Source organism: Taurulus bubalis (assembly GCF_910589615.1).
Source record: "Taurulus bubalis genome assembly, chromosome: 13".
Classification (NCBI taxonomy): domain Eukaryota; kingdom Metazoa; phylum Chordata; class Actinopteri; order Perciformes; family Cottidae; genus Taurulus; species Taurulus bubalis.
This window is the reverse complement of record NC_136601.1, coordinates 18,556,653-18,628,741: the sequence shown is the minus strand read 5'-3', so window position 1 is coordinate 18,628,741 and position 72,089 is coordinate 18,556,653. Positions and strand designations below refer to the sequence as shown.

Genomic DNA, 72,089 nt, shown 5'->3' with positions numbered 1-72,089 from the left:
TACCAAATAAAAGTTTTACATTCAAATCACTTCCTTGATTGCACTTATGGGGAATTGTTATTGTTGGTTGTGTATGAGGCCTTTGATGTCATAGCACATTTCCTCTGCTTATTAAAGGATCGATTATAAATCGATAGTGTATACTAGTATGTGTAATGACACCCCCCTAAGCACTGCTGGAAATGCCGAAAGGTGCCTGCCCTTTAGATCTCCACATCCTTCACTGAGATGAAAGCTCTCTGATTTATTCTAATCAAAAGGCTGCTAAATACCAAGGCCAGACCCCCTGAACCAACCTTCCTCCAACACAAAAACAGCCACACACACACACAGAGACACACACATACAGGTTGCGGTCGAAAAGTCAAAATAATTACTTCATAATGTCTAATTCTAGCCACTTTTCCTTGACCTCGATGAAAAACATCATGGGGTCAAGAAAAGATGTGAAGGAGAATTCATGGGGAGCCATGGTGCTTAGAGAGTCCGGCCCAATCCCAATCTCTGACTCACGGACTCGCAGACTTTGAGGGCTCCCACCAAGTCTGTGAGGGTTTAGGGCTGTCCCACTGTCAAATCGTCAAGGGTTTGAGGGCTCTCTCTCCCAGACATGTTGAGCCCTTTATGAACCCTTTCCGTAAGTCTACAGACATGCGGTCTGTAGACTTTGCCCAAGGGAATTACCCACCATTCATAGTAATGTGACATCAAACAAGGGGTTACCAGTGGAAGCATGGAGGCGTAAATAAAAGGTGAACAAAGAGGAGTTCACGTGTGTGTTCAGTCTGGCAAATTAAGTTTAATCATGAACATTAAGGATTAGAGATGGAACATAAACACATGAAATCAGAGGAATAATAGACGATATATTACATTGAGTCATTGAAGCCATTTGAGAAAAACGAGTTGATTTGAAATGAACTCATCTCATGCGGAAAGAGCCTGGAAGACGTACAAATCAGGGAGTAAAAAGTTTAAATAAATACCCACAACTGTACAAGATTTTATTTGACGTCGTGGTAACGTGATATTCTGCGGCAAAGTGCTGTCCCGTTCGTATTTACACCAATTCAAGCCTCACACACTCAACCATTTACCAGGTGACGTCAGTAGGTTCAGGGTTTAAGGCCTTAGGGGGGACATTGGGATTGTGCCTCCAACTATCACTAAACTATGCAACAGTAGGTCTGCCGTGGCGAAACTACAACTAAAACCTCGCAACATGAAGTGTATTATTCTGTTGCATGCCGGCTATATGAAGAGCTTCTTTTGCGAGAGGCGGCTTCCCTCGTGGTGTAAAGGAGAGGAACCGGAGGCCCTTCTTTCCTGTTGCGGTCTCACTTCACAATCAACACTGCCTCCAGTAAAAACTGACAATTCACTCAATATTTACTTTGTCCAATGAGATTCAACGGTTCAGTTATATTGAGCTTTTTAAGAGTTTAATAATCTATCATAGGCCTAGCTTGTTTTTGTGTTTTACTGATGCTTCTTGTTATCGAGAATTAGCTAATTTGTCATATTTACTGTTAATTTTATTTTGCATTCTTGTTTAATTTGTTTTAGTTATTTGTTACTTTGTTCAAAGTAAATAAAACCATAAAATGAAACCAAATGGTCACCACTGTCTATTCTTAAACGTATCTGTTTCCGGCGCTCTAAAACTCTGAACTAGTGTTGACGCTCAGTGTAAACGTAGTAGAAGATACGCTTTTCCAAATGGAAACTTAGTAGTGTGGACATGGCAGGTAAAGGTTTTAGCATGTGGCTTGCAGCCAGCCTCTCCAGCAGAGCATAATTAGTGTTAGCTGGCATGTCACTTCCTGTGGAGTTTCATTTATTAGAGATGATGATTGGCTGAGAGATAAAACACAGGGGTGACACCCTCGCAGCAGGAGGGTGTCACAGCCAGGAGGGCAGTGAGGAGAGGAGCTCACCTGCTGAAAGCTCCCCTGCATTGTATAACGAGCTAATTAAGCCCGACTTGTTTTTCCACTCATGATGATTACCACACTTGTTTCTTCACCAATTTTCTCAATCAGTCCCTCTCTTCTGCTAAGATTTATTTTGTATCCTTAGCTTCATCATAAGTGTCTTCATTATAACTTTTTACAAGTAGACTTTTTATTGGAGTTGCTCAATATTCTGCAGAGAAATATATTTACCAATACTAACAGTGTCCAGCAAGGCAAACGCCAGCTGATACAGCAATGTATATGCATCCTAGCAGTATGCTTAACTACAACTTTCTCCAGGGGTTTGAGAGTAATTATCTACAGAATGATGCAATGTAAAATATTGTGGTCCAACTAAAGTTATTTGTTGTAAATATTTAGTGAGTTTTTAATTATGTTTTTAGCTCTGCAGTCAGCGTTCGTCGCACTTTGACCTAACGAGGTCCAGCTAGGAAAGTCCCTAGTGACCCTGCACACCTGCATTCTGCTGATTACACTCAAGTTGTATTGAAGCAGAGCTGTGCTGAAATCAGTCCCTATTCCCAGTACTATGTTAACTTTCCGTAAATGCAATGATTGTTTTTTGAGGTCAAGATGGGTAAAATGGTGAAGGAAATAGTGATTTCAGACACTGCCAGTGTGCTACATTTGTTAATTCTCCTGTCCAAACCGGTGCAACTGAACTTGAATTCATGGTTTAGGACAATATTTAAAAAATTAACGGAACATGGAACTTGGTCAAAGTTAATAATAATAATTCCTTTGACGTTTGTAGGCCTAGTTTGTTTTTAAGGAGGAAAAATACAAATTAAATTGTAAATGGCGTATGAGGTGAAAAGAGGGTTTTTATTTTGATGCAATATTATCACAGTTACTGTGTTTGTGGTATTCCGGTACAATAACCTTTAATAATTTCACTAGGGAACAGTTTTATCTGGAAAGGTTAAAACTGCAGTCTATGAATGAGTGCATCTTTTTTTTTGCCTTCAGTGTTCATGGCCGGGTCACAACCCGAGGGATTTATATAGTTAAGTGTTGCTCTGATTGAGGTTCTTGCCTCTGGCAATAAAAGGTCAACATAAATGATTAATGAAAGGAAAATGTCATAAGGGAGGGGAGGGAGGAAAAAGAGATGTAAGGTAACTTGGGGACTCCTATCTTCAGATTTCTTTTTTTTTTTTACTTTTACATTTTATTACGCCAGCAGTATACTGTTTTTATTATATTTTACACCATGTCAACATTTGGAGTATTGGTCTTTGATTATATTTAAAAAGTATTTTTTATTTACAACTGGCTTCATTGTTCATCAAAGACGGGTTGCTGTTGCATCAGACAGACAAATCGATCCCAGATCAGCTCAGGCATGTTGATTATTCCTTTAATTGTGAGGTTTTGACCTATAATGCATATTCAGATCAATGCATGGGGAACTCCTTATGAGAGTCCTACAGAGGTAAGCTCACTGACACGACTGTCTGAGTTCAGGCAAAAGTGGTTTACCTCTAATTAGAACCCTTAGCAATTGCAATGGATGCCCTTATGAAGATATATTTAATGACCTGATGTCAGCAGGAGACCATCCGCTAATGTCTGATCCATCTCATTAAGACTCGACTGTACTGGTGTGTCTGTGCATGTGTCATTGATTGAAACAATTAAGAGCATTCCTGACTGAACTGAACACAGATACACTTAACAATAAAGCTGTTTGTTTTCTATATTTCACTTCCAATATATCATTTTTGACACCACAGAAGAATTGTATCACACGCAGGCAACATTTATAGAATTGTCTTTATTCTAAACACTGGTCATTGATGCACAATGAATACAAAAGAATCGCTCTCACAAAAAGAGGACAGGAAATACAGACTCTACCTCATCATCACCAACTCTTAAAGGCTATACGTAAACAATGATTGCACACAAATGCAAATTTATGCAACATTTATGTGTGAACATCTACCTCCAATTAAGATGCACATTTAAGATTTTTCCCAGTGGATTTCTCGCATCACACACCAACAACAACAACTAAAATTAAAGTTGTGTCCGAGTAATTCATTAAATCTGTAATTTCCCATGTTAATTCACACACTACTAAATATATATATAGATTACTGTGGATTGAATTCACATGGCCATCCTTCCCAGAGCCTTTAATTTACAGCCATCCATCTAGTTATTCCAAGTTTAACAGTAAAAACACAATTGAAAGACAATATTATATAATGTTTATCATATATACAGATGACACTGCTCTATTTAAAGCCCACTCTGGCTGTCCACTCTGATTGCACGTCTTACCTTTGAACAATATAAACACAGTTGACAGAATACAAATGATTTACAGCGCAGCACTCAGCAGAAGCCTCAATTCTTAAAGTGAGGTCTGATGATGAAGCTGCTGTTGTCTGAGGATTGTATTAAAGATCAGCGGGAAAAGGTGCTTTATTTGCCCCCCTCTTTGTTCTGGTGCTCCCACGGCACAGGATCATTTTCCTCTGTGTGCAGTTCAGACTCCCTCTCGTGCCAGAACTGCTCCACATCAGGCAAAACAATCCCATCTTTGAGGCTCACCCTGTCTACGTCTATCACTCCTCCTTGCTCCGGCTGGGGCTGATCCTCTCTGCTGGGACCCTCGATGGAGCTGGACCGAGGGCTCTTCTCCCCACCCTGCTGGCCAGAAGTCTCTGGTCTGGGGCAAGGTGACTGGAGAGATGTAGGGGTGTGAGGTCCGGGTTTTGGCTTTGGTGGTGGTTGTTTGCGCAGGGTGAGGCGTCTCCACAGACCCCTGTAGCCCTCTCTGAACTCCTCGGAGAGGGAGAGGACGATGAGAGGGTTCACCAGGGAAAGAGAGAAGGTGAGCAGCTGAGCAGAGAGGGTGAGCAGAGGGGGAAGAGAGAAGATGAGGGGCTGAGCTCCTTCCATTTCCTTCTCTGCCATATGACGCTCCCAAACCCACACCACCCATTGCGGAAGCCAGAGAATAGCCGTGGCCACAGTCAGGCTAAACAACATCAAGGTGATCTTCTTGGATCTAATCTGTGTGCGCAGGTTCTGGGTCTTACTGGTGCGGCGCTGGCACTGGCTGTAAGCTCTCAAGAAATACACCAGGGCAAAGATGAGTGGTGCACAATAGACCCCCAGTGGGTAGGCTTTGATGTACACAGCCATGAAGTCCCGGGCTTCAGGAGGAACCATCAGCATACAAACCAGCCCGCGGATGTCTCTCTGCAGCGTGGCAAACAGCCAGTGAGGGATGGTGACTGAGCATGCGGACAGCCAGAGGAAGAAGAACACCACCAGGATGGAACCCAGTTGGACGCTCACCTGCTTATTGGGGTTGGACACATATCGGTGGCACGCTTTGGCCATGACAGCCAAAGTGAAGCTCTTCGCTACCATGCAGGACTGGAGGAACCAGTCGGCCGTCTTGCAGACCACCCAGCCCAGATTCCAGCTGGCTTTGGAGAAGGAGGCAGCCCTGAAAGGAACTGTGAACAACAGCACCAGTCCATCAGCAAACATCAGGTTGAAGATGAGGGAGTTGATGAGGGACAGTTTGCCCCTATGAGCGCTGGAGAACAAGATGCCCATCGCAGTGAGATTACAAACCACACCCAAGACACAGAGGACTCCTAGAATAGCCGGCACCAGGACCCTCAGCTCACTAGGATCCAGGTGCTGCTGTGAGCCTCGTTCATTGAACGGCCACTTGTCTATGGAGCTGTTCACCACTGTCACATTGTTCCCACTCAACTTATCCATCTTTTTCAAAAAAAAGATAGCTCGCTAATATAAGAAGAAATAAGAGGAATAGTCGAAGGCAGCCAGTAGAAGAAGAAAAACGGTTTTCGGTAGAGGATTTCCCAAAGTGCTAAAAAGAGATATTTTATATATCGAGCAATACTGCCAATCTGAATCTAAACCTGTTACAATAATCGCATCAAAGAAGGTATTGATTGACAATCAGTAATCACAGCAGAGCTCCTGTCTGTCCCCTGGTTTATCCGGAGACACAATGATGCAGCTTCTGCGGCTGGTTATAAAGACGCCGTTTGATTGACAGCTGCTGTCCCCAGCTGACAAACTGTGCGTCGACTACAGCCTCTCGGGGCCAATTAGAAAAACTCTGCATAGTGTGCACCGTACAGCAGATGAATGTGTTGGATTTATAATTTGTGTGAATGTTTGTGAATTAGTCATCATTACAGTGCATTTCCTTATTAGTTAAGAGATACTAATGCTTAACTGCTGATTACTGTAAATATACTTTTGGTTATTATAGCAAAGGCAATTCAATTTATTTTTCAGGCAGTATGTACCATAATCTGATGGATCCACCAGCAATCCAGATGGATGGAGTTATATGAGCTCTTAATTAAGGTTGGTTAGGAACCTGCATTTGGAAGCTGAGTTTCTGTTCTCATAATGGTAAAGTAGAATACTATGAATATACATAAATAAGATAAAGCAGTTAAGAAAATTGTGACAGTGGCTAGTAATTTGAAATCAACCACCAATAGTGTCCAGTTGATGAAAAGTGTTTCTCTCTTGTTTTGGAACAGCCAGACTGCCTTTACATGTGTTACTATTCATCCATAGGAGGGCGCCGTTGCACCACAAGCAGCAATTAATCATTTAATACCGGTTTCCTCCAAGACAGCGGTTCCCAAACTTTTTAGGCCACGCACCCCCTTCTACATCCCGACCGGGTTCACGCACCCCCAATCCCCCACACCTTAAAAAAAAACGCAACAGAGCCTATTTATAGCCGCATAAAATCGGACCAATGCGAGAACTGTTTGCTCGCGCGTGGCGTTTGTTACAAGATTTAGTCCGCTGTATACATTTCAGTTACACAAGGCGTCACTTTTAAAGAGCAATAAGGGGCCGTTCACACCAGACGCGACTCTCAAAAACGCGTCGCTAGCAAAACCATTGTTTTTCTATGATACGGCCTTTCATGCGCGCTTTTTAAATGCCGCGTGACGCGTTTTTCTAGCGTTTTTTCGGCGCGCTTAAAAGTTGAAATATTCTCAACTTTAAGCGCCTTCTGCGGAGTCGCACAGCTCAGTCGCACAGCTCCCTGGATGGCGAGGGCACAGGCTCAGAGGCAGATTGCATTTCACATGTATTTACTTAAACACAGTAAGCCACGTAAAGAACAAAGAGTGGCACATGCATAGGCTCAGAAACAGATATAAATAAAAAAAGGAGTCCATATGAGGATGTTCACATGCAGCGCAGCCTGCAGCAAGAGAGATAGAGAGGGAAAGGGAGAAAGTGAGAGACGTAGTCTCTCACTTTGAGAGACTCACGTGAATGAGACTGCAATTGTTTTTGGCTGTTTTGTAACTCTTCCAATTTGGATCTAAAAAATGTAAGGGGCTTCTGACTTGCACTGGCATGCTTGGTGTTCAGGTGGCGGCGCAAATAAGAAGCTTCAGACAGCTGTTAGCCAGAACCTCACTGCACAACACGCACTGTGGCTTCGGGCAATCTGCATTGCCAATCCAAGTGAAGATAATTGTCATCATGGTTCCTCTTTTTTTTCCCAGTCTGATGCTCACTCTCGTCTCCTCTTTCTCCGACTCCCGGTCGATTTCTTCTCCCGGTCTCTCCCCAACGCACCTCTCCGTTTCTCTCCCTCCGGTTCCTCCCTCTCTCTCTGTCCCTCTCCTCTTTTATTACTGATAGCTTCAGATGTCGCACCTGACAGCTTCCCCGATTTCAGCCAGTTTAACATATTTTCATGGATGTTGCTGAATGAATGAAATTACGTTAGGTGCACAAGCTAGCTAGTGTGTATGTAAAAGACAGTCTGGCGGCCGGACCGGAAGTGCATCTATTTATTAAATTGTACGTTTTTCATTTTAAATCTAAATCTTACAAAGGGACATTTTATAATTAAAAAATCCTACTTAATTTTTTTATTTTTATTATGTTTAATAATTATTATTACACCATTAGACCACCATTACATTTTTCCTCTCGCTCACTCCCCAGAGGCAGCTCTAGGACCACACTTTGGGAATCCCTGCTCTAAGACAATATTTTCACGGACCGGCCTTCACGGTGTGGGCGATAAATATGACGTAAAGAATATGAAGTAATACAATGATACGACCGGCATAAAGACAATTATAAAGTGTAGAGTCTACTGACTCTACTCCGTAACTTAAACCTTTATGTGCACTCTGTAACTTAATTAAAACCCGCTTCACAAAGATAGGATGTTGGAAATGGAAGCATGGTTTTCAGATAAAATCCGAAATAGAAGCTCCTCTTGAAACATTGTTAGTTAGGACCTGGATCTTTAGATTTAGATTTATTATACATAAAACATAAATTGACCAACCTACAAGCTAAACCAGGGGTGTCCAAACGTTTTTCACCGAGGTCCACAAACAGAAAAATATACGAAAGTCTGAGCCACTCTGGTGAAGTAAATCGCAAAATTAATCACATGAGGTCAATTATGCTTATGTATATATTATAGACATATTATTTCTTTCAATATTATATATATATATATATATATATATAATTTTAAAAAGCGTTGACGTTGGTTGTCTCAGAGAGACGAAGCTTCACACAGCATGCTTTTGTAAGCTATTATATTGTGTACGGGCTTTTATTCTGAAGGGGAAAACGGAAAAAGAGAGAGAAGGTTTTGTGGGAGTGAGAAGCGAGTCAAGAATAAAGTGGTTGCCGTCTTATGACAACTAACGGACCATCGTGTTGTTATTATTATTGATCAGTGAAGGCGCAAGACAGACCCTCGGCTACATTGGTGGCAGCAGTGGGATTCGAACCCACGCCTCCGAGGAGACTGGAGCCTCAATCCAGCCTCAACCTTTCAATCGTCCGCGAAGTTTGGTACCTGCTCTTTGCCTTGCAGGCTCTTGTTCAGTGTGAGATGTTGATAAGATCAACTACAGACCAGGTCTGCCGACCATTGAGGGTCACTCAGCTCATAACTCAGATTGTAAAGCCCTTCGAGGCAAATTTGTATTTGTGATTTTGGGCTATACAAAATAAACTGAATTGAATTGAATGAAGAGGTCGGTCTTTCTCTTAAAAAAAACTGGTCAATTTCTGACTCGGGGAATAAAACCGCTGCGCACCTCAGAGCGAGAGAGGAGGTCCGTGTTAGCTGACAAGTCTTCTGCTCTGTGCTACGAGGTTTCAGTGTGAGCTGAGCGACCTCGTCGCTGTTAGTGGGGCATTTTCTTGTGTTTTGTTCGGACGGCAAACATATGATTGTTAAGCTAGCAGGCTAGCTGCTGTTTGCTTGACTTTCTCCCCATTCTATTTGTAGAATACAAAGTTCGCACAAACACTCTCCGTCCATCTGATACTGGCCCGGCCCGTCTGTGACATTTTAAAACTCATCGTGGACCCTGAGCCAAAAGGTTTGCCCACCCCTGCTGTAGCATCATGAACTATCTTCAGGCAGCGAGTAAATGAAAGCATGGCCAAGCTTCTTTTTTCTTCTTATTTTTGCCATTTTACATTTCAATAGCATGTGCAATATAACTTTGTATTACTTTTAATATCGTTGCCAATATTACCCCCAATATCAAGCACAATATTACTTTTCTATTTGTGTTAATATTAGACACTGTTGTTATTACTACTGCTTATACACTTTATATTTTTACATTTGTTTTTATTCAAATTGTTTTAATTCAAATGTCAAATTTTATTTAAGTTAAAATTCTGTTTTACTATATTGACCTCACTCTTGCTATTGCTATTCTCAAATGTCAAATTTTATTTAAGTTAAAACTATGTTTTACTATATTGTCTATTGGAGAAATATACCCCCACCCGAGCAACCGGTTTAAAAAATAATAATTAAAAACAAAAAGCCCGTAGGTCCATGCAAGTCGTGCTTGCAAGCTTGGCACATTGCAAGGATACTTGTAGGCCCTACTGACGCTACTCCGTAACCCTCTTGACATGTGTCAAGCGGTTACGCACAGACGGATGCATCCGGTCATTTTTCAAACCCTGATTATTTTTTCTATTTTTTTCATGAATTCTTTCTCTGCGGCCTGGTACCAAGGGACCACCGAATTTTAATGCACTTTGAGTCAGCGGCATTAACACAGGAAGTCAAACAATGCAGGCTTTCAACTTGCACATCTTTATTCTTTTTTTTTATTCAAAGAAAGTCCAGTAAGCATAAAGACTGCATGGTAATTAATTGCATTTCAATACATTCTGAGCTATAAAAGTTTTTTTTTTTTTCAATTAGAAGTGTCACAAAGGAGGTTCTTTAGAAGACATTATCGTTTAAAGGAATCACACTTAATAATTCCCTGATTTCACAGAGTTCAATTAAACCGTTGACTGTTTTTCTTTGTGGGAGTTGGCTCTTAAAACAAATCTGAGACAAATGAGGATTTCCAAACGGACAAGAGCCAAGTGCTGAAATACAAACCTGCTACCGTTTCACGTTACCCATCGTCAACATGAAGAGCAACGTGGACAGACACAGCAGCATTCTTAAATCAAACATTTTTAAACTGGTTCCTTGTGGACAAAGCCAAGTATTTTACTAGCATATTGCCTCACATGATCTGTATGTTAAATATCTATATGCAGGCTGTAAGTTTCATCAGAATCAGATCGAACAAATACAAAAAGAGCTATCCCTATTAGCATTTGGTTGCTCCAAGAAATCTCAATATTTTCACATGAATAATTTACGGTAGTACCATCGTTTTCGGGTACAATCCAAATAAGGTAAAAATGTGATGTGAGTATTTTTCCAATAGGGAATTTGCAAAACAAAATGTACTGTGGCTTTGTTGTGTCTCTTGCAAACTGACTGACTGCAATGTGATAAGAGCAACAATGACTTTGTACATATCACAGCGTCCTCCCCTGACCTCATTAGCATGTAGCCGGTGCCATAATGTAATCATGGTTACATCCCTTCAAGCACTTCTTTCCACTTAGGACCTCAGTGGAGCTTTTTTTTTTTCTTTATAGAGAAAGAGAAAATAAAACAAAAGAAAAAAATCCTCAGTTAACATTTCATTTGAAACATTCACTCTCCTGCTTTTGTTTCTCGTCCCCCGCCCCCCTCCCTCCCATCCCGCTCCCACTACATCAAACCCCCACATACCAAAAGAAGGCACCACAGCTTCTAGACAGACTCATTGACCGAGCGAAGGACTCAATAAAACAACAGCATTAAATAAAACCATTGACACAGCCTGGAAGGGCTTCATTTACATTACAGACTACAGCAGTCTCACTCGGGAGACACAGAATTGGTACTTGAAAGACTGACCGTGTTGTGTCACAGGCAGAGACAACTCAGTTTCTGGTGTCAGACATTAACAGTCTATTCTCTTTTGCAGCAGGTTGCACTGTCCAAAAACGTGGCCTCGGTTGAGGCTGCAGGGTTGATCACATGCACTGTAGCATGAGCAGGTTGAAAGAGAGGGGGCACTGTTGCTACATGACAACGAGCCACCATCATGTAAGCTTGGTTTCTGTCAGTGTGCTCTACTTAATGTTCAGTGTACCCACATCCAACCCCTTTCTCCAGGGTCCGGAGGGCTGCTACATCATGTCATTCATGCAGCAATCCTCTTGTTGCATTAACGCACAGGATTCACTTCTCCAGCTGTCCACATGGCTAAATAAATTAAATAAGAAGTCAAATTGAAGAATGAAAGTTCATTCTCGATTTCGAGGAAACATTTTTCCTCACGCTAGATCCAGGTTTTATCAATTTCCCCCACGACCCAAAATTCACACCGTCACTGGATAATTATCTCTGCTGTTCTTCAGCAGAGCAGCAAAATTCAAGACCGGCAGCAACGAGGCATAGAGAGAGGAGAAGGGTGTTTATAAGGGCTCCATCCCTCTTTCTCCGACCCAGCAGGGGGTCAGCAGGGGGCAGATTGCTCTTTAGTTGACCTTGTCTTGGAAGATGTAGAGGTTGTTGGTGGCCGCTACTGCGATGATGTTCTCCTGCGGGTGCCATGTTGTGTGGAGGATCTTCTTGCTGAAGTCTAGGCTGTCTACACTGATCTCATCCTTACGACGCTTCCCACCCACACACACCTGGAGGACAACAGTAGAGATAGAGAGGAATTAGGATATGAGTTTGCACAATTTTTAACGCATAATCACAACGATTTCAGTGATTTTAAAGCAGTATTTATTTATTTTCGCCCACTTGGGGGCACCAGAACGCGCTGTGAAACACAACATTGACATAAACCTTATAACTGATATAATCTAAACTCATGAAGCAAATAAGTTGCCTACTAGACACAGAGCAACATTTAGCAGCATTCATTTGGAGCTCTGTTTTGGTCTCAAACCCCTGCGGGACATATTTGGCTCTTTAGCTGCTAAATGCTCCGCTATGTTCACCAGCTAGTTGAAAAAGAAACAATGTAAAAAGAAAAACAAGAGAGGCTCAAAATATATTGTTGATGAATCCAACTCTTTCTGAATAGAGTAATTAAACCTAAAACAAACTTTTGTTATTTGTCACTATCCTGCTAGTTATCACAGCTATTACAGTTCATGGATTTCACACAGTTCTGGCTTGTTGCAATCACACTTTGTGACTGATAATGCAGTATTTGATAGGATAGGATTGGATATATTCATAATTATACTGTAGCTTATCTATGAAGATTCACAGACATCAGAATATATAAACAACATTATTATGAAGCCAAGTGGAGGCCCTGGCAAATCCACGTCGTAGAAATCAGGTAACGTGTATTGAGGAGCATTGCTGTACCTTGCGGGGCTTCAGGATGGCTCTGGGTTTGCTGTTCTCCCTGGACGCCTCCAGTGTGACGTCCCGTTTGGTGTTCCGGTCAAACATTCGGAAGAAATTGTTATAGGAGCCGGTCATGATGACGCTGAGGCGGAGCAGAGGAGAGCGGAGGGTTATTGAGATAGTTGGATGCCTGAATGGATCAATGGATGGATGGATAAGAAATACATCTCACCTGTCTGAGCCGTTCCAGACACACTCAAACTTGTCGAAGATGCAGTCATTCTCATACAGAGAACAGAGTTTGCCACGTAAATAGTCATGCACCTGAAAAACAAATCAGAACATGAAGTTGTTGGTGGATCACGATCACACTTTCCCAACACCCAAAGTTCGTCATATTCCCTTTAAGTGAACAACCATAACCTTAAGCTGCACTACCATATGCTCTAGTTTCAATAATCCTTCCAGGCCTGGTGACCCACGCTAAGATGCTAGGTAGCAGGTGGAATTGGACAGAGAATCCCTTGAGCCCAGCTGATAGCCTTATCAATCATGACCTGCCCTAAGATGGCTTCCCCTGATCAGGCGGAGTGGATCTGACCCCAGTGACCACACAGTGGGAGGTTTCGCCCTTCAGGTTGCATCAGCACCGCCACTATCTGTCTTTTTTTACGGACAGTCGGCTCAATAAGCCCTCCCGGGGTAATTGCAGAAAATGACACGGTTACAGATTGGCAGGGTGACAGTGAAACAGGATTATGTTGAGTGATTACTCTGAAATCAATAAGTTTTGATTTGATCTGAGCCTAGCCTTTATTTAGGATTATCTTTGGAGCCTTCAAACTGTCCAACGGGCACATTAAAGCGAGACGAAGGCTTACCTGGTATGTCTCTAGTGGTTTGTTCTCCATTTGAAGGTCCCACACCTTGACAGTGAGGTAGTCTCTTGTCATCAGGTAGCGCCCGTTGTGGCTGAACTTCACGTCAGAGATGGATGAGATGATTTCAGAGAAAAAGGAGCGAGTGGAGGGATCCTCTGGCTCCTCAAAGTCTACGAGAGAAAAACAAACAAATGGCAGTTATCTTCTGACAGAGAAAACACCTTTTACACCGCGGGAGGTCGCTGCGTAAAATAAATGTGCTTTTTTTCCCTCCCACATGTCTTTTTAATCATTTGCGGGGAAAAAAACAAAGCTGATAGTGTTTGGGTGGTGGGGGGCCGTCATTAGCGAACAATAACAGCCACAACAATGCCTGGATGTGGGGTTTGCTGCAGCAGCTGCATCTCTTCCCAGTATTATTTCTCTGTGTGTTTAGGGAGAGAGTTGTGGGTCAGCATGCTGGGTAAATATTGGTTATGATTCATATTGATTCTGGCAGCTGCTGATCTGTGTGCAGGCCAACACGCTGGGGATAAGAGCCAGGCATTCCATCGTTAGCTGTCAAGTTATTGTTCCTCCTCCTCCACCTCCTTCCTCCTTCTCTCCCCGCTCTCCTCTCCATCGCTCCAAAAATGCCCCCTCCATTCTCTCCCACCCCTCCCCTCGTCCTCAGCTGAGGCCTGGAGAATGGCTCTGTGATGTGTCAATGGGGAGTCTAACAAGGGATGCGGCGGGAGAGATGAAAAAAATGGGGGGGGGAGGAAGGGATAAGAAAAACAAATCAATGTCAAAGTGCTGGGCCCGTTTGGGCCCCGCTGGATTTGTGTGTGTGTGTGTGTGTGTGTGTGTGTGTGTGTGTGTGTGTGTGTGTGTGTGTGTATGTCAGTGAATGAGTGTTTGTGTATAAGTGTGTGTGTGCAATATGTGCATGTATATATGCATGTGTGTGTGTGTCCCTGCCCTCCCTCTTGTCCCACTCCAGGGGTATCTAATAGGGTCTCTGGGGAGTCGGCATGGTCCCTCTCTTTTTGTACTGGAGCTCAGCGCTTTGGCAACCCTCCCCTATCCCTCCATCCATCCTCCATCTAATGCTGACTGATACCAGCAGCCTCCCAGGCTTACAGGTATGGGAGGGGATGTGGTATTCTTGTGTATTTTATGTGGAAGGTTCAGGAAGCCGTGTGTGTGTGTGTGTGTGTCAAGGGAAGCTGTGTTTTTGAGTGTATGCGTGGGAGAGACGGCATAATACATCGCTCTGAGCCAAACAGCGTTCATGCAGTGAGACAGTAGGTCGGAATCAGCAGACCGTGTCCTGAGGCTAATGAGAGCACCTGCCTGCTCTATATGTGTGTGTGTGTGTGTGTGTGTGTACATGTGTGTGTACATGTGTGTGCACTGCGAGCACCTAATGGCACGTACATGTCGATACGAAAACAACTGTAAATACCACAACTTAGAATAAACACCAAATTCCAAACATTTTATGTTACTTATATACTACTTTGGCCGCAAGTGAAATTCAACAGGCCGTGTTCGCGCATGGTCCAGTGAACGCATCAATATGTCTGAGGACGTGACTGACTGACGTTATCGAACAACAAGGTGTGTCCATGAGGGACTAATGCGATTGCTCTTAAGCCATTGATTTTCCAGAGAAAATGTCAATGTATTCATTATTCATTTGAGCAAAGCGTATGCACATGATGCTCAGCTTAAGCAAAGGCCATTCATTGTTTGAAACGCACAGCGAGAATTATTGATGGGTTATCAATCCTGGCATATTGAGCCTCACAAAGGTGGAGCTGAAGCAGAAAAGAAATAGTGTGAATTTGCAACCCGGGAACCACCATGTTAAATGTAAATCTGAAGTCTCGATGAACCTGCAGCGATGTCGTCTGTTCACACCCTCCCATTATGTTTAGAGCTCATCATACTTATAATACTACTACTCAGCGTCACTGAGGTCATGTTCTTTGTCTCGTTTGAGAGAATTTGATGGCCAGGAAAAGAAGACACAATACAATAAAAACTCAAATTACACACAGTGGGTTTCAGAAGGCGGGCTTAAATGTCTTTTAGACTAAATGTGACCGTTATTAAAATAAATTAAAGGGAGTCTGTATTTCAATTCTATACAGTTCGACTATTTATCCCAGTTAGAGATATTTTATGCAGAAGCTTCCTGTAGAGGAGGCTTTGAAGCAACATGTAGGTGATACAGAACATATAACAGTTAAATGAATAAAGCAACTGTATCCAATAATCAGGCCAACGCTGGAGTTTTGCAGCATTTTTTGGTGGCTAGGTAAAAAAAAAAAACTGAATATTTTCACATGAAAGAAAATCAATAACTATTTGATCTTTCTTGTTAATCCTTTATCAATTTTCCCATGATGCTCTCTACTTGTACTCACATTTGCTGTGTTTGTCGCAGAGCGCGGCCTCTCTCATGTCACAGAGGCGTATTGAGCCCTTGCTGCTGCTGTAGGCAAAGGTGTGACACTGCTGGGGATGAAACTCTGCTGAGGTGATCACCTCCGTCAGCTCCTCCATGTTGGCTGGCTTGATGTCCACAATGTCTGAGAGACCGGCACTAAGGAACAACTACGACTTTAAGACAGCTACTATGGGCATTTTGAAAGCCAAAAGCTTCAGTATTTGGCTCTGAAAAAAGAGACAGACATATTTGAATAACATGGTTACTTTTCATCCCTTTTCCCCACATTTTTAGTTCCTAAGCACAAATTACATGAGTAAGAGGATACTGAAGCTGCGATCGGTGATCTCCAGGTTCCACAGGTTCACCCTGAGGTCGTCGGTGGAGATGTATGTCTGAAGGTCGGAGTTGACAGAGATAGAGTTGATGTGGTAAGTGTGAGCATTGCTGAATACCCGCCTGGCTGTAGCCTCCACCATCAAGTCCATAGGCTGCAGCACCGGCACCTAGTGGAGAAGACAGGTCAGTTAGGTAGGGAGGAAACAGAAGAATATGCAATAAATTCATCTTGAAAGCTTTGATTGTTTTTTGTAACACTGATTCAGTATCTTTCCTCGAGGCCTTTTTATATATTTATCTGCATGTGCAAATGTGTCTGCGTGTGTGTGTGTGTGTGTGTGTGTGTGTGTGAACCACAAACAGATGACTCCAGGGATTCACATGACATTTACTCCACAAATCTTAATGAAACAGTGACTGAGAGGCTCAGAGGCTGTTTGATGAGCTGGTTCAATCAGACTGTGAATATCTGTTTGCCACACGGCTACTCGGAGATCACACCTGCCTCCCTCTCTTTCTCCCTCCCTCCCTCCCACTTGCTCTGTCTCATGAAAGTGCTGAAGAAGTCTCTTGTTTGTATGTAAGAGAAAGCAAGAAAACAGAGAAAGCAAAGGAAGTGGAAAAAGAGATGGCCCGAGGGCATCGCTAGGCCCTGCTGAGGAATGATAACTGAACTCTGCAGAATTAAGACAAGCTCACACTCACACACGAATACACACACATACACAGTGCTGCTTGGGCTTCAAAGCCACCCAGCCCCTGTCTGCATGCAGCCCCCCGTTGGCCAGATAAAACACAGACAAAGAGAGAAGGGAGGGGAGCGAGAGAGGAGAACAAATCGACTGCTTCTTCCCTTTTTCTCTCGTCCGTTGCTGGCACTGACAGAAAGACATGGCAGCGCAGCAGGCTGCTGTATCTCCATGGGTGTCACTTCATTTCCATGTCTTTCACTGGCCGTCCAGAGAGACACAGACCGTATTAACCCATAACCCCCAACACTGACAGTTACACTGTTCAGCTGGCTCCTGCATTACCTCATAAATTCTCCTTCTCACAAAATGTAAAGCCGAATATTATAATTTGAGATATTTCTGCTTTACAAAGAAACAAATACTCCCTAGAAATCTATTCACGGCATCATTTTAAGCCACTTTCCTCTTTTAAAGCAGCAATTGGATAAAAAAAAGGAGGTACTGAATCGTAGATTTCACATGATGCAAACAAAGAGTTTTTTTATTGTTTGTTCTTCTGACTACATTTTGAAATGATTTTTTTCGAAGCTCTCCTCTTTCCTCCGCCCCTTCTCCCCCCATGCGCAGATTTCACAGCCTCTAAACAGGATTGCCACAGTCCCGGCCTGTCCTCCAGGTTGCTATGATCCCCTGGCCAGCGAGACAAAGAGGGACAGACACGCTGAACACAGCACTAATCTACTATGGCAGACACAGAGACACACACACACACAACACACACACACACACACACACACACAGTCCTACGTGCCTGCCTGCTTTGTGTGAAAATTAAAGAGGTAGTGGAGTGATAAGACTGAGAGAAGTCTGGGGGGGAGGAGGAGAGGATGATCCCTTCATGGTCTTCACTTCAGTGAACATATCGATCACTCATTCTCACTTTCTTCTGATGGCGTAAGTTCAAAATTGTCCAACCATTGTGTGTTTGCTGGTGTGAGTGTCATTTATCAGTGTTGAAAGTGAGCATGTATTACAGGGAAATCCAGGTGTCAGCTTTGACAGAGACGGTGCAGTCAGAGAGAATGCCTTGCTAAGAAGTTCATGTAGGATTAAAGGCTATCATGGCATAATGACTGAATGCTACATTTTTATTTAAATCAGCTTATCTGAGCTGTACGTAATTGGACTATTCAATGTGCAAACTGATGATACACCTTTGTGACAGAAAGTTGTTTGACATGTTGCAGTCGGAGAAGCAGGTGTTAATCATAAAACAAATGATGGCAGCCAGTAAGCTTAGCTTAGCATAAAGACTTGAAACAAGGGAAATGGCTAGCATGGCTCTTTCCCAAAGGTAACAACATTCACCTACCAGGTGGGGCGAGGCTAGCGGTTTCCCTGCTTTCAGTTGCAATGCTAAGCTAAGCTAACAACGTGTCTCTTTGAGAGGCCAGAGCTTGATTTGGTTTTGTTTTTTCTTTCCATTTCAGATGAATTTGGAATTTTCTGAAATGTTCCCCTTCTTCTCAGCATGACCTGATATTTGACTCCGAACATTTACCACACCCGCTATACGAGCCCTGACTCCATGTGACATTCAGGGTTGTGTGTTAGACGTGATAGTTCTGTGTGACCCCATTTTACCCGTAGTGAGGTGATTGTCGACGGGTCTCTGATCCGTCCATCGTCATCCTTCAGGTTGTAGCCCTCCGGACGCTTGTCTCTCTCGCTGATTTTCCACAGCTTCACTGTCTTGTCTGGAATGGATACATCACACACACACACACACACACACACACACACACACACACACACACACACACACACACACACACACACACACACACAATATACAGTTAGATCATGGCTCACTACAGTGAATCTCAGATACAGGATGGAAGCAGGGGGTTGGGCGGCCAATCTGGCATGTAGCTGGGCAAGAGCCAGCGGGAATGATGAATGGCGGCTCCTGTGTATGTTCTGATGTCACTGATATCAATCTCCATGTTGACTACATTTCCAGGTTGCAGTATATGCTCCCCCCCCCTCGAAAAAGCCATCTGGGCGCCTTTCAGTTCTGCACCACACAAACACCAGTTACATCCCATCTTCTCGGTCCGTCTAGAGAGGGGGATGGCGGCGGCAGTCAGGTTGTTGCCTTCTTTTTTTTCTTCTTTTAATTTCCGCTGTGAATATTGGTGTCAGAGCAGCGAGGCCATCGCCACAGGACCCTCCACCATCTGCTCCAGCCACCGCTAGCACTTCTGTAGCAGCCATGCATGAAGCCCACAATCTGCAAGACGTCTCTCTTGCTGATGTGTGTGTGTGTGTGTGTGTGTGTGTGTGTGTGTGTGTGTGAGCTGGCGTGCATGTATGGCACATGCTTTGATATGTGTGTGTGTGTGTGTGTCTGTGTGTGTTCCTGCTGTGGCGGCCATGCATGAAGTCCTCAATCTGAAACGCTTCTGCTGGTGGCACTTGCTCAGCCAAGCGAAACGCCAATACATTCACACTGACAGTCAAAAATACATTTTCATGTGATATTAATAACATCTCTTACATCAGCTGTATACATCAGACCATTCTGCAGAGTGAGGAATGAATCATGCCTTTACTTGACACTGTTATGGAGTAACAACAACACTCTGCCTACATCTGAACACACTCTTGTGAAAGATTAATGGCGTCGTTGACCATTTTTCTCACAGCAGAAGGGCCGCCTTAGATAACTGACTGACCGTTGGTGGAGAGCAGGAAGTAGGCGGCGTTCTGCTGAGGAAGCCATTTTATCTTGTTGATCTTCTCCTCAATCTCCAAACTCTTCAGGTAGTCAAACTCTGGCTCGTGGCTCTGGAATGTGCTGTAAACATTGTACTCGCCTCGACGTTGGGGCTGGCTCTTACTCTGCAAGAAGAGAAACATAGTAAGAGATTGACAAGATGAAATGTTGTTTCCCACAAATTTGTTATCAAGACTTTAATTCCTTAACAAGATGTGCAACATTTGAGAGAGGAAAAAGAAAGCGTTGCTGGCATGAATGTACATTATAGTCTCCTTAAACTTCCCCTGAATTAGCTTCAAAGTGAGATGAAATATTGTAGCCATGTTAGGGGCTTGAGCCATCACCAGGTTGAATCTAGAATACTTTGGTTTATGATCACATACGTGACAAACTAATGACATTTTCATCAGCTTTAATTTCACTTTGTGTTTAGTTTTAATTAGCAAAAATTAGCATGCTAAACTACGATGGTGAACATGGTAAACGTTATATTCATTGTTCACATCAGCCTGTTAGCATATGAGTATATGAGGATGCTGATGTTAGTGTTAGTGAAACGCTCTGATGTGTGCATGGTACAGCCCCATAGAGCCGCCAGCATAAACACATATAAACTGTATATATGTGCTTCGTTTTATTATCATTATTTGCTTGTTCTAGCACTCCATAGCAGCCACAGTGTTTTGGCATTTACATTCAATCAACAGCCATTTTCAAGATGCTACATCTTTATGGCTTCTCCATTAAATTAAATTAAACATTCTAGAAGTGCAATGCACCATCTGCACATATTTCTCTGTAATTCAGCATGACATATTTGGTATCATTGGAAATGTTGGCATCTTATATGGAATTCAGACTACATTTAGGCGGTTTTAAACAACGCCCCTCCATGTAATGATGGCCCCACTGGAGCTTCTTAGCGCTCCCATTTTGTTTTGGGGTTTGGAGCGTTTAGATATTTACTGCTGAATTTACTGCTAGGCATCCTTTTCAAATAAACCCTTTTATTAGCTAGTAATCAAAAAGCTCAACTCTATTGTTTCAATGCTGTCAACTCCTCTCAGCAGAAGCATAATTAGTGTTGCATTGTTGGCATTTCCTACCTCCTGCTCCCTCTGGAAGACAACCACTCTGCCTCCTTTATCCCCGGTGGCCAACAGCTCCCCCGATGAGTTAAACTCAACCGTTGAGATAATGTCAGCTGCAACACAGGAAGCAGAGCAGAGAGGGGGAGAAAATGTCAGTGTGGACGTACACAAAGCTGTCAAGGTATCAGTCAGACAGAAAGAAAAACCTAGAGTGGGAAAAAAAAGGAGCATGTCAGGGAAATGGAGGGGGAATCTCGTGACAAAATCAGAGGACTCTCCGACACAGATACCCTAGTTTGGTGTAATATGGGTTAGGAGACACCACTGAATGAGTCACTGCATGATATCAACTAATTCAGACCCTCGTCTGACTGAAGTGAGCCAATTTGGGTCATTTAATTGAACTCCTGCTTTTTAAAGGACATTGCTGCCACACTAATAATGCCATTCACCTCTCTCCTCCCGGCAGCGAGACCCCGTGCTGCTCACGGACTCTCCTGCTCCTTCATTAAAAAACACAAACCTTTACACCACTCACTTTTTGCAGCTGATATATGTGGCATGTGTCGCACACTTTTGTTTTAACTTCCAACATAGGCAGTGTAGTCGAAAGGGTAACAAAAATATGGGAGCATTATGATATATTTGCTCCATTATACTCCATTGCCAACCTTTTTAAATGTCTCTGCATAGCTCCAGTTCCTCCAAAAGTAAATAATAGACACCTACCCTTAAGGTAGCTTTCCCTCTCCTCCTCAAAAACATACATCTACCTAGATATAGGAGAGGCTAATGGTGACTGTAATTATTATACAGCCCCGGGCTAAAAAGACATAGCATTATGTCTGACACACACACACACACACACACACACACACACACACACACACACACACACACACACACACACACACACACACAGTCTAGTCCTCTGTTAAACAGTGACAATAATATTAGACCGACAGAGAGAGAGGGAGAGAGAGAGAAAGAGCTTGTTGTTTTGTACCCCCCACGCCCTCTGTGGACCTGCTACTGGCGGACCGCTGAACAGGAGTGGGGAATGTTGCCATGGAGACCGTTTCCATCTCTAGCGGCAGTCAGAGGGGTGTGTGTGTGCGCGTGTGCCAATAGCTCTCAGACTTAGTTGCTGATGCTAGCTGTAATTCAGCAGACAGAGCGAGTGCTGCAATAGAGTGAAAACCTGCTACTGCATCTGGGGGAGTGTGCGCTGTTCAATGCAGCACACAACTTCAGACAATAGAGTCCCTGTAGATGGACTCCTCTCTTCACATGAAGCTGCTGTGCATGGTGGGAATGACTAAGTGTCTTCCAATATATGAGTGTGTGTGTGTGTGTCTTTCCCTTGTTTCATTTAATTGTTGACGAGAATGACACCAGAGGGATTCTTATGTCTATGTGTTGATAATGTCTTGAGGGGTGTGTGTGGGTGTGTGTGTGGGGGCGGGGGGGAGGGGTGGGGGCAGACCCTAATCATATTTGAATCAAGAAACTAATTAACGTTTCACAGACAAGACACATTCTGACCTAATTACATCCACGGAGTACCCACTGACACCATATCGTTGTCGCGCACACAGACGCTGAAGTTATCTCTCTTTCTGTATCTGCATGCACAGATATGTGGCGTGACCCCCCCAGCACACACACACACACACACACACACACACACACACACACACACACACACACACACACACACACACACACACACACACACACCATCAGGCCAAAGCCACTGCTGTGAATCGAATGGAATCAGCTTTGCAGTCAGCATTCTTTAACCTTCTCGTCTCTTTCTCTCTCTCTTTTTGCCCTCCATACTTTTTTCCCCATCTCCCCCACTCTCTTCTCCTCATCATCAAACCATTAAGTCACTGAGGAGAAACAGTAATTGATGGGTGCCATTTAACGAGTTTACACACGGATACGTCCTTCAATCATCTCACTGAATGAAGAATCGGTGGGAGCCAGTGAAGCAGAAACTCCGAGCGACGTGATGGAATGCTTCCCTAAATGAGTTTTTTCTCATGCAAATGTATTCAAAGCAGACAAGGCAATCTATTAACCCTCAGTCGCTGATGGAATTGTGTTAAAATGGCAACGTACACTGTTTTCAGATAAACTTTCATTAAAGGAAACGAGCTGACTAGCAGGTGGGCGGGGTCTGTCGTGATTTCCGCTTGCACCGGATCAGATTGTTATTACGTGAGCATCAGCAAGTTCAAAGTGAACTGGTATAGTAGCAGCAGGTTGGTGATTCGCTCACACACACACACACACACACACACACACACACACACACACACACACACACACACACACACACACACACACACACACACACTCTCTCTCTAACGCACAGCTTCATCAGCAGACCATAACCAGATGAGGCCCATAAATCCTGTGGCCAGCCAGGTCTGACACAGACAGGTCAGCGCTTCTTGATGCATCAGAGGGATGCTCGAGATAACGCGCATCCATCACCAGTAATAACACAGACAAGCCTGCTGCTGGTGCTGGTGTGTGTGTGTGTGTGTGTGTGTGACTGAAATAACACAGGCTCCAATCTGACCCTCAATAACTCCCCTTCGGCATGCAATATAGAATCGAGACTCAAACCAGTTGGATGGAAACATAGATATGCATTGATTCTGGAATGAAAAGCGTGCACGAGGAGCCAGAAACGCAGGGCGGGGAGTGAGGATATTGAATGTATTTATAGACGCCCGTGCATGCAACATCTATCATGCATAACAGAAAGGGCCACGAAAAGAAAAGAGGGGGAAAGTCTGGGGAGGTAAGTAGGTCGATAAAAGTTCGTAGAGAACATCAGTACAGACTACAGCACAGACCAGAATAGGAGCACCCTGGCTAACCTCTCTAGACAACTGTAATCCTGTTGGGGATGGGAGAAAAACAACCAAATAAACAAACTGAGACTTGATCCTGTGGCGTTGGAGGGTTGTGTAAGACAGGCAGACTGTCTAAGCATGGAAAGCTAGTTGCGTAAGTGGTGTGCAATAATTCCAGGTAGAGGGAGGGACGTGAGCAACACGGTGTCGTGTAAATGCTTTGTTAGCGGTAGACGTGGAGAGGAGAGGATTACAGCACTTGTGCTGAGCTGCCTGCGTCAAAGGATCAGGCCGGGGGATAATGCAGGTTCGTTCTCGCACTCTCTTTCACTCGACGCTCTTGTTCCTCCCATGACAATCAACAAAATGAATCAATCTGCACTTTGTCTTTTTTTCCAGGAACATGAACACCCATGTATCGCAAATTCGATTCACCATTTCCGTGCCGAATAGGCAAACTGATAACGGCTTCTTTCACACCACAAACAATGTATATCAATCACAATTTTGAACAAACCCTGTTACCTACTGGTCCACATGCCCAGCCATATGATTATGGGTTCATTAGGCTTTAATGGCTGCACACAAAGCAACAGAGCACAATGCAGCTCTCTTCTTCTGAAGAGCACGACTCTTTGTAAGATCTGGAGTGAACAAGCTAATTAACCTGGTTTTCTCCAGGATCAGCCCCTTGAGAATAACACAGAATGTGTGTGTGTGTGTGTGTGTGTGTGTGTGTGTGTGTGTGTGTGTGTGTGTGTGTGTGTGTGTGTGTGTGTGTGTGTGTGTGTGTGCGTGTGTGTATAGTCTATCTTTTGTGTGTGCATCTGTGTGCTTTGCTTTTCTGTACCCCCACAGGGAGTTGAGAGTGAAATGGGCGAGACGTGTTACTGCTTCACTTCTCACACTTCATTAACACATCGGCGTGGCACACATCTGACTACGGACACAGGCCTGGGAGAAACGAGGAGAAGTGGTGAAAAGCAGTGAACTCGGCGATCGATTCCTGCATGTGCTAACATGAATGCCAAGTGAGATCGTTTCAAATGCTTGTTATTTGGTATTCTCTTAGAAATTGAAGATGTAGGAGGGGGGATGGTGGGGAAGAAGGGGTGCATAGAATTATAATCCAGCAACAAAACAAAAGCTGTCTCTACCCTCTCTCTGTCTGTCTGTGTTGCTTTGGTGCAATCCCTTTCATGTTCCTGTTGTCAGGGCTGTAGTGAATCAAACATCAGATGGCTGCTGTACAGACTGAAATCCTGTATCTGCAGTGACCTTATCACCATAGCATGAAAGAGGCCGAGTGACGCTGTTTCCTCGACAGGACACAGGAATTAGCTATCAAAACTTACAAATGCCGAGCATTATAAAGTCCAGAAAGGTCAAACACTGCTTCCCCTTCCGGCTAGACTGACTCACTATAGTACGTCTATCGCAGCAATGCCTCAAATGACCAAAAAAAGGCCAGTTGAGAAATAGGATGTTTTTTTGTAATCAACCTACAGTAGCAACACCACGGGTACTCTTTAATAAATTCTCATTAAATTTTCATCGAGCTGCAGACTTAATAAGAAGCTAATCAGGGGATGAAAGCAGCTGCTGAATAAGGAGTGTGACTCGCCCCAACTTCACAGCTTGCCATTAAGCACCCGACGCCCCCACCCAAACCCCCATACACACACGAGGACATTATCTTTCTTGTGCTATGTGCCGAGGCGGGGTTTCGGCATTTTGAGTGTTTCGCAGTGAATAATGGATGGGACCTGGGGGTACGCTGGGCTAAATCTTTTTATGCCGGGGTCCTAAAGTGTGGCCCCGGGCCGTTTGCCTTGGCACAGCCAACCATAGGCGGTGCTTTGCTCTCATCAGCAGCTGCAGTAAAGGCGGTGAGCTCCATGTTACGGGACTGCATCAGTATTCAGCAGGTCTAGAGGGGTCACATCACACACAAGCTTGTACTCGCATCAGACAGACATACAAGCATTGAGGGGAAATGAGAGAAACGAGGGGGAAGGGGAGAGAAGGTCGAAGGGATTACATGTCCTACCAATAGATCTTTAGGTCATTGTTCCGGTAGCTAAATTGTGAAGGACCAGAAATCAATACCAAAGCAGACATTAGGTTAGGTCCTTCCTCACAGCGAGGGAGCTATTTACATTTCGACACCCCGAGTGGTGTTGTGCTAGTTGACAATTTCATCCATTAAAGGAACATCCAAGGTGCGGATTATGAAAATTAGCTGAGGCTCATGTTGTAGCAGCGTAACAGTCCATTGACTCAACACACACTGATATACACAGCGGCAGCGAGACACACACCATCCATTTTATCACCATTAGCAACGTGTCATCTGCAGACTGCTGGTATATGCAAATCAGTCTGTAATGCAATTTTCTTTCATCTACACAACGATGATGCATCTGATCATGTTTGCATTAAGGTGGAAAGGATCTTTTTATTTCCAGCTATGGATGACCAGTACAGCTTTACATTTTTTTTCATTGACACCAAGTCAATGTAGCCACCCACAGACCCACTGAGGCAGGAGATTGGTACAAACCAAAGGTCAACGTGAGTGACATCATTAAAATGTGACATCATTAAAGTGTCCTTCTTCGGTGGGCATGCACGGCCTTAGGGAAATCCCTACCAGCCCGCCGCAACTGGGACCTGTGTATGCATATGAGATTGTGTGTGTGTGTGTGTGTGTGTGTGTGTGTGTGTGTGTGTGTGTGTGTGTGTGTGTGTGTGTGTGTGTGTGTGTGTGTGTGTGTGTGGTCTGAATGGGCTGGTCCTGATGGAGCATGTGCACTTTGGTGAATTTATGAGGACCCAGATACTGGGATGTATGATCTTTGACTTCAGACTGACTTCATACCACTTTAGGAGACAGGAAGCGAGTGTGTGAATGGGCACACACACCCACACTCATTTATGGTATATGAGGTGTGACGAAAAGTCGTAAATTACAACAATAAAGAATAACAAAAGTAGAAGTTCCTTGTTTGAAAAGCGCAGATGGGCCGCAGACCAGACAGTCCTTTGCTTTTGGGAGACACATTTTACACCCTGGGTAACTCTCAGACACGTCTTCCTCCTCAAATGAATGAAATAGTGCAACAGAGAGAGAGGAAGAAGCTGGAAGAGGAAGATCCCCTCCTGTTTTTCATTTCAGCGCACACATCAAACAAAGCTATCCATCACACCCAAACCCAGCCCCCACTTCACTTCTGCTCGCTCTGAACCAGTGTGTGTTTAGCGGTGACAGGGAGTCATCTGTAAGAGCAGGAGCGGAGCAAATGATGATGCTCTCCAATATATAGAATGAGACTCAATGTCTTCTGAGCTTTGACCACCGACCTGCAGGAGCATCAGTAACCTGAGCCCCCTGCAGACACACATAACACCACATTCACACCCATCTATCAATTCTATTCCATCAAAGTACTTGATCATTTGTGACGACGTACTATTTGGTTGTTTAATTATGAGTTGCTCTGCTGGCATTTCTATTTTGTCAAATCTTCAAACCTTATGGTAGGATGCTGAAATAAAAGAAAGGATGGGTGCCCCAATGCTGCAGAGTATTCAAACAGACTGCACTGTAAATACAACTGCTTTAAACTGAACAATAAAGACCACTAACGCCTAAAGAAATCTAAACTATTTATGTTTAGTACAATTAATGGAAAGACAATATAGACATCGACATAAGTTGATTGCAATTGTCATTGACATTGTGTCTTAATCAGGCAAAAATGATTAGTGAGGTGTAATTTGATATATTTAGAGGCAATGTATGTATCACATGACATGCCTGTGTAAAGCAGGTCAGTTTTCCCTCAGTACGATCAGTTACATTTCTAGCTTACTGATCATCAGTAGAGCAGTTAACAACCAATCTGCATAAACAACTAAGTTATTATAATCAGTGAATATAAATGAGATGTATGAGTTAAATTGGTAAATCAATGTTTTATGTTGACCAGGGGTCTAAGCAGAGGTGGAGCTGATTGGTGGAACTTACATCAGGGAACTATTTTGCATCAATTAGTTAACAGCTCATCAAGGGGCTGATGTGGTCAATGAGGAGGAAACGCACGTGTGCTGGAGCAGCTTGTAGCGGTGGTGCTGCTGAAAACAGCTATTGTCCAAATCTCCAGTTAAAAGCACAGTCAAAAAAACATTTTGTCTGTGAGAGAGAGAGAGAGAGAGAGAGAGAGAGAGAGAGAGAGAGAGAGAGAGAGAGAGAGAGAGAAATATCCATAATTAACTGCACTGCCTCTTGAAATTAGGGCACCTTCTCTGTCTAATTATTCCAACAAAGTGAAAAAACACGTTTCTTTCATCAATAATGCATTATTTTTTAACTGATCACATATACAGCCTGCAGAAGCCGAAGATGTAAGGCTTTATCCCATTGCTGCTCTTAGTCCACACAGATTAAAGCCCTGATTCCCCCTCGGCCAGGATGGTCATCCTGAAATAGCAGGCGTGACGTGTAGCCACCTCATCTCCTGCTATTGACACCACACGCTATGTTACAAGCTCCATGTTTATGACACATGACCGGAATATTCCTTTAATACCCCTATGGCAGATTATAGTGCATCTGAGGTGATTAAATGCGCATTTACGCACTGCATGGGCCAACCAGCGTCGCTATAACGCCTAATATAATATCTTAATTTGATCACCCAAGCCATTTATAGAGGCCTAAGTGATATTTGCTCAATATTTTTTTTTCTCCTTTCGATTCCTTTAATCTTCCTTTGCAGTGACTTATTTTTGCTGTGATAGTATAGCATCCCTCTAGCTGCAGCCTCAGGTTATTTTATGTGCCGGTAAAAGAGCTTAAAAAAATGAGTCTTTCTCCTCCCAACATCATCTGTTTAAATACCTTCGGTTGCATAGTTGTGGTCGCGAAGGAAGCTGTTGTTGATTTTCCGTGTGTCACTCTCCTCCTCCATTGATAAATCGGCTGGTTCGGGATCCTGAAAGCGACAGACCTGCTCCCATCATGCCCGGTACCGTCAGCAGGCGGGCTGTGGGACCAGCGAGGGGCCTGTCATGGCTCCAGATCTCACGTGTAATCAACACAGTCTCGATCAAATACTTGTGATGATGATGAGGATGATAAGGATGATGATGATATACGGGGAGGTCCTGTCCACACCTCAGGGCGCATCCAACCGCCCACCGTCCGCGACGCAGTGACAAGTGCCGATTCCAACAGTGGATTGAATGCTCTAATGATGATAGCGCGTTAGATCCTCTGCTTCAAATGCACATGTGAGACATATGCATCCCCGCTAAATATTAAACCGATGCTGATTTTCACTTTCAGGGCTGGTCAAAGAGAAAATAAATGTCCTGAAGGTGCACTGAACGGGTTCAGCAGCAGCGCACTTCCTAAATCTCTCGTGGAGGATTTGAGTTTAGGAAAGCTAGATTTGCCCCCTCCCAGCGCCAGCGGGGCGGGCGGGATTATGCGTCAACAAGCTTGCTCCGATCACTTCACTATGTCCATGTCAGCCTCTGAACTCCGCGCATCCCCAGAGCATCGCCTTCGCCTCTCCGTATCCGAACACTGCAGGGTCTCTCCTCTCTCTCTCTCTCTCCCTCCCTCTCTCTCTCTCTCTTTCCCTCATTCATTCACCGGCGGTTGCGATTCCGGCAGCTCAGCTGACTCACTGTGCGCAGAGCAGAGCTGTACTGTAGTTACCCACTGTGCTGCTGTGCTTCAGCAAAGTAGTGCCCCTCCCATGCTGCCTGGCTGCTGGCTCTTTAAAAAAAAAAGCACGAGCAGCAAATGAGACGCTCCCTTCGAACCGCCGACACACAGGAAGAGTTCCTATTCTGCTCGCTCACAGCGTGATGGCCACCTATACAAGGTCTGTGTGTGTAAAGCCGACAGCTGCCTTCTGGCCTGGGAGCAGGTTGCCTGTTAAGCCTGGATCTCTGCATCACCATCCCTCCGTCCTGCTGCAGAGGCATCCATACATCCTCACAGCAGATTGAGCACTGGGCCGACTTTCCATGAGCCTTCATCAGATGTGTTCTAGGAGGCGAGGAGCATGACATGGCACATTTCTGCCCAAACGCTTGAGATGGGGCGTGAAGTTCAGATTCAGAGAAATCCGGCCAGAGAGGGACACACAAAGGAGAGGGCGGCAAGGATGAGTTGTGTAAGGGAGAAGACTGGTGAGCAACAAAGAGGGACAGAAAAGAGGGCAGAAGAAAATGAGAAATCCCAGACGCTGATTAATTAGATTAGTAGGGCCGCCGTCTGCGCCTCTAACTGGAAAGATCTCATTTCCATGCTGAGTTTTAATAACAGCACGCCTTCTTCATGGTCAAACCGTAAGCTTTGATGTGTGTGTGTGTGTGTGTGTGTGTGTGTGTGTGTGTGTGTGTGTGTGTGTGTGTGTGTGTGTGTGTGTGTGTGTGTGTGTGCGTGTGTTGCATTGGTGTGGCTGTGCGAGTAGTGAATCCCTGCCCTTATCTACTCACTTTACCCTAAATCTCTCAGTGTCCACAAAGGGACAGGGTATCTCCCCTGCACGAGCCTCAACACACACACACACACACACACACACACACACACACACACACACACACGCACACACACACACACAGCAGCGGCAATAAAGAGATTGTGGAGCCCCCTCTCCTAAATGCATTAGCTCTCTAATCCATGAGACCATTTGCACATTCAATCCTCTGCTGCTGTCCTAATGGGTATCTGGCTGTGAGGGCGGCAGGCAGCTCACAGCTGAAAAACAGGGCCTTCCTACACATGCTATTTTACACCCCATCACCCTCCAACCTCCATCTCCATTGGAATACATTACGGGGCGTTATCCATGCAGCAGAATAATGAAGGTTGCTCAAGCGTCTGCGAGGTGCTGTGATTCACATGCTTTCATATGTACAGTCCTCTGCCCCCTTAATGAAATCTGCAGAGAAACTCTGCCATCCTTGACCCTCTCGGATTTGACTGAGTGGTCAGCGGTGCTTCCCATCTCTATCAATATTTAAAGAGGTGTTACAAGCACAAAAGAAACACAGAGCCTTCCTCCAGCTGAGCAGCAAGACCGGATGAAATTGAAATGAAATCAGTGAAAACAATGGATTTAGTAAAATGAAGCCGCATGGATGAGAGGATCAGGTTTATCAGATTTTGTTGGGAGCCGAGGGCGGGAAATATGAGGCGGAGGGACAGACAGATGAAGGGTTGGGGTGGCAGCTAAAGGCACCGATATATTTGACTGTATAATGAGGGAATAAGTGGCAAATGCTGCTCAGAGCCAGAGCTTGGGATCAATCACCATCTCCCTCCCAGCCTCTGTCCCATTCCCTGCATATATGCCATTATCCTCTCCCCTTAACCCCTCCCCCCGTCTTTCCTGCCAAGTCAAAATGTGACCGCCCTGGCTCATATACGTATGGAAAGCATCTCGGAACAATAACAACCGTGACTGGAAACCATTCGCTCTCAAATCGATTCACGTGACCTTGCAAGTGAGTCGATACAGGCGTAGTCTGAGATCCCGCGCTCCAAATGCCTCAAGTTTCTGCACCCCACGGCTCATTTAATGCTCCTTTCCTCTTCCTCCAGCTACTGGTACTCCTCTGCTACCTCACATCTCTTGCTCATTACACCCCGTCTCCCACTCCGCTGGGTAGGAGACCAGTCACGGCACGTCTACAGGCCAGCTGCTTGTGTGTTGTAGCTTGCAGGAAATGCTCGGGGGCCACGAGAATTGAAGACCGTGTCCTCAATTCTCCTCGATCGTATGGACAAAGTGGGTTAAATTAGGCTCTAGCAGCCTAAACATAGGGACACGATCACATGGCAATGATATTTTAGTCATGCCCAATTGCTTTGCTTGATGTGTGGTAATTGCTTGACCTGGGGATGCCGTTGGAGGGCTACAGGCAGCAAAAAGACGCTGTCTGCATACCAAGCGGCACACATGCACACACATGGGTATAGATATTTGACCACGCAGCACAGTTATACTCCACCTTCACTGCAATTCCCTTATAGTTCAAGATTGCAGTAATTGGCTATATCGACCCCTGGAAAATGTCCGGTTTAATAGGTTAAAATATAGATTATTTTCCTCCAGTTAATCCAACAAATATGTGATGAAGATAAATCATCACAACATTTATTTAAGAGCCATATAGTTAATCATATTTTGAGATGAGTATGGTATAGATAATGGAAGAGTTAAATAGTTAATTGCATTTGTACGCAATTCAGTTATTGATATTGTATAAGATCCCATTTACACGAGAGATGGCTAAATTTGCCCGAAATGACATGGAAATCTATACCATGGTTGCCAAGACATTCTCATAAAAGCCCAACATGGCAACCTTGTGGCGGTGCCAGAGGTAAAGCCGAGGAGTCAACACAGTCAGTATCCTCTGGGGCCCGAGAATGTTTGCGCACAATCTCGTGCCAATCCATTCAATAGTTGTTGAGATATTTCAGTCTCGCCCAAAGTGGTGTATGGACCAACCAACCAATATTCCCATTCATAGAGCCGCTAGCATGGCTAAATAATCCATACTGTCATAAATAAAGCATTCCCGCTGATAATGTTACCCGCAATGGTTTAATAGAGAGATTAAAATGAATCGCTGCAACAATGTAAATCTCTGACAATGTAAATCTCTGACAGAAGACAAATCTATATTATCTCATGACATACACAGTAGTAGTGACCAACTCCATGAGGCACAAAAAGAGGACATTGTGGAGTGTTTTGACTGCAGAACACACTGGTTTTTAGGAACAGAAGGGGGGCAGTCAATCTTCGGATTCAACCGAAGGCTGCCTTTAGCTCCCTTTATTTCCAGGTTTATTGTATATAGATGTCTCAGTCTGGCATGACATACATTACTATCTTCAGGACAGGTCAGGGTACTCATAAATGCCCCAATATGGCATGTGATACGTGCTCTATAATACGTTTTATGAAAAAGATATTTCAACTCAATTTGACTCCAGATAGTGATGGGATTTAAAAAAAAAAGTCACTTTCTTCATCTTTGCTGGACAAGGATGGATGACATCACTCTGTGAAGTATAAACTGTAAAGCCTATTTAGCGGCTGAGCAGATTTAATATGACATCCCTCAGTGAGACAAGCTAGCTGAGCGACAACAGTCATCATGCCTATAATTTGCACTGCCTGTCCACAGCTTTTAGAGCTCTTCAGTTATTAAACAAACAGAGATCATCCACAAGAATGAGATTCTCACTTCAAGCATTCATTGCCTTCCATTAGCCATGCAACCCACCCTGGCATTAAGAGGAGCTAAACACATGGGAGTAATAGGATTGCCCTGGCCGTCCATCTGTCAGGGGACTGAGCAGCAGCAAACCCCGGGGACGCAGCACCCTGGCCTGGATGCACCTGCTCAGTCTGCCCTTTCTTTTACACTCTCCTCTCTGGAGATATTAATTCAGTAATAAAACGTAACCTCTGTTGGAATAAAACACATCCATTCAAGTGTGTAAATGCCATACGGAGTAAGTAAACTGCTGAAAAATTAGGCACTCAGTGAGAGTTTATAACCTTCTGGCTTTAAATATTATAAAATGCAGCGACTGTTCTGTTAATAGAGTACAGATGGAGATGCATGGCAGTAGCTGGTGAATGAGGAGAGCGCAAGACCGGGTGGGGGAGGAACACGGAGGAAAGCAGAGGGGACCGCGAGAGGGTATAGAAAGATAAAAAGATGGATCTATAGTTTTGGGAGAGGGCATTTAATCAAGCCTAGAGGCTGTCCCGAAATCAGCGAGTTTACTCTTATTGTCATTCCAATTACATCAGGATGGGACTAATGCTTCATTGCTCTGCGACTTCAGACCAGCAGGATTGTATTTTCCCCCTGACTCTCCTTTCCCCTCCCCCAGCCTTCCCCCTCTCTCTGCCTCCCTTGATAATTAATTAATTGAAAAGAATGCATGTACAATGATTAGCTCAGGACGGAGCATTTGGGATGAACATTAATCAACTGAAATGATTTTGTTTGCAGAAACACAGCTATTTTATTAGGCACTGACACATCTCGAGGGCATACAGACACGACCCATATGGATGTCTCTATAAGTAGGTGCCCAATCCCCAAACACGCACACTTGCGATTTCTGCTGTATATTAATTTTATAAGCAGTAAGGCATTGGGAACATTAGCATAAAAGGTGAAGAGAAGCACTCGCACATTCATGCGGATTCAGATGCGTTTTGTGAACATACAGTCTGGTGTTGCTGAGAGGAAATTATGCCACTTAACAGAAAAGCATTGCATTGTACCTCTCTGGTTGCTAGGAAACTGCAATTGAACTGGCATTGCAATGCAGCATAACAGCTGTCAACATAATTGGACAATTAAGATCTTAAAATGTCATTATTTTGGTCATATCCATCTCAATGAAGGTTCAAGCGCGCCCCAACACGTTTTCTACCAGTTGGGTTAATGGGCCGAACATGAGGTGTTCATGTTCGGAGTAAAGCTGGATTTCATTGGGGAAATGATCAGTGATGCATTTAGGGTAAAGATACAGAAATACAACAAAGCATGGTACCGTCCGTGCTGCTTGGATGGCTTGGACGGACACTGTGTGAGTTTTTAAGTATGCCATATTTGTCCTACAGCACTTTCCTCTCTGTGCACGGATGAAAGGCCGGCAAGAAGAAAGTAGGTTAAGCAGGTTAGTGAGCGACGACAAAGCCACCTCCCCATACATGACCAGGGATCCATGCACAGCTTATGTTCAGGACCGCGGACAGCTCTTCACAGAGCAGACGCTGAGGCACACAGAAAATGGGTTAAAGGGAAAATCCACCCGGAAAATGTTATTAATATTTTATAATATACAACAGCTCAGTTTTAACTGCTTCATAGACTTAAGAACGATTGAATAAAATATTGGTAAAAAGCTCCTATGATATTGTGACAGCACCCATGAACATCCATATAGGAGCGTTTATAATTCATAGCTAAAAGCCCTACATTTAAACAAAACAAATTGAATTGTCTTATTACAAATAAAAACTAACTCAATGTCACTATCAGTGTCGGGAAGCAGACCAATTCCAAAAGCCACATTATCAATTTAAACATGATGCTTGGTGAGACACAACATTGTCTTTATTTGTATAGCTAACGATAGATACTGTCAGAAATTATTGTCATAGCACAGTAGAACTTATAAGGATTTTATACACTTTGTATTAGCTACATATTTAGACCGAATTAAAATGATAAAATCCATTGAGATGGCAGATTTGTTTGCGCTTTTAGCTAAATGCTAACGCCAACGTGCTAACAATGAAATGACTACATGCTGATGTTTTCACAGATATCATGTAGGCATGCTAACATTTACTAACTAGCACACGGAGCACAGATGAGGCTGAGGGACATCTCATTAGATTTGCAGGTATTGTGGTCATAAATCACGACCATGGCTGATAAATACAATTCAATACACAAAGGATACGTTGAACAGTTGACACGTTAAAATCATCTTGTTCTCTATACCGTCCATAGGCTCTCGCTATATTCAGAAGATTGATCTGTTTAACAAGGGTTAGTGGTGCTCATGAGAACACGCAGCAGTGTGCATCTGACCACACTTCTGAACATATTCACTCCCTTTTCCTGCGTACAGCGTGCCAGAGGGAGTTCAGTCATGTTCCAACCAGCACCATGTGACAACAGAACATGGTCCGTGCACCTCGGCTCAAGACCCCCACACACAGACACTTAAACACAGGCGCACACAGCTTCATTACAATAGTCCTCACACACACTCCGTCAACAACAAAGACAAACACATGCAAGCGTGTCACACTTAGAGGCTGTAATCTCCAGGAAAATCCCATTTGGCAGAGCAGCTGCCAGCGTGGATCACAGATAGACGGTTGTCGTGGTGCCCACAGGGTGGCAAGCTGTCCATCCACGCTATTCCACTCGACACACACCCACACACGTTTGAAGAAGAGCTTAAGGAGGGATCAGGCCCTACCACTGAGATGATAAATTCATGCAACTTGTTTTAATAGGAACATGTCGCTTGGCTCACGCAGACAGTTTCTCATTCGAACTGGGCTTAATGTGTATTGCTCAATGTATTGATCTGGCATGAGGGATCTCTGTTGCAAAGTAGCCTCAGGGACTCTGCATTTCTGACATGTGTGGGGAAACTGAGTGGCAAAAGTGGTCTGTCCATCTTTGTGTTTATCGTGCTGTCTGTCAAAAACACTTTGTGAGATGATACACAGGTAATATTAACAATGAAACAGCGTGCATTATAATGTCTAAATGGGATCTATTGTCTTCTCATACCAGCTGCATTATGAAGTATACAGATGTGTATAGTGCAAAGTAAACCCATTTATGTATGACTGCTTAATATGGTATAGCATACAAACATACACATGGAGTAAATTAAATTGAGCTATTGACGTGCACAACCTCCCTTCAGCATTAAAAGAGCTGATCTTAGAGCACCACCATCTGGTAAAATGGAATATTACATGTTTAAAACATATGATCAACGTACTGTATATGATGCATGAAAAACATGCATTAACCTTGGCCAAGAGCTAGCTGTCAGCCTGTCAAATGTACAGAACAATACTCACAAGTATGGTTTCTGGATTTGTTGGGATTAGATAAAAATTACATTGAGGGTAGGCGTATTTGGTAAACTTCAAGGCAAATCAAAGGCAATGCTGAGTATAGAACTCCAACAACACTGGACTTCTGAGGCAGGTATACCAATGTGGATAAGAGTAAGAGTTGATAAACAATATAATCTATGCAATTACAATAATAATCATAATCATAATAACCCTCAATTCTGAGTTGGGGCAAAGATATGCACTGAGGCAGAATCTTTATTTGACTAAACTTGAGATGTTGGAGCACAAAGGGGACTTTTTAAACTAAAAAGACTTTTTAATGACAAAAAAAACAGCAGGAATATTAACAACAACCCTTGTTGCATGTCTTCACAACCTTAAATGGCTGCTACTGTACATTTCTGATTGATCTTTCTGTAAAGAAATATCAGCTTTAATAAATTGTCTGCTTTCTGATTTTTGGTCGGACTCGAATGGAATATCCCCAAAAATAATAAATAAATAGGTGTGTGTGTGTGTGTGTGTGTGTGTGTGTGTGTGTGTGTGTGTGTGTGTGTGTGTGTGTGTGTGTGTGTGGGAAGTCAGCCCTATCCATTTCTTTCTAAAAGTGTTCTAATTTCTTCTTTGGAAGTAATGTGTCAACTTAGCTGGCAGTGAGTTAAATAGGAACAGAATCAGGACAATTTCAATCAATGCAGGAAACGATTTTTCCCTGCATCCTAGGACAATCTTTAACTATTGTATCATACATGAAGGACCACCAGAGGAGGATGCGGAAGGTTTGTATTTATGAATGTGGAAACAAGCTCATGTTTGTGCATGTGTCCTGAGTGAGCATTGTCGATGTGCTCTCCCTGCATGTGATGTGACAGCATCAATATGGGGATCCATATTTTGTCCACCCCTGGCCTAAGAAACCGAGCAGAACTAATTACACTGGCAACAACCTGCCGCCGAGGGCCTGCTCTGAGACGAACAATCTATGGGAGGTGGAGATGTGGGAGCAGCCTTGCAGTTCGAGTGTTCGACACAGACGTATGACGTCGTACACGTGGGCACAAGAGCGAGCAGATCAGCACATGTACATTTCTGAGGGGAGTGGTGCTAAGGAGGCGCCCATCTCCTCAGACGGACGAGCCAGTGAAGCAGCCAGAAAAGAAAACGAGGAGCGAGGGGGGGAGTCCAGCTGGGAGTTGTGCTCTACAGACACGCTTCAGTAATCATACAGTGAGCAAGCAGACAGAAGGGATGTTTCTTCATGAAACAGCCATTTCCACCTTGCCAAGCTTCTCCCTGGTGCAAATCCAGCTCCTGGAACCACACACGGCGCTTCACACCGAGCACTTTTTCATCAGACAATCTTTTCATATTTTTCTACCTGTGGCCTAGTCATTCGTCGTTATCCATCCCTACCTGAATGTGAAATAGAACAAATAGACAGACTGAATTATGATGTCACACATGCACAGACACACATACATCTCACAGTGAATGGTTTAAGTTTGGGGTAAACAGTAAACAGCCCCTGTGCCAGGACAGCTCGGCCTTGCTGCACACCGTCAATACTAATGACATCAGGACACAAAGTATCACTATGGAAACCTGGAGGCTCTGGCCCTATCCCACAGCCCTCTGTAGTACCGGAAGGCTGGGGGGGAGGGAAAGGTCCAACTCGGGTGAAGAAGAAGAGAGTGAAGGTAAGAAAAATTGCAAAGAAAGAGCGAAAGGAAGGAGGTAGTGAATGGGAGTTAGAAAGATGAAGAGGGGGAAGAGAGCGGTGAGCCAAAATGTCAGGGAGAGAAAGAGAGTGTGCGGGTGGGATGTTGGGTTCAGATGCATTTCGTTGGTCGGGGCTGGTTAGGAGCCAGAGCCGAGTGCTTGGTATGAAAACAGGCAGAGCAGTGTGCCGCAGCCAAGCCTGAGATTCTACTCTGCCGGAAAAGAGCTCCTTTCCTCCCCAAATCTGCACGCTCATCTTCTCCCCTCCCCCTGCATCCATCACCCCATCCATCACGCTCTCTATTCCACCGCCTGACCGCCTCTCTTAGACTCAGCACAACACTTTCAAACAGGCCAGATGGGCTCAATGAAATATACCAGAATCTCTACAGCCGTCTAAATCTCCGTAATGATACTGCTCTCCTGAGCTGCTTTATTTCTGGGTAGAGTTTTGCCAAAGTGTCTACGACAAAACCAGCTTAGCACAATGTCACTTTGAGGAGGCTTGGTGTGAGGCGATGTCATTACAAACCATATTACAAAATGTAATGGTTCTCTTGATAGATTGGCTTGGTCGAGCCAGGCCGTGTCCCTCAAAAACACCTACTGTAAGTCATTTCCGAGCGTCAAATTGGCTGCTGGTGGGAATCCTAATTTCGGTTCAGTATTGTACTTTGTCACACACCAGGCCTCCAAACACATTTGATGCTAGGTGGGTCACAGAGCCATTAGGTCAGATCAATGGGAGCTAATCACAGAGAGCCAAGGTTGAGAACAAAGTGAACAAAGCACATTTTATATAACAGAATGGGAACAAAGTTGTACTTATCGACTCCTTTTTAAATTACATTCAGACTACGGCTGTTGGAGGTAATTTAATGCCAGGTTATTGTTATTCTGTGTAACCATATTGTATCAGCCTTTATCCAATCATAATTTTAGCTGCGCATAATCTGGCACTCTAAAACCACATTTATTTTGTAACTTTTTATATTGATTTTAATGGCTGTTTAAGTCGGTATGTAGAACAAGTTTAGTATCAGAAAATTAAAAACCAAACAAAGTGCTGCTATAGAAGATGCCTACATTAATAAAATAAAATGAAAAAAGAAGGCAATTCTGAGGAAAATCACATAATGGAAACAGGTAAAAGACGATTACGGTTCTTAATATTTATACAACAATTATTATCTTGTTGATATTTCAGATAATCTGGTTTTCTATAAGTACAGGTTGGAATGAATGACCTGGAGCTCATTATGTTACTAAGACTAAGATATTCATACATTGTTGACCCAAAGTATTTATTAGATTTAATTTGTGATGGAAAGTGACAGAAATCTACTTTTTTCCCCCCCTTTTGAGTCCTTGACCTCTGACTGAAATTAGCACAGGAGTCTCTGTCTCTGGAGGCTGCCTGTGAATATGTCGAGTACTGATCCTACAGAGTCTCATTCAGTCACGTCTGCATAATCCCACTGGAGATGAGGGAGACGCGGGTATGTTTACAATATCAGGGGTGGGATTTAAAAGCTGGTTAAATAAATTCCAGCGAGAGAAAGCTGGTCAACAGGGAGGGCTCCATGCCAAATCAATTTGTTCAATTTAATCCAGTTGTCAGCTGCTATCTTTAAAGTTATGTTTGCGAGCCACACACCTAGACTGGATTTATTTCATCATCACAGCTTGTGAAATTCACGTGTAAATTGTGTAGAAATGTATACTTTAATGTTTGAGCCTAATTTCTAAACTATAAAGACCATGCCTTCAATTCTATGGAAATATGAACATAACTTACTTTTGGATATGTTTAGTATCCAATCAGCTATAAGGAAACATTCTGATCCCTCATACAATGAGCTGAATGGCTGCAGTACTTCGGTAGTGGTGTTGTGAAGAGCCGGTCTGCAGGGGGCGCTGTCTGAGGGGGAAGTGGGAGGAGCACGGCTTGATCACAGCCCATACTGTATATACAGGATTGAGTTCAGGGGCGAGACCTCTGCACCACCGGCAGCAGAACCAAACAATAGTTTGCAGTACCTTGATGCTTGATTTACTTATGTTAAGTCAGAATGATTGTACATTGTGTTCATTCTTGTCAGTTATAGGCTAGCAGGATATTTGCTCCCTATGCATTAATATGTAGAGTATGGGGATAATACATATTCTCATAACATTCATCATAACATGCCGTTTTGTATAATCAACATTTACTAATAAGCAGTATAGCTAAAGAGGACCAGCTTTATAGGCATTTGGGCATAAACCAAATTATTGAACACAATGGAATTCCAATCAATGATGGATGGCATATAGAAGTCAGGGGATCTGGTGGGACCATGAAGTCTGAACCATATTTCATAGCAATACATCAAGTAGTTGTTGAGATATTTTAGTCTAGACCAGAGGAGTCTCTGTTTAAAGAATATACAATGTGAAGTCGCAAATTATTGTTTCCATACAGTATAGATGGACTATGATGATTAAAACTATTTATTACAACAAAAAAACAGTAGATATAAATAGAAGCTTGTTAAAAGAGACGTGTCACATGTGGCGATATGAAACTGTATAGATGTTTTTGGGTCTAGGCACCACTTCCTGCATCGTACAGGTAGTCTATTATACTGGCTTAGGCAGTATGACTAATAAGGTTCACACACAGGAACTTCACCAGCTTTCTTTCCTGCATAACAATGCCGACTGAAAATAAAGTGAGGCTCACAGTTTGAATCGGTATAAATGTGCTACAGGTAGACGCTGTTTATTACAAGACTAGAGATGGCCATCAATATAAAAAGACGGACAGAGACTTGATTTGCTGATATATGACTCATCATGTGCCATCCACCCATTCAGAGTTGTTTATACTGTGTGTGTGTGTGTGTGTGCACAGGGTGAAGGGGGTGTCAGAGTCAGACTGGCACTTCCTGTACTGCTGCTGCCTCATACAGTAGCATTAGACAACATTTATCCAGTGCCATTACTTGTGTGTAGAAGACCATTCAGACAGAACAGTAAAAGCATTCACGACAGTATGGCCTGAGGAGTTATGTGGCATCTCTAGTCCCTCACACGCCCCTGTACTCGCTGCCCATGGTGCTGATGACCAACAGAAAACACAACAAACTCCCCATAAACAGCTTTCTATTTATAGCCATCTTCGCTCCAGACTGTTTTGGTTTGATCCCTGCTACGTATCGACCCCGTTACTCAGGTTTTTCCGTGCAAACAGGGCTGTGATAACTCTGCAACAACTGACGGCTATTTTCAGAGAGATATCGACAAAACTATGCTGGGAAACTTTAAAAGGAGCGAGACCTAATTGGATCAGAGCCATCGCCCCCGTGGATGTGGTTGGGTTTCAACAGGCAGCTGAGATAAACCCCCCAGCAAATGTTTCTCCACGCTCCTGAAAGCCCATGCTATACTTCTATCTGCTACTCTTGTGCTTGACTGGGAACATCCTGTATCTTATTCCACACTCAAGTTTTACATCTTGGACCTGTCCAGTACAACCACAGTTCTCACCGGGAAATGTTACTAATTTATTCTCACACCCAAAAAGAGTTGCGAACTTCTTCATTGCCTCCTTCTGTCTTTAGCTGCTACTTTCCATGGATCACAACCTTTTCAGCTGTATAGGCATCGGACTAATTACAGATCAACCTAACCCCAACTTGTATTCCATTTATTTTCCTCCTAAACACAAAGGTCAAAATAGTTGAGCTACTCCTCAGTCTTTCCAATTACAAAAAGTCAAAGTCTTCTGGAGCATTCTGTATATGCTCTATCAGTACTATCAGTACACATGATGATCTAGATATAGTTGCAATACATAGGGATTAAGTTCATCTGCCTCGAGTTAAAAAGCTTGTTATCTATCTATTGCATTATTTTAAATATGTAAATACACTTTTTTCCCAGCACCATTTCTTCTTATCCACTGTATATCCCCCTCTGCTGCCCATTAAAGTTTCATCCACGCTACAGTATACTCTGTTCTTTGAAATTCACACAACTTAAAAAGGCTGAGATACAAACGAGAAAAGCTTTTCATCCATGTGTCATCTGGGTATGCTGAGCACTTGTTATACCTTAGACTTTGTTCATCTAATTCTGATCATTTAGGGTTTTATATGAAAAGCAAAATAAGAATAGAGATCAACATAGAAGCATAGAGTGCTCGAACCATTGTTGCCTTGAAACTAATAGGGTTGAACCAACGTTCACCACATCTAAGCATTCATCCCCTTGAAATAATATTCTGTCAGTTATTGTATATTCCATTGGTGCATTATTTATTTTTTCAGAGGCGATTAATACAAGATGCAGTTCAGGATATAATGAAAGGCTTTTATTGCACCAGTGCAAACCTATCTCACTCATCCTATCAGGATCCATTATGAAAACCACAGAGACAGATGGGCGGACAGAGAGAGAGGAAGCCCAGCCTGATAGATATATATATATATATATATATATATATATATATATATATATATATATATATATATATATATATACACATACATACATACATACATACATATATATATATATATATATATATATATATATATATATATATATACACATACATATATATATATATATACACATACATACATATATATATATATATATATATATATATATATATATATATATATATATATATATATATATATACATACATACATATATACATATGTACATATATATATATATATATATATATATATATATATATATATATATATATATATATATATATATATATATATATATATATATATATATATATATATATATATATATATATATATATATATATACATATATACATACATACATACATACATACACACCCAATCCCAATAGTAGTCTCTGTCTCTGTGCTGCAGCCTGCCAGCACGAGCAAAGGCCCAGTAGTCCGGCTCGATAAAGAGCCTCTTTGTCTGCCTCTACATCTCCCAACAGGAGTAGAGTCGATGACGTATAACACAAGGGGCTCGCACGCTGAGGCTTATCGTTGAGTTACAGCCCCACAGGTGAAACATTTGCACTGGTGCCAACATATTGTGAAACCGTGATAAAGCAGCGAATGAGACTTGCGTCACTGTGCTGTAATGACACACTGCCTCCTGCGACGCTGTGAGTGTGAAGGGAGTCTCAGTGATACTATACCGATGCTGCGCTCCTTGTTTTCGTGGAGACATATCGTGGAGACGTGGCAGGAAGTGTTTGAGGTAAAGTGATACTGCGGATAAGTGCCGTGTGAGAAAGTGGCTGGTCTGTTATGGTGTTTTTCGTCTCGCATTGTAAGATAACGCCAGGTTCACATCCGTCCCCATGGGCTCCTGAGATCCAACTAGTGTGATTCAAAGGACACGTTTTAGCCCATTTTGCTGCTAACCATCGGCTTTTATGATGACGTCCTTCCCTACAGGGAGCCTTTTGTTTCCCCTTCATTTCATTTCAGTCAGAAAATGTTTGAGTAGAACATAGTTATGTAATTCACCAATATGACAAATCTTGTTTATGAAACTTGCATCATGGTAATAGAGCTGAAAGAAGGGCAGTATAGTGCTGGGACCTTTTCCCCCCCTACGTCCTAAACCATACTAAAACCTATACTTAGATTAAAGGAAGCTATAGGCTTTACCATAACCACCTCTAATTGTCTATACATAACCATGTCTAATCTTACACCTAACAACCATGTGACTAAACATGCCAGTTTATCTGCATTTCTCTCCCTTTTGCCCCCAATGTGGACACGGCATATTGCAGATCGCAAATGTCTGATGTGATACACACGCAGTCACCAAACTGCTGCTTTTCCTTTTCACAGACCAGTAAGGAGCTTCACCACCAGGCTATAATAATTGCCATGGTGCCACCACACAAAGCATGCTTTTTAGGATCACGGACATTTGAATCAGTTTGTTTTACGACATTGTTTTGTTCCAATCTTATGACCCCTGTGACTAGAACACATCACGCAATGTGGACTGAACGGGTCACATCTGGCTGATAAAGGTTCTCTTTGGTCAGGTCGATATCGGCATCGATACCGGTCCAGTTTATTAGATTAGTGCATCACTTAGTGAAAACATGACCATTATGAATGTTTAAACCGGCGTTCATTGATAATTTGACCAATTGGCGGCATCACAACAAGCTGTAAACACAATGCATATGATCATTTTATAAAGTGGATATGGCATGGCAGCCCTGCGATAGTCTGGCGACCTTTCCAGGTTGTACCTTGTCTTCACCCAATGTCTGCCGGATCTGCTCCTCTCCCCACCCTGCGGTTCCTGATAATGAGTGGATGAATGGATATGACATACAGGTAGCTGTTTGGCTATTTACACAACCAGCAGCATAAGCATTAGAAAAGTACAATTCAAATGTTGCTCTATTTACCAGCTCGTTGCTTACTTTGTTAGCTGCTGGTCGGAAAACCAAAACAATTAACTGAAAGACGCTAAATTCCTCCATAGAGCTCCAGGTGATGGCAGAGTCATGTGATAATTCTTTGTATGTTCGTCAAAGGAAACCTTTCATATTACACATAGTTATTGACCTGATGTTCACATAAAATGATTGATTCATGCAGCTTTAAACTTTACTGTATTACAACAATGTGGCTTAGTTGATATGAAAGTATACAGATCAACCATCGGGCTTCATGTGACTCCTTGACATGCTGTCTTATTATAACCCTTTTTGAATTCATACAAAAAGAAATACGTTTTCGAAATATATAAATAAGTATCAAAATACAAAAACAGAAACAGATTTCTTATTTTGTCACAATTTTTTTTTGAAGGGAACCCTCTTTTCTTCCAACTACACCACAAGCTCTTCTGCAGAAGTCCTGAGGCAAGTAGGCATGAAAGTGTGTTGCTCGAGGGCACTTCAGCAGAGCAGATGTTTGTCACGGCAGCAGCTTGTGCATGTGCACTTCTACCAATCCTACACATCGAGTTAGGTCTCCTTGCTATGAATAGGACTATTCATCCTGTGAAAACAGTTTATAATATCTACTGTGACTCTGGAGACGCTTTATAAAGTCTGAGGAAATAGCTTGATGATGTCATCGCGATGTTAGCTTGGGCAACTATTAACAGAAAGGGTCTAAAAAAAAAAGATGCTTTTGGGTTGCATTATGGGATTTTTTTGGTATCTTGTCCCACACTAGAGATTACAAGTCAGGATATCTCTGCCTCTGCTGCTTCGATTTAATACTCCCTCTCTTGCAAGTCTACCAACTTTATGGGAGTGCAATACTACAACCTCAAGAGCAGCCAATCCCTTTAAGGATACAACGTATTACTTTTCTTGTCAGGGTGGTAAAGTAGAAAAATGAGGACCTGGTATCTCTCTGGTATACTTTGTATTACCCTTTTGTTCGGTGTTCTCCCAGCTTTCTACCCTCTGCAAAGAAAAGCTGACCAAGCTGAAACAGGCCCGTGTACGAGTGTGTGGGTGTCTTACAGTATGTGTGGGTGTGTGTATGTAGGGTGTTTGTCCCCGGCGGCATGTGAGAACGGGACGACAACAAGGAGTGTGTTCTGAGCTGTGAAGTGGGTGTCTGTCAGGATAACAACAACACAGCAGGATGTATGATAACGGTGCACATACACACCAGCATACGCTGCGTTCCTCACACACAGAACTCCTCAATGTCATGCTTTGACTAAATGCCGACAGAAGTCCCCCTCAGGCGCTGCCATGACAAGCGCGCTGCTCTTCTTATAAATAATATAGCCGGGTAAAACTGCAAAATGCAAAGACATGCACACCATCAAGACATTTGTTAACTATAGAGCTTAATCACAGACTTTCTTGCAACACATCTATTCTTAAATATTTACAACTCTGTTCTGCTTTTCCCTGTCACACTCAAACAAATAATGTATCACAGAGTTGCCCTCAGACTCTACAGGAACAGGAAGGAGGAAGACGGGGAATCTGAGGCAGGACTGGCTGCGTTGATCGATGGCAGTGTAAGATGTGGCGAGGTGTCAGTTGGGGACGCTTATTTTTTTTCCTGACAGCATAAAGGAGACACACACATACAACACCCCCACCATCAGAAACCTTTAAGACTTAATCCATCACACCAGAACTGACAGATCGATGTGAAATGGGGGGAAAAGAGCTGAAAGGAATACATAAACACACACAGCAGGACCCAACAACCCACACACACTGGAGCCAGGTGAATCTGACTGATGCTGGCACACTGCTCTCAACAATGGTCCAGATAAACAAAGAGAACACACACACACACACACACACACACACACACACACACGGTCCGGCACGGGGCTTATATAATGTATTTTATACAAACATGGTAACTGCATACTCATCTTCCCAGGGGTGATCTCGGCTCAGCTGGGCCGGACATGAATGCTGGGAAATGTTGAAGAGAGGAGGGGGCCGCTTGAGAGGGAAAACAAGGGCCACAGCGGGGCACGGAGGAGCCTCCTCGAGGACCAGGGGGTCTCATGGAAGGGCGAAGCAGGGTAACGAGGTTGAGGCAGGAAGCGCCAACGCGAGCATAAACAAACACTGACCTGCCGAGCAACGCAAACACACGTTGAAGCAATTTGACTGTCTTCTACTTTTCTGTATTCCTTTAACTGTAGATCGCGTGCAGATGAGATGGCCTCTGCTATTTTTGCACATCATATTTCCAAGGTCATCTGCCGTGTCATCTCACCCTGCTGGCCTCCAGCACGTGAGATTCATCGTCTCTCACTCGCGTTCTTAGTTCAGCCGTTTCACGTTTCTCCACATAGCGATGCATCACACTGTGGTGGAGCATTGCAGCTCTATGTTTACTGATCTATCACTTCCTCTATTATACCACTCCCTTATCTCAGGCAGAAGGAGAGAGAGTCTGAGAGAGAGCGAAGAGAGCTAGAGGAAGATTGTGTTTGTTGACCTCACCCATATGACTTTGACGATCATATCTCAGCATTTGACATGGCCAAGAATCTCTTTGGCCGTGTATGTAAACAAGAGACGCATTCATCGTTACATTTTCACCAAAGCATAAGCAGCTGTTAACACGGGAAGAAGACATATGAACAAAATAATACTTGAGCATAAGTACTTTGACAACAACAAAAAATCTTATCTCCAGCTGCGCTTACTTCCCTTTTCCATCTCACTTTATTTCTCAGTGGACTCAGTTGTCATGGAGACAATACTTTAAGTTAGAAGCTACTTTAGGAGGATCCTTTGTTTTTGTTGTGATGATTGCACCATGTCACAGTGACAATTTGTCACAAGTAACTCGGAAACAAAGACTACTTTCTTTAATGTGTTACTCTTTTACTTCAAGAACAGTTGTTTTGAGTGCAGTCGTGTTTTTCACTTTGTTGGCTGAATCTCAAAGTGTGTTAATCTGTTAAAAGTTTGCCTTTTCTTCTTTAGAACACAACCCCAAAAGGCCCTCATGATAATACACAGAATTGTGAATTGTAAATAAAATCTTTATATATATTTATTTTCATAGTGTCGGTTAGAATGTATTTTCTCTTCTGTTGTTCTTTGGTTGTAATTCCAACTTTTGTGTCAATCTCATGTTATCTTTTTTACACTGTATTCAATATTGTGTCAATACATAATCTTTCATTAAACATTGAGGCTTAAATTCCTACAAATCAAAAGCAATTTAATCATATGTCAAGTGGCTAATCAATATAAAATGTCTCAGAAGGGTAGTGGAAGTGAGTGAGTGATAAATGACTTCCATGTCTTCCTCCAGTTTACTAAATGTGCAGTATATAGGTCAGCTCTACAGGCTGTGAAGGGCCCAGACTGTGGCCACCACATACTTTACTGTACACTATCTTCCTTCCTGTGCCAGGGGGCTGAGGGCCGCGCTTGCACAGGAAAGAGGGCGACCAAGCAAAGCTAAATAATGCAGTGGCTCAGTCTCCACATTATGACCTAGTAAATGGCTGGTTATACAAACAGTCAGACCCTCTCGGGCTGCCCTGCCTGACAGCACAACCAGAAGGATGAATGGACCAGCTCTTATGAACCAATGTATTGCTGTCACAACGTTGGTGTGTTCAGACAATTCAACATTTCAACGCACGTACATGTTCAGCACAATGTGAATACACTAGGTGTTGACATAAGTTTTTTTTTTTTTCATTTTTCGAGGAAATCCCACCCTCTGAACTGAGTGAATTGCAGATGAATTAAGTCTGATTCTGAAAGGCTTATTGCCACCCATGTTGCCAATACGAGTTGGAAGCAAAGTGTGAAAGGGTGATACTTGTCATGCAACTCAAACACAAACTGAGTGTCTCTCCTGGCATCATGACGTATAGGCCTGTGTGTCGACAGCTCTCAGGAAAGCAAAAATAGTTCAACGAGGAGGCAGACACACAATCACACAGATCCTCTCAGTCATTTGCATCTTTCTTTTCTCACATCTATACATTTGAGAAACGGCCCCAACAACTTCATGCAGTGACACACACACACACACACACACACACACACACACACACACACACACACACACACACACACACACACACACACACACACACACACACACACACTTCACATCTGCAGTGGGTTAGCAGCAGCCGCACAGCTGGACAATCTAACTTCTGACAAACACGCATGCAAAGGCCATTGGCCACGGGACGGAGAAACATTCATGTCACACGCGTCAAAGTAAGCATTAACTCACAGCCCTTGGCAGCCCCCTCGGCGTCCCACCCTACCTTCGGTGTGGCAAGTGGAGGACAGGATGGTGCTCGGAGGGCGGAAGAGGTACGGGAGATAACGGGAAAAACATTTCATCTTCTTTTCCGATGCTTGCCGACGGGTGAAGAGCGTTGCGTTGCTGGGCTCCACATCCGCACTGCCGCCGCGACAGCAAGCCAGAGAGGAACCGGGGCGGTGCGGGAGGGGAGAGAGGCTCTCTGTCCGCGGCGCAGGGGGCTATGACAGCATCACTTTCCGCAGACAGCAGCGCAGAAAAGGCAGGCAGAAAGGCTCCGGTGAAACTGCGCGCCGCCCGGGGAGCAAACAGCGCACAATGTCAGCGCACCTCACGCTTCCGTGTCGGCAGTCCACTCCGTGAAGATAGTTGTTTGAGTGCGCGCAGGGCAGGGGGTCGTCTCTGTCCTCTCCGAAGGGAGGTCAATGTATGTGTAAACACACCCACAATACGATGTGTGTCATCTTATTGGAGTAAACAAAAGTGTAGTGAGTATGTTGTTCAAAACTGTTTATTATTAAATATATCATCCATAAAAGCCTCCCTGATTTATGTCCTGGTGTTCCTGTGGTGTGCCGGTGTGTTTGTGTTCATAGAGTAAATTATATATTCTAAGTAATGGGAAAACCACTGAGAGTAAAGAAGCAAACACACGGTAGTTTACTGTGTGTGATGAGCATAGGACAGAACTTGATGAATCATAGACAAAACTTGTTTCCAGCTGACCAGATTATTGATTGATTGCGTTGGCGCCATCTTGTGGTCATCTGGCTGTACAGCAAACTAGATTTATAATGATGCAAAAAAATATAAATATAAAACAGTCATAAAAACAGTGAAAGATGTTTAAAAAATAGGTCTCGTAAAAGTATGTCTTTAAACTTTAACTTGTGGTGATAATGCACGAACATCATTTTTTTTATTATTATCAAAAAGTAATATATTTGTTTTAAATCCCACCTCAAATTCAACTATTATCACTACACACAACATTGTTGTAATACTAATGATAAAATGTAAGTGCTCGTGTTTGTTTTTTTACTGCGAGATTTTATTCCCATTTTGAAAACATCTCGCGAGACTTGAGTGTGAACTAAGGCCGGCGGAAGTACTTTGAGACTCTCTTTTCCGCCGGCCTTAGAGGAACGATCGGCAGGGTAAGAATTCCTGGCAGATTATTTCACTAAATTTATCTCCATCCATCCTCTTGTTGGTGTCACTGCGTATCCATATAAACGTCTAAACACCTTGCGAACACTGTCTCCATTAAACTACGGCCACTATTGACCCCATGTTGATGATAGATGGCGTGTAAAAAACCTCTCGCTTCTGGCTTCCCCTGCTTGGTATCCGCTAGTATCCGCATGTCGGCTACGGCTAGTGAAGGCGCTCGTTTCTCGGTGCTGGCGACTCGCACTCGGCTCCTTTACGGTTCATATTTATTCTGTTTATTTCGCAGCTCGACTCTGTTTTGTTACCGAGCAACTGTGACCACATAAACTCGATCGCGCCAGTCTTTAAATTGTATTGTGCTAACCCAAGTAGCATCCCCTTTGCTAGTTTAGCTCACCGCTTTGAAGACTAGGCATGACCGAGCCACGCTGAGTAGCTTCGGTGTTTGTGTAGTAAAATGCTTTACGGCTCTATTTAGGTTCCAGGTGTGCAGAGAAACTACAGCTCATCAAACGTGTTGATGCTACTTTTTGGAGATTAGCATCCATTTGCTCCTTGTACTTGCAGGAGCCACGTTTTCAGCAGTTTCGGAGTGACTTGTCAACAACTGTATGTTGTCTATCCTGTAACTGCAGTTTAATAACCTGTGTCTTGTTTGTTCGCAGCATCATGAAGCTCAATCCATTTGTAACCTCCTCCCGCCGCAAGAACCGCAAGAGGCACTTCAATGCCCCCTCACACATCAGGAGGAAGATCATGTCCTCTCCTCTGTCCAAGGAGCTCCGCCAGAAGTACAACGTGAGGTCCATGCCCATCCGCAAAGACGACGAAGTCCAGGTATTGTAGTTTGGACTGCTGAAAGTTTGTCATAATTGTCCTAAAAGAGTAAAGCTGCACATGCTTGACTTGGTGGTGGTGTTCACAAACAGGTTGTCCGTGGACACTACAAAGGCCAGCAGATTGGCAAAGTGGTCCAGGTCTACAGGAAAAAGTACGTCATCTACATCGAGCGTGTGCAGAGAGAGAAGGCCAACGGAACCACAGTCCACGTCGGCATCCACTCGAGCAAGGTGAGACAGTTGTGTAGATCCTCAAATTGGAACAAGACAAATGTTATATTATTCAACACTAGGTTCCACCAGGAAATTTGATGGAATCACAACCTATTTAGCTGTTTAACACTCACACTTCTGAGGTGTGTCTCTGTTCCCATTTGGCATCTCGTTGAGTGAAGTAAAAATACGTGTTACATAAAACTGTTGCACGATTTAAGGATTGTATCCTACATTTCATTTTTCTATTGTTACTGGAAGTAATGGAGAAGTTTGCTTGAATGTTTGTTTCAAAAGTTGAATGGCTGCTCTTACAAGCACTCTGTAATAGAGTTTGGACTGGCAGAACAATTGTGATGTGTTATTGTCACCATTAGACAAAAAAAGCAGGACCACACTTGATTTCCCTGCTTTTTCTACGCACAACGTCACCATCCCATTGCTAAATTAGCCTGCATTTTCCTGCTAACGGACATTAGCCAGGATCAGATTGGGTGGTGGAATAGCCTTCGGTCCTAGTTGGGTTAGCTTAGCTTCCATCTTGGTTCTCCTCCTATTGCCTCCGCTTTAAGTCTAGCTGGGTAGTTGGTCGCAGCCGATGATCGTCTCCAGGTCTGCTTCCCACACATTAATTCCATCCAGATGCTTCCTTCTACGATGTTGACTACTGTAATATTCTGCAATATGCCATACATGCTCCAGTTATAAAGATAAACTGGGAAGAACATTTCAACAAAATTGTTGTAAAATTCATTGGGATGCAGCCATAATAGTTATTAATGAAACCTGCACGTTTTGGGGTCGTTGCATCTTGATATCTGCAGAGAAAAAGGTTACTTAACAGTAATTTAGAGAACTTGACATTAGTAAGTAACTCCATTGACAGCTGGATGTAACGCTGTGACCTAAATACACATATTTGTAGTGTTCATGCACCCCTTGAGCCCAACTATCAAACATTTCAGACCTTTGTAACTCCTGCTGCTCTGAAGCCTTGGTTGTGTCTTTAGCGTTGTGTATTTGTAGTGGTTGTACTGCTTTACAGACAGCAGAATGCCTCCTGATATCTAGTCTAGTCATTAGAGAATGTCTTGTGGGCGTAACTTTAATGTTAAAAGTAGTTGTGGAGTCACCAGATAAGTCTCAACCCTTCTTTGTCTTTCTTCATTACTAGTACTGCCAAAGAGATATTCCTTGACTTGATCACCAACCTTCTTCTTTCCCCCTTTGCAGGTGGTCATCACCAGGCTAAAGCTGGACAAGGACCGCAAGAAGATCCTGGAGCGCAAGGCCAAGTCTCGCGCCGATGGAAAGGAGAAGGGCAAATACAAGGAGGAAACCATTGAGAAGATGCAGGAGTGAAAATAATCTTTTGCTATCAATAAAATGTATAAATGGATCAAACTTTGTCTGTCATGTTTTAGTTGTGGAGGTGGGATGGTGTTGTCTTTAAATGGTGCCAAATATGTTTGCAGATCAAGTAATATATATGTATTATGTGCAAACCTTGTTTCTTGGTACTTTTTTTACACCAAGATTGTTGTCATAGCAGATTTGATCATTATGGAAGGTCTGTTCGTAGCGCACAAACACGACACTAGTGAGCTGCGTCTCATCCGTTGCTGAAATAAATGTTGCAGCAGCCACAGGTGCAGGAAGTTTTTTATTCATGAATTTATGCCGGCAGGAGTTTGCTCTCCAGAGAATGTAATTATGAAAGCTGATAAATTGTGCTCTTCTGTTCGAGGTGTAAAGATGTCAAAACTCAGCTGGCTAGATGATACAAAGGCCCAGGTGTGACATTTGCATAGAAATTACATTTCACTGAGATGGGCCTCTTGGTTGAATTGCTCCTTGTGGGTTCATAAATGTATCGGCCACATTAGCTCAAAACTGATGCGGATTTCTTTGACTTAATGCTAAACATTTCAGGCTAAAACAGGCCTTGGGCTAGTTTGCTTCCGTACCTTCAGTCTTTGTTCAGGCTAGTGGAAATTAAACATTTCTGTGTTTATTTTACTACACTGTCTATTTCTTAGAGATTATCTCCACAAATTAGCGTTACAGATAATACCTCATTTGCATATCCAAATCTATTAAATTGTTTTTAGCTGAATTACTTGGAAGTGTTTTTTCTAAATGTATGTAATTGTATAGTACATATTTAATGGCTGTTTTCTCCAAATTCGTTTTTTCTCAGGCATTAAGCCAGAAATTTCCACTTCAGTAGCACTTAGAAACACAAAACCCTTCAATTTAATTCCTATCTATATTCTGAAGGTTTTTACACGAGGCTTTGTTCATAGTCTGATTTATATATCTTTGTTATGTGTCTGACAACATTTTTCACAATGGAAGCCCATTTCTGCCGGTAAAAGAAAACAACAAGATGGAAATGATAATAATAATACAAATATTCCCATGGTAGGTCATAATTATGAGGTACAAGAGATATTTTTGCATTGTTATGAGCACCATTTCATAAAACGTCTTGCATATTAATGAAGTTGTAGATTTAGTGTTTTTAGTTATTGCCGGTTGCACACATCTGTATTCTTCTTCCCTAGCGCCTGATTCAACCGATATTTATTTTTCATTGATCCAGGTACATCTCCAATATGTTACTGCTGTTCTCATGTTTCAGATTATGATTAAAAGAATAAACAAGTTGCTCATGATCATTCCGTCTTCAGTATCCGGAAACAGCCAGTCGATCACCATAGGATGACAGGTACTCTCTCCGCTGGTCATCTGTCATGAGCTGTATGACACTGGAATCGATCTACAATGAAGGAATACTTTATTATTTTTTGGCCAAGTGCATTAAATTGTAACAGTAAACAACCCACATAAGCGGCACCAGATCGCAAACTTAGTAGTTTTAATGTTTAAGTAAGAAATGAAGCATTTTATTAGCTATTCTCCTGTTCCATTCCCTGAATGTCTCCCTCAGGCACATGCCGTGACCTAAAGTAGTCACTTAGGTCCTCCATTCTGTGACAGTTAAAAAAACCTCTGCACCTCTGTTGAATACAATTAGAGCTCAAATGTGACCTTAAATCAAACATACATCTATAGAGTTTCATTAAATCTTTTTTTGTTTGTAGTTTTGGAATTCCAGCTTCTTCACAGTCAATTCATGTTTACATGAGACAAAACCCTTTACTGTGCTCGAAATTCCTCAAATTAGGAAAAAAGGAGCATTATTGAACCATATTATTTTTTTCTTTTAATATTTAAAATAAGTCTTTTGGTTTTCTGATTTTATAAGGAAATACAAAAGGTTAAACATGCCATGAGCATGGACTTTATCTGTATATATTTCAGAACTAAGTAGCTAAATGAGGGTCATTTTGTTTTACCCGGTTTGATTTAATATTTGATTGTACAATTAGCAACATTAATATAAATGTTATTATTTGTTTAGCTAAAACGTTGGACTGATTGATATCTAACATCTACATAAGTCAACAGTAATAGTTACCTTTTGCATATCTTTAGACCGGCGAGGGGATGAAGAGACCTGAATTGTAAACCTGGTTTTATCCAATGCTCCGCTTTCTGTTGTGGAAATGTATACAAATGAACACATATTTAATAGAACAATGTCTCTTTTTTTATATTTAAACATTCAATTTCAGTAAACTTGGAATACATAAAAAAAAATGTTTGTCTTAATGTCATCAACTGGGGAAGTTCATGGTGATATTTATTAGTTAAAATATTTTCCATAATACATGCAGCGTCTCCCCTCAAACACCATTTCAGGCTCAGGGTTATATTAAAAGTAGAATTCAATCTGATTTAATTAATCTTTTGCAACATTGTTTTTACAGCAGGGACCTGTTGCGTGTGTGGTACTAATCATTTTGTAATTGAATAACATAACCAATAGGTGGCGCTGTTTTACCAAAGACTGAACCGTCCCAACTTGTAGGAACTCAGATATAAAATACTTCGTGACAGACATTTCTGAGTGAAGCGTCTCAGCGACATAACTTTACCAAAGATGCTGACTGTCGAAGTCAAGCATTTGTTTAAACAGCTTCCCTCAAGAAAAAAATAATGACATTGATATTGTACAAGCTAATTTACTAACTTCTCTTCACTTTTGAATGCAAGAATACATGACATACTTCGCTGACCTACAGGGGAAATGTTTTTAAACGGTCCCTGTTGCATCTTTAACAGATGTCGTGTCCATGTCTAGTTCACACAGAAGACTCTGACTTCCTCCTTTCTGCGTAATGGTCATGTGACCCGCTGCTGCGTCGCACTGTGGATCCTGTCTGGCAGCTGGACTGTTACTGAAGTCGTCTAAAGTTTGTGCTCCTGCGGTGTTCTCGGTTTTAAAGCATGGCGGACCTCGGCTTCGTGATCGCCATGTCCGTGGTGACCCTGTTCTGGGGCATCGTCGGAGGAGTGGTGCCCTGGTTCATCCCCAAGGGACCAAACCGAGGGTGAGCGTTAGCTTCGCTTTAGCCTCCGCCGAGGAAAAGTTTGTGTGCGACGTGGTCTCGTGACTTTCATCGGATACAAAGCAGCCGCACTGCTTACAAAGTAGCGAAACTATTGTTAGATTTCTCAACGTTACTTGAAGAATGTATGACATGTCAACTTTCTGGGCAAACTTAAGTCACTAGGAAGTGAAAGTAAGCGAGCAGCTAACTGGAACCGACTCGACAGCCCTTCTTTAAATATTCTTATTGACATCTGGCTGATACACATCTAACGTAGCTATATCGTCTATTCCCATATATCAAAATACCAATATAAATATATATACTCCATCTCTGGAAAATGTGCAGAGGGAAACTTCCCTTATTTTCCTGTGTGTCACTCACATCACGAGATCAAGCTATAAATGAGGAGTCTGTGGTGCCTTTTAAACCCATTTATAGATGAATGTTGATCACGTGTACGTGTTTCTCCTGCTCCCACAGAGTGATCGTCACAATGCTGGTGTTGACTGCAGTGTGCTGCTACCTGTTGTAAGTACTATCGTCCTGGAAATGTACCAGGATTTCTTTAATAACATCATGTTGTGGCGCTTCTCCTTTTTCATGTCATATATATGTTCACCAATAACACATATTTCATCAAACATAACCAGTCATCAGTCATAAGGGCCAGTAGGAATCTAGAGTCTATAATATACATTGCTGATTAATCCATTGACATACAATTGATTAGCATTTATTTTGATATCAATTAACATGAATCATTTAAGTAATTTATAAGCAAAAATGGCAAACTTTATAAATGTAACGGCTTGTTTTTTTCTGTCTTATTAAATAGTTTTGGACGGTTGAAGATGTTGCCTTGGGCTTTAGAAAACTGTAATGGGCGTTTTTCATCATTGTTTTCTAACAAGCATTGCAACATTAATAATGCACAGCAGATATTATAATAGCTGACACTGTGGAGACAATTGTTTCTCCTCTTTTACTCCAAATGAATGTGTGTACATTACTTTCATAATACAACAAAGCCCGTCATTACAGTTAGCACTGTGATGCATCCATATAGTTCTGTCTTGTGATAAGTTATTTATATTCACAATTAGGTACAAGTGTGCCTACGGTGTCATGTTACATGTCAGATGGGCAAAAGAGCAGAGTGGTGACAAAATAGTGGAGTCAAGGGACATTATTTCCCCCAAAACCCTCAGTTTGATGTTGAAACTGTAGGCCTATATTTTATTTATTTGTTATAATTTTTTGGGAGAATAAGAAATGATCCACACAACTGAGCTTTAAAGGATGTGTTTTTAATTGCACAGTTTTGTTGCAGAGTCATTTTTTATATTGACACGCGTGATCTTAATATTCTCTCTGTCCATCAGTTGGTTGATAGCAATTCTGGCCCAGCTGAACCCACTTTTTGGACCCAGTCTGTCCACTGACACCATCTGGTACCTGAACTATCACTGGCAGTAATCCACTCTTCAGGGATCCCTGACCATGCAGGTAAACTTCCTCCTGAAAGATGAAAGTATTGAACCTACATTTAATGGTGTGCCTTTATACAGCTCATAGAGCCTGCACTTACATATAGCCTATCGATAATGTTTTGATTGTTGTTTGTTCTTCTAAAACTTTGTTTATTGTACTTTCTGACATGGCTGCATACCCATAGATGTTTCTTTTTATGTCATGCACAGATCATTCCTTCTGAATCGCCTTAAACTCAGACCCCCGTGTGATTACTGAGTGACGTCCACACTGGTGCCTTGTACAAAATGTTTCCCAAAGGACTTCTGAGAGATCTCACTGAATGTGCTTTTCTTTAAATTAAAACAACCCTTCTCTGGTTTGGTTGATATGTTTTGTATATCCTGTTTATTGCTGTTGTTTATATGAATGGAAGTTCCTTCTGATGTGTGTTTGTTGTGATCTTGTTTTGTCTCATAGTGATGGATGTAATACATTCTGTAGTTGTTAATAATAAACCAATAATCAACACCACTAGTCCATAACTTTTGTAATTGTATTGCCTATTATATGAGCTCACCTTTTAAGTGTTGACTGTTATGACTTAATTTTCCTAGTCAGTAATGTCATTGTATGCCATTATTAAGCTGTTGAAAGTTCTTTACACACTTATATCAATTATTTCAGACTTTATATGTAATACATTTAATTATTTGTTTTATATAGAGAATATGATTTGTTTGTGTTATTCAGTCTCGTTGGTTTTTGGTACCATAAAGTGTAAACGTTTCGTTTGTATGGGCAAAGTCCACAGTCGACGTTCAAAACGGGCTTCCTGCTTTCCGTAGTTTGAGCCGACTACGTTGGCAACATGGCTTCCTCAGACGTCCACCTCCGAATATGTGAACAAGAAATACTCAAATATGACCTGGAAATCAAAGCTCTCATCCAGGTGCGAGTATTTATTTGGTAAGATAACTTGGCGCCACGTGGAGACACGCTGGTCTTTGAGCTTGTCACGCAGAGGAACCGTGCTGTTGTCCGGTAGCATCGCTTGCTATCGGCTCGTGCACCGGGAGCTCGAGCCGCTCTGTGGAGACGAGCTGCCGCTATCAGCGGCGCAAACGGGCTCTGACTTATCTCTTAAATGTGCCTAATGTCCGCACCGATAAGGTAATTGTGTGGGAAATCAAAGCTGACGTAAAAGAAGAGGAAAACGGACGGACGTTACCGGTGTCGTAATTTAATAATTATTAAAGATGACGTTATCTCGTCCTGTCAGTGAGAGGTCAGATTTAAAAGATTTCTAGTAGGATCAACGTGCTTTACGTAAGATTAATATTTACCAAGTTTGATTAGCCACAAATTAATATTAATATGTATTTAGTTTTATTTAGTATATTTGTTATACTTTAGTTCCCACTGATTATTTGCTTGACTGATTCAGCCACTTAATCGATTAACATTAGTCGCTTGAAGACCATTAAAAGACACATTTTGATAATCAGGTAATCATGGTTGAAAGTAATTTCAAATATTTACTGAAACTTCTGCAATTCCCTCCTTTCTCTGTTTTTATATTGTTTTACATCTAAAACCTTTTGTTTTTTAAATGTTCTTTGAGGAAAAAACAAGGACTCTGAAGACCTCTTTTGACTGTGGGGCATAGCGATCAATCGATAATGCAAATGATCATTGCAGGCCGAGAGATGCTTTATTTTATGATTACATTTGGTATCCCCTTGTGACATCTTATTCCCACCTATAACAGAATGATGCACCTCTTGCTTACAGAGTCTTAATAGTTCACTGTCACTGACTTTGCCGTTTCAAATGAGTGCAACCTATTGAGACCACTAGCTTCACCTTAGGGTGACGATAAAGCATGTAGGCCCGCGTCGTTCTCATCCTTGTTTTGATCTCTCACCAGGACATTACTGGGAGCACGGGCCCTCAAAGCAAGCTGACAGAACTGAATGCAGATTTGAAAAAGAGTTTCCAGAATCTCAGGTTGCGGATTCAGGTGAAAAACAGAAACGCTCTTTTTGAATGTCTCTGCAAACATGACGGAGCCCCATTACGGGCTGTATAATAATCAATGGCGATGAAATTATTTGTGCCACTTTGACAGGATTTTGAGCAGATCGCTATGGAGCAGGACAAAGAGTCAGACAAGCAAGCTCTGATCAGTCAGGTAGAGGGACACCGAAAACAGATGCTGAGGTAATTTCTATACATTACAATGTTTTGCCACCCCGTGACTTGTATGCATGTGAGCTGTTGTCACATTTTTGATTGTATAATGCTGCCAGACTGGTGGGTAGAAGCATGTGCAAATTCCCTGCTTTAACTTATATAATGTCTATTTAATGAAAATATGTATATGTATTATTTATGTCTGTTTTTGCAGTAACCAGACAGGTTGGAGGAAAGCCAACACGGCCAGCAAACTGTCCATGGACAATATGGAAAAGCAGGCACTTCTTAATGGAGCAGATAGTGGTGTGAGGCAGAGGTGAGCTGATGTATGCTACTTCCTCAGCTTAATGTCTTTGCACAACACACCACATCCTCTATAATGTATTCAGAAACAATATTTGTTTTTACATCCTTCTAGTCCTTTTTATAGAATACATGAATTTAGTTCCTGGACTTTTATGGTCGTGTCGTCTATGTTGTTCTCAGGAAGATGACCAAGGAGGACTTGGCCCAGACCAGCAGTGACATTACAGAGAATCTCATGAGCATCAGCCGGATGATGGCGCAGCAGGTTCAGCAGAGCGAGGAGACCATGACGTCACTAGGTCGGTGAAGGAAACGCCGGATGGAAAGAGTGTGTTAACAATGTGTTGGCAAAATCCCTTATTATCTTATTTTCATGGTATTTATTTACTTAAAATGTGCTTATTTAATTGAACTTGTTTGATTAAGATATAAAACCTATGAAGGGGGAGCGGCTCCTGTGGTTGTTTACTGAGCCTCCTACTGTGTCGTGGATACGTACTCTCGGTCGGGGTAACAACTTCATGGCCACCGACTTTAGATTTACAGATTTTGTTTTAACGCACACCGTCTAAAATATCCATCCGTTTATATTCATTGTGTATCTCTTCTTTTGCAGCAACCTCCTCAAGGACAATCCAAGAGACCAACGAGGAGTTTAAGACCATGACGGGGACCATTAGGCTCGGGAGGAAACTCATCACCAAGTACAACCGCAGAGAGCTCACTGATAAACTGCTCATCTTCCTGGCGCTCGCCCTCTTCCTCGCCACAGTTCTCTACATCCTCAAGAAGAGGCTGTTCCCCTTCCTATAGACCAGGTACCTCTCTGAGGAGCTCCCCCATTACAACATGCTGTACTTTCCATGGTTAGCGCAAATGATTTAAACAACCCCGACTGCTGCGTGTCATATTACACACATTACACACACCAGTGTCTGCCCGCTGGAATGTGGACTGCTCACTCTGCTGAACTTTGACGCTGCCGAGGGTGAAATATTGTCCACAAAGGGTGAAGATAAACCTATAGTTCCGTGCAGTGTTTTATTTATCGAGAAGGTTTTGGTTCAACATACAAAGGGGAATCATTTGTTTTCGTGGAAAAGAAAACGTACGTGTTGGTGACACAAAATGTGTCAGACATCCATCTTTGGTTTGTGTGACAGTGATGCTGTGCATTGCTTTTAATCTTTTAATGAAATCAATTATGAGTGGAGATGGAAGACCCATAAGGATGATTTATTTTTTACATTCCTGTGGAAGATATCCAGTACGGTTTTGCTTTCATTAATATGTATACCCATATCAAGGCCGTACAGTGCGTGTGTATATAAAACAGCACTTGATTCTTAAGTACTGAAATTAATTATCAGACTACTAATATATTCTCTCACCTCACTTCAGATGTCTTCATGGCTGCAGATAATCTGCTGAATGCAGTAAAACTCATCTCATTAAAAGAACGTCTATAGAAAAATACTGTAAACAGAACTTCAGTGGAATCTGATGATCACAAAACAAGTGCCACTATTCATTTCAGTTCAACAAGCTTGTATTGGCCTGCATGTCATTTAAGCAATGCTATCGTAGTATACAATACTTTTCATTACGAGGAATCAACTTTACTGTTAAATGTCAGAATATTAAGGATGTATATTTTGGGGGAAATATTACATAACAGATGTTTTAACCAAACTGTTCATCACCTGATATCATTAATTAATTGTGAAAATAATGTACATTGTACAAGCACTATGTTTAATTGTGTTTTTTTAAGGTTTAGTGTGATGTATAATTTATGACAGCAGTGACTTAATGCTACTTATTATAAATAGAATATTTAATTGGCTTTTAACTTTGAATAGAAGCATCTCTCGGTGTGTTTCACCAGCTGGATAAGCAGAACAGTGTTTTTTCTTGTGCATGTTCACTTCACATGGTCTCCATGTTTCATGCAACAAAAAAGAAAAGAGAGGAAAAAAAAGAATCAAAAAACGAATGTGCACTTCTCTCCATCTCCGGCCGTGTCAGCTCGGCTCTGGTCTGCAGCGGAGGAGAAAAAGCTCAGGAAAGCAGCCATGTTCATCACACTGGCAGAGATAGAGCAGCATGCATCCCTGCCTTTCTTCAGATAAGACCCGGAAAAGCAGATTATTCCGACCCGTTTCCCTCTCCCTTTCCAGTGTGGGTGGCGGGTGAGGGGGGATATTTTTAGGTGTGTGAGGTGCCGTTATCTGACGTTGCCTTTTCAACACCTCGGAGGAGAGGGTGGCCAGAGGAGCTACATGACCTTGCTACCCTCCCTGCAATTGCTTGGCATTGCCATTCTGTTTGATATATGTCAATGTTGTGTATTGATCATCAATAAACATAAAGTCTTCTGGCTTGACGTTCAACATGTTTTGTCAGACGTGCGTTTGTGAGGGTACGTTGTTTAAATATGAGATGGAACAACGGAGCGTGTGGAGAGACCCGAGAGATGCCTAAGCGTCTCGTACTCGTGTAAAGTGGTGGCAGTTGGGCAGAGCGGGCCTGCTCATATAACTGCACTTAGACCAGGCCTCTGGCTCTCTGTCAAGCAAATTGGACTATTCTTGCATTTAGCACTGTGATAGTGTCAATCAAGTGTTTGGGTTTGTATCTGGACAAGTGTCAGGGGAGCGTAAACTGCACCACACTGATGCCACAAAGAAGCAGACAGAATCTCTCCAGCTCCGCATTCATGGAGTAATTTCTACGGCTGAAATTGTTCAGTTATTTATCTGTTATATACATTATATCTGTACATTCTCCCTGTGAGCCCATGTGGAACTCGGTCAATTCTCAAATACAAGACAGATTATTTTTTTCAAAAGTCTTTAATATTCAAGTATACTGTCCAAAAATAGAGTAATATTTTGAATCAGGTAACACATCTTGAATTTATCATATTTAATACAGAGAAAAGGTCGCTGACTTTCAGGATGGCTTTTGGCAAATTGTATATAAAATACTTGTACACAAAATACAGTAAATGAAAATCAAAACGTTTGTAGTTTCACTGAATTAAAAACAACATTTCCTCAGCAGAACTTGTCTTAATAACATTTAATGCAGGTCAAGGTCATGACTCGCAGCCATCTGTCTCAGCAACTTAAACACGCGTGTGGAGTGTACGCGTGGCTGACAGCGGGTTGTTAAAAGTGTAAACTTTTCACAACCTTTTAACCTTGTTTAAGCATATTGAAGGAAGCTTCCTAATAGCCACTTCAACATTTTAACCAGACACAAAACACACGAGGGCCGACAGATTTTATGGTCCAGTTCAACCATTATATGACATAGTTCACTATGACACATACCTGTATTATATATTTTTTTAGGATTTAGGGATTGAAAGTCAGAGGCAATTATTACGTTAAACAACTTTAAGCATTGTAATTAAATAGTTGCATGTCAGGAATATTAACAAACAATATTATTAATAATAGTAATAATAATAGCCTTGTATAATTAATCATTTTTGTCTTAATTTACAATTTGTTGAATTGTTCATAGTAGCACAATGAAAATACTGTCTGATTTTAAGAAGTAAAATATTTAACCATGGTGTGAAGAAAAAAAAGCATTAATGAAATGAAAATATATTTATATTGTTTTTTGTTTTGACATTTACAATTGACATAAGAACTGTTTTGCCAACTATTTTTGTGTGTGCTAATATCAACTGAAATAAATACAAATGTAGATTGTTCAGACACAATTTTTTTTTGCTGAAAACAAAACAAAAAATACCAAAAGTAAGTAATTAAATATAAGAGAAGTTACACAAACTCCGCAAAGTCATAAATGCATGCAGTCATAAAATAACCCCGTTCAACTGAATAGGGAACACACGTATGTCATAGTTTACCATGTCCTAATGCCATGTAACGAAGACACCCCATTACTGGAGGAGAATGTGTTCTGGACATTATTCATGTCCCCGACCCCAAAGTTCATGTAGTTCCCGTTGCTGGGGGATCCTTGCATCGTCTGCATTGTGGCTGCAGGGTAATTACAGGCATAGTTTGTGTTGCAGCTGGGGCCGGTGTAGTTACTGAACGCTGGATAGTTGTTATAAGAGAAATGGCCGATGTGACCCATGCTGTAGGAGGGGTTGTAGGTGGCCGTGTCTGCCGCCAGGCAGGGCTTCCCATCCCGCACCAGCACCGGCACCGACACCCTCCTGGGCGGCGGCAGCGACACCATCTCCAGGCTCTGGTCCTGCCGCTGCCGCTTGCACTTGTACCTCCTGTTCTGGAACCAGATCTTCACCTGGGTCGGCGTGAGTTTGAGCGCCCCGGCTAGGTGGTCTCTCTCCGGAGCGGACAGGTACCTCTGCTGCTTGAAGCGGCGCTCCAGCTCGTACACCTGCGCCTGCGAGAAGAGGACCCGCGGCTTCCGGCGTCTCCGGGGCTTGGCCCGGTCCGGGTCGTCGGGCTTTATGTCCTCCAGGGTCGGGGGACTGAACTCTGATCACAGCAGACAGAAAGAAAGGATGAACAATGTATATATCTGGAAAAGTCACTTGCATGGATATTTCTTTTCTCCATTAGGCCTAGAGCTATGTGTCCACTATACTGTACTGCTGACCAATAATTATAATAATAGTAAGATCATATTTTGTATCATAATACTTCGCCTAGTATGATTAATTTGTGCCAATCTGCCAATGTCACTAATTCAGTTCCCTTGGCCGCCCATGATGCATTCAGTGTGCTTTGAGGAAAAAATAATCTAGCAGGCCTGCAATAAAAGGATAACTGTGAACTCAATTTTTTTCAAAGCCTGTATCATATTATAAGTGTCTCCTGTCTCCTGTGTGAATGCGTGTTGCTTTAGTGAAGTTGTGTGTTTGCAGCAGCTGATGCGCTCCGCTCAAATCAAAGAACACGAGCCTGCGGGCCTCATTTCCGCACAGGCCTGCAAAATAAAATATTGTCCTCCTCAGCTCACCTTTTCTGCGTTTCGCCTCAAACGCGTCGGATTCCCCATCCTTAACTATATCCATCTCCATGAGGGATTTCCCATACATGGCAGTGGCAAAGTTCAGAGCATTGCCTCTGCCGGCTCTGGACTCGTGGAGGTCTTCTCCAAACAGCGAGGCGGCGGCGGCCGTCATGTCCCGGAGAGGCTCCTGCTTCAGGCGGGCCAGCATGCAGGAGGAGGAGGAGGAGGAAGGGGAGGAAGAGGAGGTCGGCACGGTGCAGCAGTCCATACGAGAAGAAAAGTCCAGAGAAGACCCCGTAACGTCATGACTCTGCTCCAGGTTTAATATATCCTTTACAGAGAAGGGAGTGGACGTGCTGCTGGGGCTGGGAAACATTGCCAAGAAGTGAGAAGAAAAAAAAACTATTAACCTGTCATATGGACGTAACAAAGAAAACGTCAACAAACTCCCTCTCCTTCCTGGCAATATTTACTAGATTTAAGTATTAGTTTGGCATAGCAGACTGATCTTGGGTGAAGTGTGCATTTTGAATGTCAACTCTGTCTCCAAACTTTTTTTCTTGGCCTCCCTCTCCTCCCGGTGACGCGGGGAGGGAGGGAGGGGTGAGCCAGTGGGACCCTCCGTTTGGAGCCACTGCTACTCCCATTTCGTGACGTAAAGTGATGTCTGGTCCATATTCATCTATGTGTTCAATCACTGCAAATGTACCACACCAACCCAGACCAGATGATTCTCTTTCCAAAGCAAAGTAACTTGTTGAAAGCATTTGCTGAATCCGCCATTTGCTTGATCTTGTTGTAAATAATCCAATGCATTGTTTTAACATAGACTTGATTTAAAAAAAAAAAAAACATAAATTGAGTGAAACTTAATAAGTAACTATTTTTCACAGCCATTACGCACAATCCAAACGCGTTTACAGAACCTTCTACAAGCCCAGCGTTTGGACAGATGTTTACACACACTTTCAAGTACCAAGAGAAATGATTTATCCAACGATCTCTAATAGTGACCAATGAGTCAAACGTGCATCATTTAGGTCACTGTGAGGAATTATACAAGGGCTCGATGTCTCTGATAAGCCTCGTGCACGCGCGTGCGTGTGTTTGGGGGGGGGGGGGGGGGGGGGGGTTGTTGTCGGGCCCCGTCCCTCATCCGACGGGAAACGGAGCAGACGAGCGTCAAGAAAGAGGGGAGCAGACAACAGGTTGTGGGTCCCTCAACACGGAACCCGAAACCAGGAGCGACACACTCTGCTGTCTGCCTCCGAGAGATGCTGGAGCCACTGTCTGCGTTATCAGCACGTGATAACAGACGACAACAAACCTGCACACACACACACACACACACTCCCACCCACGCTGCAGGCCCTAAATGTGTCATATGTGACACCCACGAGCCCAACGTGATTGCTTTATAAATTAGCACGTTTCACTGCACTTTTTTTGTTCAATTCCAAGCAATCGGCTTCGTGCATTAGATGTAAATTAGATGTAGTCAAATTAAACATGCAATCAGTAAACTGCTCCTTAAAGTACTAGGATGGGTCAAAATGCAGCTAATAAATCCCCCACTGTGGGACTAATACGGGATTATTCCTATTCCTATTCCTAAAGTATGGATCAGAAATGACAAAGTACAACTCATTTGTCCGGAAAGCAGTAAAATGGAGACAACTGTGCGTAATGACGCATAACTACACGTGTTTCCCCCCGCACGGTTGGCACTAAACCTGCTATTAATGCCTGTGGAGACGGTCACAGGAGACAGACAGTATTATCGTTTGTTTTATCTTCAGCGTTTAGCACAGCCACGGGGTAAATGGGTCCCCCTGTCTCCGACCAAGCGGTGGTGTTTATAGTTTTAAAGACTATTTGTGCGCCTCGAGAGCTGATGAATGGCTGTGCAATCTTTCTCAGGCGCAGCGAGAGTCAACACTGGCCGGGCTCTTGCTGTAATAATTGGCGAAATAAAGTAAACGCAAGGGGGAGGGGTGGAAGGGGGAGAGAAAAAAGACATGAGGGAAATGTGTTCATCGTGATTGATTCCCACTGCTTTGCGCGCTTTGACTGCACAGTTTCATTGTGTTCTATCATTAATTGTCGCGAGAAATTCAAAAGATGAAACCTCTGGAATGATAAATCATCCCCCAAATTAAACACGTCCTCGGTTCCAGCGCAGAGGTAACTATTCAGTCAACTGTAAATTGAACATGACAGGTCTGGCATGTGTTTCATATCCCTAATGCTCTCCGTCCCGCAGCAGCCCCGCGGTCCCCTTTGACCTGTCTTTCTGCAGCACATCTCCAACTCAGATAAAGCTTCAGATAAGGTTGCTTAAAAACTTCCGCTGCACGAACGTGTGGGTATTTTGAGGGTCGGAGCCACTCCGTATGTGCGTGTACGCGCGCGCGCGTGTGTGTATATGTGTGTGTGTGTGTGTTTGACCCAAATTAAAATGTTTGCCTAAACCTTCCTGGTGGTGGCTCAAGACGCCTCTCTCTCTCTCTCTCTCTCTCTCTCTCTCTCTCTCTCTCTCTCTCTCTCTCTCTCTCTCTCTCTCTCTCTCTCTCTCTCTGTGCTGGAGGCCTTTTGGTGATTTAGATCCACTAACTGTTTGGTGATTCAACTGATTTGGAGGCAGCAGGCTCATTAGGATGTAATCCGTTTAAGAATGACAACATTTTTTACACTTTCTCTCCAAAAACGGGTTGGCATCATTACCGTAAAACTATTTAGCTTCATGCAATCTCTGCTTTCAAAACGTGTTCTATGAAAAGGTATACAATTATAAATTGTGAAATGTTTAAATTCTGAAGGATGACTGAATTGTTCTATTGTTTTAACGCTTTTATAGTGTTACCTCATATTTTACAAGATTATTAATATTTTTCAATATGCAATCTTAAATTGCAAGTAAACATAAACTGTCAGAGATGAGAAAAACAATCTATCATTTCACTGTGAAGAAAGTCTCAAGAAATCTTAAAATAAAGAGTTCAAGTGTCTCAACATCTTTACATACAATTACATTTGTATCTATATAACTCTATATCATAACAGAATATATCTTGTGGTAGTTTTTTTTATAACATTAAATTACAGAGACCCAACAATTCCCACCATGGCGGTGGTTCAACCCCTGATACACGGTTGACTGTTGAGAAGATTAAAAGAAAAAGAAAATACATGACTAATAATCCAACAAAAAAATAACTAAACAATAAAAGTATAAGAAAAGAACCCAGAAATATATATGCAACTCTTCACATATAGATACATATAAAAATAAACGGATATACATTATATACAAGTGCATGCACATCTATAAACATACATGTTTTTGTATCATGCGAATGTGTATAAATGAACACACAGACATACACATAGAAAAACATGTTCATCCATACGGCAGTGAAATAATATATAAAACATTTGAATAAAGTGAAATTAAACTTTTTAACTTCACAAATTCAGAAAGAGAAAGTGAGTTTTAAGAATTTAAACGAGGACACATGCGTTCGACTGACCAGACAAGCTCGTCCAAAGTCTGGAGGCTGGAAAAGAAAAAGCCCGATGCCAGAAGGACCGGTTTGAGGATCTCACCCGGCTTCATATAGAGTTACAAGATATGTGATGTGGAAATCTGTAAAATCTCTAATCTTCATTGGCGCTGAAAGCAGTGTTGTGCTCTGTTCTTTTGGATATAACATATCTGACGGGTGCCTTCTGATGAGGAATCTTGACTATCTGTGGAAGCAATAAAGGGAAATGCAGATTTTCTTTTTAAAGAACTCTGGACATTTATTGCTTTCTATTTAAAAAAAATGTCTCAGATCAATTTGGTACATTTTTTAGACATTAACATTTTCAGTCAAATGGAAACTCTTTTATAGTTTACAAACAGTAGAACACCAATCTGACATTAAATCATAAACATACAACACAAACTTATAACACCAACAACATAAGATAGATAGTTAGAACGGGCATCCAACAATTCAACAAAAATCCATACATTTCACACAAAGAGTATAAAATGCAAACTTGAGGGCTAATACAATGATTCAGAGTGATCATATTATGTGTCGTCCAAATGGGAACTATGTTGAAATGCAGCAATCTCTGAAAGTAAATATGAACATATGCTAAATACAATTAGAAATGTAATAAGGGGATTTTGTATCTATTTTTGGATGAATTGTCTGATGTGACAAATACATTTATATAGAAAATCGGGAGAAAAAAAACAATATCATTCTGAGATGTTCCTCTCTCTCTCTCCCTCTAATTTTTGTTCTACTACATGCCACATTTGCTGTAATGCCAGCAGCTCCATACAAGCTCCATACAAATTACAAGTTAAACTTACATAACACAACATAAATACTGACTCGACCTAAAATCCATTCCCTTCAAATTAAACCTTTAGCTGTGGCCGATTCCCTTTATGGTCACATCCTAACACCAGACAACTCTTTGTGACCCAGCAGGCCTGATCACACGATACTTTGTAAATCCACATCACCACCTGTTGTTCCATCTTTTGGTCAAGAGATCATTATATATTATATTTCCCAGTATGCTCCTTATTACCTTGCATGTCAGTTAATGGTTGATACTGCCCAATGTGCTTTCAGGCCAAGGTCAGGCCTTGGCAGCTGCAGTCTGACGCTGTGTCTCCATCACCCTGGATGTTTCATATAATATTAGTATCTGTGTGAAGATGTCACGAACGGACTCTGATTTAGATGTGACTGATGTGTTTTACCAGCCGATGAGTTAAATCTTTGGCCCCTTGGCACATTGTCTTCTCCGCCACTCCCTCATGAGTTACACCACCACCATGTGGCCATTGACAGAACACACCCAAACTTTGGCTTAATCCATTACCCATTATGCTGTTTATGGTGACAATGTCAATTTGTATCATACGAATGATTGTAGCGGAGGTTTTGTTGTGGCAAAGATGGCTCAGGGGTCAGGCCGCTGTGTCCTTTATTGCGTGACTTAAGCACCCGCTGATCCAGAGTCAGCGTGTTGTAACCGGAAACTATAACCGAATATGGCAGCGATGTCAAGTGCCATCTGTCTGTGCATCGTTTGTCTTGTCTGTGATGGAGGGAGCAGCATCCCCTTCATCTTCGCTCCATCCTCTGCCTCCTCCCTCCTGCCCCTCCACCCCCGACAAGAGCTCCCCAGGTCATGTTCATAGGCCTGGCACGGCTTCACACAGCCTGCCTCTGAGTTCAAGGTGATGTTCGAGCTCCCCGGGGGAAACACGAGGACGGTCTTTACTCTGGGGCAGCTTTAGTTTTGTCTACAGCTGATGTTTGAGGCCAGCGGTAGGATACTGCTGTGTTAGCTCATGAGCTGATGAATGGATTTTAAGGGACAGGTTGTGCCCTGATGACATTTGCTAACTGGATACGAAACCATCATTTTAAAGGGGTACTCCAGTGATTTAGCATTGCACTCAAAATGGAAGCAGTCGAGTCCGAGATTTCCTAAATTCCTAAGCTTCAGAACCAGATGCTATAATTCAATAGGATGCTTTATCAGACCTTCCCATCCTGTCCATGCCCTCATTTAAATGGTGAATGTATGCTGAATCAGACACATATTAAATCTAAATATTTTGAGTAATAGGACACCTGAGTTGTATCTGATATATTTCTTCAAAAGAATACTTTAAACGCCTCCGGGAACCGCACCGGGACTTCTTTCACGATGGAGAAGTGTGTGATTTGTAAATTGCTTTGTTAATGTAGAAAAGCATTATTAATGCTGTCCATATATTTCAATGAGAACCATTGAAGTCTCGAGTCCAACCCGCGATTACCCCGATGACGTCACCTGAGTTGTTTCCTCAGACTTTAGAAAGCTGCCCCGAGAACAACCGAAAACATTATACAACTAATGCATCATCAAAATGATATTGTTTCATATTTTTGCTTGCAGCATTTGCAGCGTTCCGTTCAACAGGTTGCCGTTTCATTTCACTGTATTTGTATACTGTTGTACATTTTGGACTGTTGCACTGTAGAAGTGTTTTGCAGGTATTTTGGGGATCTTCTCCACCTGTGAACCCCAACTATAATCACAAACTGTCTTTAATTCTTCACTTATTACGTGCCTTGTGATCTGTTGCACATTTAGTTGTGCTAGTACACAAAGTGGCCACAGGAGGGCACCATTACACAGTAGTTTATTAACTCCGAAAATAATACCTCCAACTCAACATGTCTTTTTGGATCAAGGAACCATCAATGAATATTTTATGACATCGTTACATCATATTCCGGTTGTAGAAAACAAATGTTTTCCCATTTGCAACTTCTTTTGAAAATGGAAAATTCCTGCAATTTCACAGCAGGTGAGAGACCAAGCTACGCACTGTCGGCAAAAAGTGTTGAAGTGATCTGCTCATTTGAGCTTTTCCAAGTCTAAATTATACTTGTCTGGTGTACGAGAGGAAATGTAATTTTCCCTAATGCTCAGCCTATTTGTAAATATACAGTATAGCTCCATGTCCTGCCATGTCCCCTCTTTAAATATTAGTTTTCATGATCATGAGCTCATCATACCAGAGTTGAGCAGTGACCCAGGACCGACTATGTGCTCTGAGGTTTACAGCGTCTCTCCGCGAGCCTACATGTGCTGTATCAGCTGCTGTCGCTTTATGGCCCTTAACTCACGCAGCCTTCCCTGAGCCCATTTAACATGCTGACTGCTCTGTTTTCCATGCAATCTGAGTTGACCAAGAAATGAGGTAAGAGCATTGCTAATAGGCTAAATGACCAACTTTGTAATAAGGCTTGCCGGAGCAGCTTGATTACCACTCTTGGCCTTGATGGATAATTCATGTGGAGACAAAGGTGGCGTGGAAAGAGCACTGGTCTCCGTGCACGTTTCTTTTCAACTCTGAGCCTTGTGCCACATGACACACAAACACACACACACACACACACACACACACACACACACACACACACACACACACACACACTGTCAGCCTTGACGTACATATATTTCCATGGAGGCCACCAAGTCGGTGGGGTCATACTTCATGTGCAGAAACTCATCATTTAATGACTCTGAACCCATTTTTGTCACCTCTAATTGTGTGGCAAGTTCTGCAGGATTTAGAGCAGCGATCATTGTGTCGTCATCCTGGCACAGAGGTTGTGTCTGGATAGATCGGACGCTGCTTCACCCAACTGCAGCCCATTATTCAGTATCTGACAGTGGAGTTTTTGGATCCACAACGTGACCCATGGCACAGAAATCGTTAGAGCAGGATCAAATTATGCCAAGTCACCTTAGCAAGCGCAGGGCTGCGTAAGGTTACTGTACGCGTACGGGCACTGTGTGTGTGCGCGCGTGTGTGTGTGTGAGAGAGCGAGAGACAGTATGTTAATGTGTGTCCTCATCCTGTCTTTCCTAACTGCCTGTCTCTCCCTC

At 42.6% G+C, this 72,089-nt stretch overlaps 6 protein-coding genes across 7 annotated transcripts; 3 read left to right on the top strand and 3 right to left on the bottom strand.

The window, feature by feature from the left end:
- Positions 1 to 4,409: 4,409 nt before the first annotated feature.
- Positions 4,410 to 5,729, bottom strand: gpr151 (G protein-coupled receptor 151; the record flags this gene model as incomplete). The annotated part of the gene is made up of 1 exon (XM_079228981.1): positions 4,410 to 5,729. The coding sequence occupies one exon, from the start codon at positions 5,727 to 5,729 to the stop codon at positions 4,410 to 4,412; it is 1,320 nt and encodes a 439-aa protein (XP_079085107.1).
- Positions 5,730 to 11,897: 6,168 nt separating this feature from the next.
- On the bottom strand, positions 11,898 to 49,074 carry ppp2r2ba (protein phosphatase 2, regulatory subunit B, beta a; the record flags this gene model as incomplete). 2 transcript variants are annotated; one of them, XM_079228639.1, is made up of 10 exons in its annotated part: positions 11,898 to 12,053; positions 12,748 to 12,871; positions 12,962 to 13,053; positions 13,611 to 13,780; positions 16,025 to 16,189; positions 16,376 to 16,553; positions 18,723 to 18,835; positions 19,817 to 19,982; positions 20,967 to 21,064; positions 48,996 to 49,074. In XM_079228639.1, 10 exons carry the CDS (start codon positions 49,072 to 49,074, stop codon positions 11,898 to 11,900), a joined length of 1,341 nt encoding a protein of 446 aa, XP_079084765.1. The 2 variants fall into 2 exon arrangements, with proteins under 2 accessions (XP_079084765.1, XP_079084766.1); XM_079228640.1 differs by lacking the exon at positions 48,996 to 49,074 and adding an exon at positions 28,728 to 28,797.
- A 1,029-nt stretch (positions 49,075 to 50,103) lies between these two features.
- Positions 50,104 to 52,616, top strand: rpl26 (ribosomal protein L26). Its single transcript, XM_079228641.1, has 4 exons — positions 50,104 to 50,151; positions 50,833 to 51,004; positions 51,097 to 51,237; positions 52,453 to 52,616. Exons 2-4 carry the CDS (start codon positions 50,837 to 50,839, stop codon positions 52,579 to 52,581), a joined length of 438 nt encoding a protein of 145 aa, XP_079084767.1. The 5' UTR covers positions 50,104 to 50,151; positions 50,833 to 50,836; the 3' UTR covers positions 52,582 to 52,616.
- Positions 52,617 to 55,519: 2,903 nt separating this feature from the next.
- On the top strand, positions 55,520 to 57,683 carry atp6v0e1 (ATPase H+ transporting V0 subunit e1). The gene is made up of 4 exons (XM_079228237.1): positions 55,520 to 55,679; positions 56,163 to 56,210; positions 57,065 to 57,188; positions 57,383 to 57,683. The coding sequence occupies exons 1-3, from the start codon at positions 55,576 to 55,578 to the stop codon at positions 57,156 to 57,158; spliced, it is 246 nt and encodes an 81-aa protein (XP_079084363.1). The 5' UTR covers positions 55,520 to 55,575; the 3' UTR covers positions 57,159 to 57,188; positions 57,383 to 57,683.
- A 340-nt stretch (positions 57,684 to 58,023) lies between these two features.
- Positions 58,024 to 60,489, top strand: LOC306746093 (vesicle transport protein SEC20-like; the record flags this gene model as incomplete). The annotated part of the gene is made up of 5 exons (XM_079228962.1): positions 58,024 to 58,104; positions 59,083 to 59,175; positions 59,284 to 59,375; positions 59,838 to 59,956; positions 60,274 to 60,489. The coding sequence occupies 5 exons, from the start codon at positions 58,024 to 58,026 to the stop codon at positions 60,468 to 60,470; spliced, it is 582 nt and encodes a 193-aa protein (XP_079085088.1). The 3' UTR covers positions 60,471 to 60,489.
- Positions 60,490 to 63,542: 3,053 nt separating this feature from the next.
- On the bottom strand, positions 63,543 to 65,001 carry nkx2.5 (NK2 homeobox 5; the record flags this gene model as incomplete). The annotated part of the gene is made up of 2 exons (XM_079228976.1): positions 63,543 to 64,147; positions 64,632 to 65,001. The coding sequence occupies 2 exons, from the start codon at positions 64,999 to 65,001 to the stop codon at positions 63,543 to 63,545; spliced, it is 975 nt and encodes a 324-aa protein (XP_079085102.1).
- Positions 65,002 to 72,089: the final 7,088 nt, after the last annotated feature.

Coding starts and splice junctions, on each gene's coding strand:
- rpl26 (XM_079228641.1), top strand. CDS start 50,837: ATGAAGCTCAATCCATTTGTAACCTCCTCCCGCCGCAAGAACCGCAAG. Junction 51,005..51,096: donor GCAAAGACGACGAAGTCCAG/GTATTGTAGTTT, acceptor GTTCACAAACAG/GTTGTCCGTGGACACTACAA. Junction 51,238..52,452: donor TCGGCATCCACTCGAGCAAG/GTGAGACAGTTG, acceptor CCCCCTTTGCAG/GTGGTCATCACCAGGCTAAA.
- atp6v0e1 (XM_079228237.1), top strand. CDS start 55,576: ATGGCGGACCTCGGCTTCGTGATCGCCATGTCCGTGGTGACCCTGTTC. Junction 55,680..56,162: donor CCCAAGGGACCAAACCGAGG/GTGAGCGTTAGC, acceptor CTGCTCCCACAG/AGTGATCGTCACAATGCTGG. Junction 56,211..57,064: donor GCAGTGTGCTGCTACCTGTT/GTAAGTACTATC, acceptor TCTGTCCATCAG/TTGGTTGATAGCAATTCTGG.